Here is a 72,089-nt window from a genome sequence, read left to right on the forward strand (position 1 = left end):
CGGCAACGCCCACTGCACACGTTCTCCTGCGCTCTGCTCCATCAGAGCAGAGCGTAAAAACATTGTAAGCGCATGCGCGAGATGTTCAAGATCCTGCAATATACTGAGAGTACTAAAAGCCGGAACAACAACAACTCATTCATTCGTCGTTTCTTTGCCAAACAGTTTCTCAACTTCCACAATGAGTCTCTCTTCATCCGTGGCGATAGTTTAGCTGCGCATCCGGAAGTAAACACAGACCGACCCGCTTGGTATGTGCTGCGCGTTTGTCTTCATTACCCTTTCATAATAAAATAAGCACACAAACGAACTGTATTCAGGGGACAAACATTACCACTGCATGGAAAACAAACCATATGCTATTTTTTTGACTCCATAAATGTATTCAAATATCGAAATATGCACATCTTCAGTTTTTTGGATATTTGTAATGAGCTTTATTTATGACAAAATGCATATATAAAACAATATTGTTACAAATAGATGTATAACTACATGACTAACCAAAACCTGTGACCTGGCTCAATATAAGTACTGAAGATTTTACAAAGACACTTCAGTAAACATCTCTGACAAAAACCAAAAATGTAAACGTTTCAAATTATTTAATTTTGAAAACACAGAAGTTGTCTCAGTTCTCTTTCCTGTTTGGAGCTATCCGAACAGCGGAACTTGACGCGCTCGCGTGCGGCCGCGGCCAAAATAGGTGGGACGTGTATTTTTATCCTGGACGCGGCTGAGCGCGCCGCTCGCGTCAGTGACGCACTCGAGCGAAAGCTGCATGTGGAACTGCTCCCGACCACTACAATGGCAACTTATTTGCTGCGGCCAGTGCACCGCAGCGCGAAGCGGCCGAACGCTCCCAAAATGCATGCTGTGGAATCCGGGGGTGACGGTGGCCGATCACACCCACAATCCCGCCCCAACTCCACCCCTTGGCGCCATATATGGGTATGTAAATAAACTCATGAATGAAATTTGGGTATATTAGACGGTGCAGCCAGCGCAGAGCCTGCAGATAACCGTGGATCAGGAGGATGAAGTATCGAAAAATAAAGATTTTAATTACATTCTGGCGGGTTGCGGTTGAAGCACTCAAATTAAAAAAAGCAACATTTTAAATCTTATTCCAAACATAAAGAACGAAAACGATAGAAAAACACTTTTTGATCAGCCAAACGAGCAGAAGTGTGCATCATCACGGCATTTACAATTTAATCGCTCATTCAGCAGAGTAAGGGCGATCAGCATCTCACTGCAGGGCAAAACACAAGTGTCAGCAGGCAGGTGAGACGGATCTGCCGCTGTGGAGGTTTGAGGTGATGCTGCCGCCCCTTATTGGTGAGGTGGAGAACCAGTCTGCTGTCCTTTTTGGAGGACACAGCAGTGGAGGGACAAACGAGACACGTTAAGTGGGAGCAGGTGACCACAACGTGGTCAGTGCCATCAGCTGCACTACTGCTGAAGTGAAAAAAGTGGTCCGACTTGAAGGTGAGTTGTCATAATTCAGTGTCTCAACATTGCAGAAACACCTTAAAAAAAAAAAAAAAAAACTTAACATAAAATGTAGTGGAAATTGGTTGCGCAATATGATTGTGCGTCCATGTATTATCAAAATTGTTTTGCCTCTGGAGTCAACAGGATTTAATGCGCTGTAGCACATAGAGGCTGTGAACCCGGGATGATTCGGTTTGGACGTCAGATATGGCCATGGCAAAATAGCAAACATTTTTGGTGTCAATTTACCATTTAATTGAGAACAATTTGAAGTGTGTATCATTTGAAAAATTATGTCATTAAGTGACAGTCGGTATTTGTAAGTGCAGAAACAAAGATATAGTACATGTTTTTATTTCGTGATGTGTTTGATTGCTCCTCTTTGAAGTATTTATTTTAGAAGATGTAGAAAGGTGAGGGTACAGGATGAAAACATTCCAAAGCACACTGAACGTGACTTCCTCAAAGTGTCTCCCCTCATGTGCAATCATCACCCACTCATCCACTCACTGTCTGTCTTAAATGTATATTTAAATTATATCGAACTTATGTCTGTTATTTATTTCATTATATCTGTCTTAGATCTTGGTGTAAATTAAGTTTGATTTATGTCTGTCGGCTTCTATCTATTATTTAATTATGTGTCTTCGATTTGTATTTCGTTATTAATTTAACTTGAATAATTAGTTGTGTCGGTCCTGTTATGCAATTACATCTAATTTTACAAACAAATTATATTTAACTTGCCCTTGTATGGTTGGGCTTTGTATTTTTCTACTTTTCTTTCTACGTTTTTTGCTGTTGCAACCCTGCATTTTCCCCATGTGGGACAAATAACGGACTTTCAATTCCGTTTCCTTCTGCTTTGTGGTCTCCACATAGTTTCTCTGAATTGTGCGGTCCTGTACGGCAGCTATTTTGTTGGCGGTGAGGACCGCAAAGTCACGCGCATTCTTTCCCTTCGCAAAGTGTGTATCGGTACCTGCTTTGGCGCAGAGGAGCTGCTGCGCAAAGTTTGGGGCTCGTTTTGTGCGCCGCAAGCTTTATAGGCGAGGCCCCAGGCCTGCAGTTTGTCATGGACCTGATCCCCTGCCACATGCCTCTCGTGTCGTTCTCCCTGCAGCAGCTGTCAAGTCTCTGAGTATAAGTCCGCTTAGCATCCCTGATGGATTTTTGGAGCTCGTAGCGGCCGATTTTGTGCTCAAGGGTGTCTCCAGACTTGGAGGCTGCGCACACTTGAGCCCCAGGTTTGAGCAAATTATTGGTAAAGTCCACGGCGCTGTCCATGGTGCTGAAATAGCCTGTCTCCGTTTCGCCATTATTAATGCTACTAGATCACTGTGCCTCTTTGCTGATCTGTTGTTTTATTTCATATTTTGATGGTTCAAAGTGAGAGACTTTTTATTTTTGGAGCTTAAGCTATTCGTTCAGTGTCTTTTTGGCAGCGGCCAAATACAGCTCAGATCCAGATCAGATCATAATGTGAATCCTGCACAAGTGAAACAGCCAGTCAGAACCACAGCAAGTCCCCGCCCCTTTTGCAATGTGACACTGGCTCCACATCTCCTTGAACACGAGTTTACAATTTGAAAGAGATCATTCGTGAATCTCGATAGTAATTCTGTCACTATGACTCACTAACTACAGTGATATTTGGTATTTGTTGATTCAGGAAGATAGCCAGAGTATTTTGTCATTCTCTCAAGAAAAATCCTTGTGTAAAAAAAAAAAAAAAAACTTTGATGCTAGATTAAATGAAATGACTATGTCGACATGGTCAAAGTGATAACAGATATTTAGCGTAGGTTTATAACAAGTAACTAAAGGAAATATTTCATTTCATTCAAGGGATGAACAATTGATTGCAGAGCCTGGGGGGCATGGGCATTACTTACATACACTGAGAAGAACAAAACTATCACATTCAAAATGAAAACCAATGAGTTATCTTCACTTGTGTGGGTTTTGAATATCTAAAAAAAAAAAAAAAAAAAAAAAGTTATTTGAGGCAAAAACAAAGTCAGTTCGAAAGACTAAAAGGGAGCAAATCACTCATTTCAGAACTGTCATTTAGAGAGATTCCAGCAGAGGGAGCTATTTCTCCATTATTGTTTATTTGGTCTAAGTGGACACAGAGCAGCAAATGTGATCTGGGAAATAATGAAAATGAGAATAATAATACAAACGGCGTCAATTTTGTAATCAAAGTGTTTTTATGGGATAGTGGATAGATAATTCAAACCAAGTTTGACACCAGAGAGGCTGGTCAGGAAGCCTCCTTAATCTGTTGATGTGTTCAATGAATTCAACAGAAGTGTTCAACCACAAACTGTGGTACATTTTTAATGAGCTGCAGGAAAATGTGGTCCACATAATGGAACTTGAACCAGACTGTGTTGTGTTGATAGAGTGCTAACGCTACACTGCCTTGAAAAATGTGTCTTCACAACATAAATCTTACAAAAGAAGAAAAAACAAGACTCTCTAAAAGTGATAAAAAAGAAAGAAAAACGAAAAAAAAAAATCAGATATTCAGACTATGCAGCATACATTCCAGCTTCCAGTAATTCAGATTCCCAGCTCAGGGTCAACAACAAAGAAAGAAAGGAAAAAGAAATGAAAGAATTCTGGAAGATGTTTGGGTGGATTTGTTTTTGCGACATGGATTAAAACTCGCATTGCTCATCATCAGGACTCCAGTGGGTGATGGGAAGCAGTTCAAGCTGTGTTTCATTGACATGTTGAAGTTTTTCTTATGATTTTCAAATCCAAATTCCACCGACAAGTTTTATTCAGTTTGTCCTAAGCTATAATAATGAAAGCTATGAATTCTTGAGGAAGAGACTTTGTTTGGCCTCCATACGTGAAAAATGAACAAAGGAAGTAAAGAGGAAATGAAACTACACCAGAGACCAGATAAATTATGTATGTGATCAAATCCATAGCTGAGGAATTTGTTGAGTCACTCTGCTTTCAGCTACATGGATGTCCCTGGCAGTTTTATGGGATAATGTTACAAACACGGTACATTCATGCCGGAAAGACTGACTTCCTCTTTGCTGATGCAATATCTGGTCTCGATCCTCCCATGCTGCAGCTGCTCTCACACTGTGTTTGTCACCGTTTGGCTGAGAGGTCACACATCCGGAGCAGCCATGAAGGCTGGATGGGAAAGCGAAATACAGATAAAAGGTGAGAATAAAACCAGAGAAAGACAATGAAAGGCGGAGGAGCAGGACCTCATCGTCTTCGATAAGGTTTGAACAAAATGGACTAAAAACTGGTATTTAAGAAAGACAGGCATTGGCTAAATTATTACACACAAAAAAAATTATGTATTTATTTTTGGCTGCTCACTGATTGTGGCAGGAGATAGAATATCTAATAGGAAAATGCAGAAAAAACTGAAAATATAAAAGTTTGAAAATGTTATGCACTTTATTGAGTGAAATAAGTGTTCAACCCCCAAACAAAACATTAGTTTTCACTTGGCAGAGGAACCTCTTGTGTCATTGCAGGCACGACTTAATTTCAGTGGTTTTCTCGACGCTCCGCTGGGGGCACCGTGGCTGTCCAAGAGGTGCCCCCACGCTCCGTGGTCTGTAGCTCTGTGCCGCCCCGCAGGCTGGCCCTTCTCCCTCGTCAGGTTTCCAGTTGGGTTGAGGTCTTAAGATTGACTTGATCACTTCATCACCTTAATATACTCCTTTTTGAACCACTCCTTTGTTGTCCTAGTAATATGTTTTGAGTCACTGAAATAATGGATGCAGTATTATATGACACATCCTCTTTGTGCTTTGTGAGGAATGGAGGTTTTCATCCAAGAGTTTATGGAACGACTCCATTCATTGACTCGTCAATGTGGTGAAGTCACCAAGTACCCTTGGCAGACAAACAGCCCCAAAACACATTTTGACCTCCATGCTTGACGGCAGGTATGGTGTTCTTTGGATCATATTCGCATTTTTTCGTCCTCCAAATACGGCGAGTGGAAGCTCAAATGTGATTTGGTCTGACCACAGCACTCCCTCTCAGCCTTCTCAGATGTTTACTGGCAAAGGTAAGGCAGGCGTGTATTTGTGTTTTTTCTAGATCAGGGATGCCTTCCTGGTGCTAAAACATTTCAGTCCATTACAGCACCGTGTGTTGCCAAATATTTTGTTTGGTGAGGGATGTCCCGACTGCCTTCGGACCATGAACAAGCTCCTGACTTGTAGTTTTAGGCTACTGCCTCATCTTTCTCATCATCCTCACTCCACAAGGCCACATCTTGCATGGAGCTCCAGACCGAGGACAGTTGATGGTCATTTTGTGGTTCTTCCACTTTCCAATAATGGCGCCAGTCGTCACCTTCTCTTGCAGTCATGTGCAGCTCTACAGTCTTCTGCCTGATATATTCTGACAGCTCTATGGTCTTGTCGATGGTGCTACAGAAGTTGGAATGTCAGAAACTGATTCTTGGAGGTGTGCTTTATACAGATGAATCGGTAACAATCAGGAAGATTGGCAGTTGGTTGATTGTGCCATGCTGTGTGCCACAGAGGCTCCACACAGGTGAGTTGTTTGGTGTTGAATACTTATTTCACTCAATAAAATGCACATTTTCTAACTTTTATACTGTGTGTGCTTTTATGCATTTTCACTGATCTTCTGTCTATTCTTCTGCCATAATCAGTAAACAATCATAAAAAAAATAGTCTGATATTTATCAAAGTGAGCAAACTTACAAATTCAGCAGGGATCAAATCATTATTTCCCACATTTTGCACTGTGAAACCTCATGATATAGCAACAAAAGAATGAATTTGACAAAAACATGATACATGTGCAACAAAATCGAAGACATTTAAAAAAGAATCAATGAATGAACACATTGTCTTATTCCTGAATGAATTATTATCAGTATGTTCCATGAAAAAATACTTTTGCTCTCATTAGGTGTTTTGATTAAGTCGTATTTAATTATGTTGTTACAATAGATAGCAGTGTCTGTTAGAGTAAGTCATTGGATTTACCCATTTCCAAAGGAAACTGTGTGATGGCAGGCTGAAGGCTGCAAACAGTCAATGTATGATTTTATTGAAATTGTTCATTAAAGTTGCAAATCAAGGATGGGCCCTTTGAGGGTGGAACACTGACACGGCGGCGTAATGTAATACAACAGGCTGATTAAAAAATCCAGGCAGCATTGACATGGGAGGCTGAGAAGATATAGTAGATATAGTAGATAGTTGTAGCCGGGCAGATGTGCAGATGCTCCCATGCAGTTTCTCCCAGTGGACACGAGGGTTGTCTCTTTGTGGCTGAAAATGGAAACGAGGAAACTGTTTTTTGTTCTTGTGCACCAAACAGCAGCTCAGGGAACTTGGCATTTTTTTTAAAAAAGTGGCGCTGGACTCCACCAAGGAGTCTTGTCAGCCCGAGTCGTCTTGATTTTCACATGCAGGGCGTCAAGGTGCACTATTATGATTTGTGTTGTCACACTTTTCCTGATAATAGATGAGAAAACTGTGATGTTGATACTGGTGACAAGTCTGTTCCTGCACAACTGTCATGTAGGAGTTTTATGAGACAAGTGAGAATTGTTTGCTACAATAAATCAACAGGCTTGATTGCTAAAACTCTGAAAAACAAGTGGTACTTTAACTCAGCCTCCCAGGAAGTGGTTTAGCATAATCTGACTTCCCCCCACATGGATCACATTTCTGTTCTTGTATTCCATAATCTCCTTCATCTTTGCTGCTGCGGCATACTGTTTCGACTTTAGCTTCATCACAGAAGCATTTACCAAGGGCACTGGGAACACATGATCGCCACAGCATGCTTGGGCCTGAGCAGGGCGCTGCTTGCTCTTGCTGTCTGTGCAGAGTTTCATCTTCAAGAGATCGAACTGACGGCTCACGGTCAGAGAAACAAAGTTTGAGTAAAGCTCTGGATTGAAGCCTGTGGCGTTGCACACAGTTATACATCCAAGTCAGCGTCGTCAGGATCCAGTTCAGACCTTGTTTCATAATCACAGAGATGGCATTAAAGAGGGAGTAAGTGCAGCACACTCCCAGAAGCATAAGAAGACAGTTGGCAACCTGATATGCCCAAGTCTTCTCGTGATGTTTTCTCTGACTGCTTACAAAGTCCCCAAAGCCCACAGTGCTGAATGCCACAAAGCAGAAATACAGTGACTCCAAGTATGTCCACCCTTCCATCACCGAATAGAGAGAGGCAGCGCTGCATGTAACCAGCATAACAGCAAGAAAAAGTAACAACGTGATCAGATAGACTGACGGTTTCCAGTCCTCAGTTCTGTTACTTTCACTGTTTCTGCCTTTTGGCCGACAGAGTCTTCTTCTTTTTGCGGAGCACCAGAGTATCAGGAGGCTGAGTAGCGTGATGACTCTCTCAAGGAACAGGTTGAAAAAGAGCATTGTAGCTGAACAGCCCAGCAATCCGTAGAACACCAGCAAGACCTTCCCCGGCATGGTGGACGGCGCCGTCACTCCGAATCCTGTGAGGATCATGTGGAAAGAGACGTCAGTGAGTACAAACTCATATCATGTCATATCATCACTGCAAAAAGGGAACTATTCATTCAGGTTCTGAAATTAGCACTGTTAGTCACAAAAATCAATCAGAGTGACATAACGGTGGGAAAAGGCATCACACTGATCCTCAGTCCTTCACAGCTTTTTTTCCTTCACCAGACTCTTTAACACCTCCTGCTTTAGGATACAGAAGCAATTCATTAACACTAGGAATACCAGGATTTTCTGGCCTCCCTGGGAAACCCAGAGAGGCCAAAGTGGTCCAGTGCTTTTGAATACACAAGTCGTTCTCCTGCAGCCAGCCACCTTTCATTTGTAAATGCAGCCGATACCTTCCAGCTAGTTGGTTCATGCATACCTCTGAGGGGGAGGAGGAGGCTTGAAAACAGCTGGGGACTACTTTGAGATTTCCTCCTGAGTTTGGCAGAGAAGATTCTTTCCAAACACAATGAACTTTTTTAACCATCACAAATTGTGATGTAACTCCCAGGGTTTGACTGGGACCCAGTTGAGATTGACAGGTTTCCCACAATCTCCAATGTTTGGAGGGTCTTTGTTCCAAACTGCATTTGGTCCTACAATCCAGGCAGGCACATCACCACAGACAAACAGCTGTTCCCAACAAAGTCTCGCTGCTGTTTCTTGCAATACACTGCAACAAAACCAGACGAGGTTGGGATAAAGTTCTGGGTGGAATGTGACCTGAAGAATAAGTATGTGTGCAACATGGTCCCCTATGTTGGGAAAGACCCCAGCCATGCCAAGGGGGTGAGAGTGGGAGAAGATGTGGTGATAAAGCTGATGGAGCCGTTTCTGGACAAAGGCAGAACGGTAACAACAGATAATTTCTTCACGTCTCTGGCTCTCGCCAAACAACTCCTCTGACGGAAGACCACCATCCTTGGCACAATGAATAAGATTTGTGGGGAGGTGCCCGGATCAGCCAAGCAGACTGAATTCTGTGCATCATCAATAAATCACAGGAAGAAATGAAAAACATAAACTGCGTCAACCTCTTACTTCAGTTTTACATTAGATGCGGATTCAGTGTTATATTTTCTACAAGCACATACAGCGCCTTGCAAAAGTATATTTCCTCCTTGAATTTTTTGACCTTTTGTTAAAGTTCATACTGCAAACATAAATACATAAAATTGGCAAATCGGCCAGGAAGACTCTTTCCAAAAAGACTGAATTTTTTGTAATCCCAAGTTTTCTTTTTTTTTTTTTTTTCCTACCTATGAAACTCTTCCCCTTTTCCCCTGATTTTCAGTGCACAGCTCAGCGGCCACTCACTGGCCTGCTTTTCTTTTGTAAATGCAGCCGATACCTGCCAGGTTGGTGGCTCATGCATACCTATTGGGGGGGAGAGCCAGGAAGGAAGATTCTTTCTCCAAACAATGGATTTGTTTTGTGTGGTGGGGGTTTGGGGGCCAGAGTGTGAGGGGGAGCAAGGCACTTCAGTGCAGGGGTAGCCTTGTGAAAAGGCCACCTCAAACCTCCCCTCAACAGAAGGACTGATTTTGTGGCACAGAGAAGAGTGGAGTTTTGCGTTTGTTTCCCTTACAGATCATTGGAATCATTGCAGATCAGTCACATCTGTTCTAAGATTGGATGCACTCAGACTCTGTTTAGTCATTAGCTCAACATTTGATCATTGAGGAAACAATCAGACAACTTCTGAAGCCACTATGTGAAAAGGGGGTGAATAATATTGCACATCCCACTTTTCAGGTTTTTATTTCTAAAAACAAGTTTCAATGTTGTACAAATTTCATTTCACTGCACAGTTGTGTCCCATTTGATGTTGGTTCCTCACAAAATATGCCAATTTTATAACTTAATGTTCAAAGTATGAAATTTAAGAAAAAGGGCAAAGAATTCAAAAGAGGTGAAGACTTTTTCAAGGCACTGTACATACTATGTTATGACAAATATTGTTTTCATACACAGCACCCACAGATGCACTGTAAAATATATCTTATTTTTTTAACTATGAAATACACACTAATAAAATGTGCAAATTCCCCAATTCTCGTGCAAAATGATACCTTACATCCACAACAAAGTTTTCTCTTCTGAAAATGGTCATTTGTGTCAAAGTGATATAAACTATCACATGAAGAGAGTTTTAGCATCAGCTGAACATTGGTGTGTGTGCTCCACTTCTCCCTCTGTTTGGGCCACATTCCTGCATGATGCATTGCGTAGCGGCTGCATTTACAAATGAAAGGTGGCTGGCTGGAGGACAACGACTTGTGTATTCAAAAGCACTGAGCCACTGTGGCCCCTCTCTGGGTTCTGGGATGGGTTGGGCCAAACCGGCCCCTGCTTGGTAAACCTAGTGTTAATTAATGAAAAATATAGTTTTGCTTTTGGATGACATTTGGTTCAGTTTCTCTAGACAACTGAAAGAAAACTGTACCTATTTCTTATTAATGAAACATGTACAACGTTGAAATAGTCATTAATTCCCTGTGAGTAAACAACAAGCAGCTACTTCCTCCATTCTTGGCATGATGATTAACCTTTGCAGATCTTTGAGGTAACTGTGAGAGATGATTTCCTCTTTGTTCCTCCTTTTGTTCATTTATAAACATAATGACAGGATTAGTCAACACATCCTTGGTTGAAGAAAGGGAATCTATTCGTGTCGATGACATGATGACCATCCTTCCTGCTGAAAGCTTTGAGCCGTGACGAATCAGACCTCTTAAAAAGTTAAATATGGAAGGTGTTTTGAATCTTAGCAATAAAGTGTTTTTTTTCTCCACTCTTGTTATTTCTGATCTCACTTTAATGACAGGACAATGCTCCTCTCATTGAGCATAGCCTTTCCTTTCCTGTGTTGCACCCATGCTCTCTGATCTCCTGATGCCTCATCCAGATGATCTTTCACTGCGCTTCCAAATTAAATGAAAATAAATATATATACATGAAAAAACAAAAACAAGCAAACATTTTTTGGTGGTCTCTCTGTTCCTGTTGCTGAAGTTCACAGTCTTCTCTTTTGACATTTTGGACTTGCTGACGTCACCTGCGGTGTGGTCGCACAAGGTATCTGGATTTGGGAAAGCAGCGTTTATGATGTGCGACACCACAGGCTTTCTTTCCACTCCAAAACAAAGTGAAAAACTAAAACCAGAGTTTATTGGTTTTAACAAAAAAACTTGCATCATTAATCAAGTACATTAAACAAATAGACCTGAGAAAAAAAATTTAAATTACTCCCTTAATTTAGGAAGCCGTCCTGTAAAGCAGGGTGGGAAAACTGCATATTAGCAAAGGAACACAACTCAAAGTCCTAAGAATTTTCCTGTATTCTGCATATCCCTTAAATGTTATCGCATCTCTAAATGACTGCGGTCAGGAGATACAAAGGTTGTTGTAAAACGGAAATTGATCCAGACTGTCAGCAGCCCGGCCCGTAGTTTCCACAGTGACAGAGTCTTCAAAGATAGAGGAGAAAACAGCAGGGCTGTAAAGTGATTTCGAGCAGAGATGAGGTGGGTCTCTTCTGTTTGTCTTCTATAGGTGCAGCCGACGTGGTGACGCTCTCCTGAACCTCAAACCAATGCAGACTCCTACGTTCAGTAATTATTATTATCAGAATCAGAATCAGCTTTAATGGTCAAGTTTGTTCATGACATCAAGGAATTTGACTCCGGCTTTTGTTCACTCTCTACGTGAAGGAAGAAACACAGAAACAACAGCAACAGAATAGAAAAGAAATATAAATAACTATAAACATTCTGAAAAACAGGAAGTCCCAATATTTATAATAGTATGAACATATATATATATAAAAAAAGGAAACAGCAGGAGACAACAATATTTACACTAATATCTTTAACACAGAATTTACAGTGATGTGCAACAAGCAGGGTTATTGAGGTAGTTCAGTATCTTTAAGCAATTACTTTTGACAGTGGATCCTGAGACTCTGTTTACAGAGGGAGTTTATCAGGGCAACGGCCTGGGGGAGGAAACTCTGTTTCTGCTGGTTTTGGCGTGCAGTGCTCCGTACCGCCTGCTGGACACACAGAGTTTGAAGTGTTTGTGTTCGGGGTGTGAGGGGTCTGCAGGGATGTTGCCTGTCTGCTTCCTGGTTTCTGGACAGGTACAGGTCTTGTTTTGGTCAGTTGGAGTTTGATGGTGTCTCATGGCTAAAAATAGCTGTGACGGACGCTTTCTTCAACTGGAAAGGCGGAACAGTAGCCCTCTCATTTAACTTCTTCGAAATCATTCCGCTTCATGTCACGTCTGCAGTAGCAGTCACATTCATTCAGTCAGGGTGTCCAGTTCAAGGTTTGAGAGACTTTATTTACCGTAATGGGTTTTTTAGTTCACAGCCAGCTGTGTAAAACAGAAAACACAATAATAAACTAGCTTCATCTTTCAGCTGCTTCCTTCTTGGGTCGCCACAGATCATCAGCTGCCTCCATCCCACACTCACTGTCATCGGCCTCCTCTGCTGGTCCACCAGCTCTCTCCATGTTCTCCTTCATCCCATCCATCAGTCTTTTTCTTATCATCCATCTCCTATACCTCCATTGTCAATATATCCTCTACTATAACATATCCAAACCATCTCCACTGGCTCTCAAGCATCCTCACTTTGATGGTCAGAGATGACACAGATCAGCTCAGACGGAGTGACCCTTCTTTCTGAAAGAAAGTTGGGGTTTCTACATGTTTGAGCTAATCCCAGCCGACTACGTGTGAGTGCAGTGTCCACCCTGAGCAGGTCACGCAAGTCGACCTCAAGTCAAACATGGAGAGACAGTCCAGACAAACTCATTGCATTCTACGGGTAATTCTGAGAAAACAGTTTTCCTCAAGCGTGCATTTTTGGATGTTTTCGTGCAAACCACTCATCTCCTGTGTGTGCCAAAACAGTTTCAAGCTTCCTGAAAAAGTTCTCTGATGTTGTGGTTGATTTTTTTAGCAACAGCATCGAACTGGCTTCATAGCACAGCTTACTGAGGACCACAAAGAAAAAGGTGTTTGTCTTATCGTACATCACAATAGGTGAGACGTGGGAAGTCAAAGCACTGAAGCGCCCGTCTGATCTACATGCAAACTGTAAAGGGCCCAACTTATCCTGCACAATATGCAAACGCCTTCATGATTGTTTGCTGAATTATTCTGTCAATAGAAATATGACAAAAATGCAATGTAAAGTTCACTTCTGTCTGAATTTAAACGACTTTCAAGACTTTTTTGTAACATCAGCTATTACAGTTACTGCTCCTGGACCGACCGGATGACTTTCTCCATTGACTTACCAATAGTAGAGACGACAGTTCCCACAAAGTAGAAAGCACCCGGGACGTCCCACAAGGCTCTGCCTCGGTCTGTCCGGATACCTGCGGTCCGGGCCTCCTCGTAGGAGAGCAGCAGTGATTTCAGCTCTTCACAGCTGACGTTATAGTCATGGCTGAACTTCTTCAGCCTGCGTTCCCAGAGCCTGTGGGCCCGGATCTCTGCCGGTCTCTCCAGTGAGGAGAAAATGGCCGCACCAGCCAGCATGTAAAGAGCAATGAGGACGCCGAGCAGGTAGAAGTGAGCGGTCTCCCTGCTGGGGATCAGGGATGGACAGCAGCACGGCAGGCTTCTCCCCATTGTCTCAACAAAGCTGCAGACTCTCTGTCTGCTTTGTAGTCTGTGCAGCGATTCAGTGTGTTAAATAGACCCAACTGGAGAAATAATATTTGCACTGTTGATACCATCAGTAAACAATTCGTAGAGCAGAGACAAATGTTAGTCCAGGTAATTTTTCTCTCGGCCATTTCTCAGATGGGCAGGTGGTTTCATCTCATCCTGAGTATGAACCAGACACTTTCTACAAAACAACAGTTCTCACACAAAGGTGTGTCGATAGCTTTAATTCATTTCTCGACAGTACAAGGGAAACCTTTATGATTTCTGTGTCCAGTCACTGCTCATCACCAGCTCAATAATCCACCTTTACTCTTCTTTTATGAGTCAAGCGTGTGTACTCCACCCCCACCTCACTCTCTTCAAATCTTTCCTCGATTTTTACTGAGTGAAAAACCCAGTGGGCAGTCCAATCCAGGTAAAAAAACACACATGAGTTCAGAAACCAAACTGTAAGACATTAATAGAATAGAAATAAATGTTTATTTTCATTGTGCAAGCTCAAAACACATATCTGAAAAATGTCACACTTCAAAAACAAAATATTAGCACCACCTCCTTGTGAGTGTTACAGCCAAATGATCTGAGAAGAACTTTAACAGTTGACGATTTACGTCCCTGAAAGCCGACGATATCTTGCCAAGTATGTTCAATAGTTTACGCTGCGATCGGAAATTTTCTATAATCGCAGATTTTTTAAATATATTTCACATCAGGGCTGTTTGACACAGACAAAACTATACCAAACACAGATCACAGATCAGTTAACAACAGCTGACATTCTTCAACTTCAGTCCTTTTCAAGTATTTCAGATTTCTGCCAACGCCTCCATTTCTGACTATCCAATACTCTTTGAACATGATTGCCATTACAAGCCTCTTTATTTACTTTGGCAGTTTCACAGCTTGTAGTAACGATAATGATAATAATACTCATGGTAATGATAACTGTAGACATGTTCTATTTAATCCTGGCATGTTATTGGATCTAGATCTAGATCTTTGCTGTTGTCACACTGGGTGAAACTTTATTTTGTTGTTGTTAGTAAATGTATTTCAGTGTGAAAACACTAAATACATGTGAGTGTGTTTAATGACATTCTGCTGATATTGTCCTGAATTCCTATGTCCTTGTGGCACTGTATATGTTTGCACAATGACAGCATGAAGGAGAAACTCCTCCCCATGTACAATCTTTTTATTGAGCACTTCTTTCAGTATAAAAGGTAAAATTCCCTCATTATGAAAATTCGCGCTCATTTTCAAGTCTTCGTAAGGCAGACTGTAACATGCAACTATATATATATTCCACACATATCATACTGAATATTATATTGTAGTGATAAATGCTGGTTAAAGGAAGGCAAAATGCGGCAACTGCATTCTTTCGTTAATTCGCTGAATGTACCCCCTTCCATCAAACATTTAAAGTCCCTTTTAAAGTCCACTCCTGAAGCATGGCTGTGTCTATTCCATGAGACTCCTTGTGTGGTCTGTCTTGTACAAGTTAGCAAGTTTTACTTCCAGATGAGCACCTCTGCTAAACTGGAAGTGAGATTAGGATGTAAGAATAACAATGTTGAACATCATGCCAATTGTTGTTGCAGAATTCATGTAGGAGAAACAAAGAGCAGAAGCAAATGAACGTTGTGGATACAGTCTCGTGTCACCTTAGTGGGATTCTGTGAAGCAGGGGTGTCAAACTCATTTCACTTCAGGGGTCACATAAAGGTCAAGTCGATCTTGAGAGAGCCAGGTCAACAAAACATATGTTCAAGTTTTAAATGCAGATTTTTGGACAGGATTATAATTTGTCTTTGTTTAAATATGAGGTACGAGGATATTATAAAAAAAAGTCTACATTTAATTAAATTACATTTTACAGTAAACAGAAATAGTAGACTCCATAGGATATTGACTCGTACATAATAAAGCTCCTGGATGTGACAGGCAACAGCTTATTTAAACAAAGTAATATCGACAATAAATTAAAATCAGTAAAGTTTTGATCAAACCCTCGCTTGCAGAAGAGACAGATTATTCATAGCTTTCTGTTTTTCACAGATTTTAAACATCAATGCTGGCAGGTAGTGTATTCTACAGGAGAACATGTTGCCACATACAACCACTCCTGTGGGTAGTGTTGAAGAAATGAATAGTGTTTCCAGTAAGGTTTCAGCAATAACACACTTTCATCAGTAGCTTTGTGGCATGTTAGGAATATGAGCATACAAATTTCAAGTCAAATCTCGTAAGCTCATTAAATAAATGTTCCAGTTTAATATCAAGAACACTGGTATTACTTAAGTTACAGTACTTTACGCATCCCACTTTCCTTACTAGTTCATAGTAGTTAACATATTCCTATTTTATATTTCCCCCAGCAGAAGAGACAGGAATTGGCAAGAATGAGGGCAGATAACTACGAGCATTAACACTGGCCGATTTCAGTTCAGATCTATGTTTAGTGAGTGGTGAACAGATTCAATTTATAGAGCACGTTACAGCTGCTTGAGCAACCTCAAAAGGCTTTACATTATCGATTCCATTCATGTGCACCAATGGAAGCATCGACCATGCAGGGTACTCGGTCCAGCCATTGGGAGCAATTTGGGATTCAGTGTCTTGCTCAAGGTCAATGTAGACAGATCGGGAATCCAAGCTGCAACCTTCCAACTGAGAGATGACTCGCTCTACAAACCGAACCACAGCTGCTAGTTGTAAGTTTCACAAAGCAAAGACTGGATAAAACTTGAATACATGTGATTAAAAAAAAAAAAGAAAGAAAAAAAAAAGGAAATGCCTTATTGAAAATATATGTGTGTATAAATCAGTGAAGGAATAAAACCAAACTATGAGTAAAGTTTTACCCAATCAAATCAAGCATTTACGCAACATTTTGAAAAAATGGAAAACAGTGAGTGGTGAACGTCGTCATGGTTGAAGTCAACAAAGACGTGGTGTTCATCAAACAGGTACTGCTTCCCGGGGGTCAGCTGAGGGAGACCGCAGCCACCAGGTGAATCCAGGACGTAGTGGGAAAGCGGAGTGACGGAGGCATTTGTTCCGTGGATCTTCAGCACGCGAATGAACACGATGCCGCATGGAAACACACTTTTCAGGGTCCCGGTGTACACTGAACATTGACATAAGCACAATGAAAACAGCACATTTTAATTAAAAGCTGTTTCCCTTACACAAAACAATTTAATCAGTCTTTAGCATCTACAGAAAATTTAAGATATCCCTCTTAAATAAACTTGATTTTATGAACTATCCATCCATCCATCCATTTTCTACCGCTTATCGGGCCGGGTCGCAGGGGCAGCAGTCTCAGCAGGGATGCCCAGACTTCCCTGTCCCCAGACACTTCCTCCAGCACCTCTGGGAGGATCCCAAGGCGTTCCCAGGCCAGCCGAGAGACATAGTCTCTCCAGCGTGTCCTGGGTCTTCCCCGGGGTCTCCTCCCAGTGGGACATGCCCGGAACACCTCCCTCGGGAGGCGTCCAGGAGGCATCCTAACCAGATGCCCGAGCCACCTCAGCTGGTTCCTCTCGATGTGGAGTAGTGGCTCTACTCGGAGCTCCTCCCTGGTCACTGAGCTCCTCACCCTATCTCTAAGGGAGCGCCCAGTCACCCTACGAAGGAAACTCATTTCAGCCGCTTGTATCCGGGATCTTGTCCTTTCGGTCATGACCCAAAGCTCATGACCATAGGTGAGGGTGGGAACATAGATTGACCTGTAAATCGAGAGCTTCGCCTTTCAGCTCAGTTCCCTCTTCACCACAACGGACCGATAAAACGACTGCATCACTTCAGCCGCTGCACTGATCCGCCTGTCAATCTCACGCTCCGTCCGTCCCCCACTCGTGAACAAGACCCCAAGATACTTAAACTCCTCCACTTGGGCCAGAGTCTCTCCACCGACCTGGAGAGGGCAAGCCACCTTCTTCCGGTCGAGGACCATGGCCTCGGATTTGAAGGTGCTGATCCTCATCCCTGTCGCTTCACACTCGGCTGCAAACTGCCGCAGTGCATGCTGTCGGTCCGGGTTCAATGAAGCCAACAGGACAACATCATCAGCAAAAAGCAGAGATGCAATCCTGTGGTCCCCGAACTGGACCCCCTCCGGCCCCTGGCTGCACCTAGAAATTCTGTCCATAAAGATTATAAACAGAACCGGTGACAAAGGGCAACCCTGCCGGAGTCCAACATGCACCGGGAACAGGTCTGACTTACTGCCGGCAATGCGGACCAGACTCCTACTCCGGTCATCTAGAGACCGGACGGCCCTTAACAAGGGGCCCCGGACTCCGTATTCCTGGAGCACCCCCCACAAGACACCATGAGGAACGCGGTCGAACGCCTTCTCCAAGTTCACAAAACACATGTGGACTGGTTGGGCAAACTCCCATGAACCCTCGAGCACCCTATGGAGGGTGTAGAGCTGGTCCAGTGTTCCACGACCAGGACGAAAACCGCATTGTTCCTCCTGGATCCGAGGTTTGGCTATCGGTCGAATCCTCCTCTCCAGCACCCTGGAATAGACTTTCCCAGGGAGGCTGAGGAGTGTAATCCCCCTATAGTTGGAGCACACCCTCCGGTCCCCCTTTTCAAACAGGGGGACCATCACCCCAGTCTGCCAATCCAGAGGCACCGTCCCCGACCGCCACACGATGTTGCATAGAGGTGTCAGCCAAGACAGTCCCTGCACATCCAGAGACTTAGATTTTATGAACTAGTCTGCCCTAAAGATGACACAATTTGCAGTGCTGTGCTTTTTATTTCTGGAGATGTTGCATCATTCAGCAAACTTGCAAATCATCAGGGAGAGAGGTTTCTATTTGTACAACTTCCACGCTAGCATGACTCATGTCCCCACTTTGTGATGACTGATCTCTCCTTGCTTGATGAAACTGTTTCACTGCACTCCACGGTTTACTGCATTTCAATCAATGCTGCAGGGATGTAAGATCCCCCAAACAGAAAGATTTTCCAAACCTCCACAAGGTGGTGTTGTGGAGTATTGTTAGGTTTTAAGCACTGTCAGCATGGAATCAAGATTTCTTCAAGAAACTTTAGACTGATAAAATAAAAACTCACTTTTGTTGCAAAGATGTGTTTCATTCAGACTGTTAACGGACAGAAGCTTCCATTCTGAAAAAGAAACACACTTATGTCACACACATTACATGAAAGAAAACGCTTGAAGCTCATCAAAGGATGCACAAGACCTTCGTTGCTCTCGCCGTGACTCTGCCCTGACCAGGACACTGGACGCCCTGCGCAGCACTGCTGCTCAGAGGCGTTACAGTAGAGCTCACCAAAGCATTTGAATCCTGGCGTGGAACTGTAAACCTTACCGGAGCAACAGATTTGATTCTAAAGAACACAATCAGATTTTTTTTATTATTCATTGAAATAACATTCATAAATACAACAATTCTAATTAAAATATATAAAGGCACCTGGCACTTCAAAGCAATGAGGTCTTCAAAAATACCTGCGGTCCCACAACACCATATGGACTAAGAGGTGAAGGAGACGTGAGGATTGATCTATCACTTTAATATGTTGCTGCAGGTGTAAATACTTTAAAAAATAAGCATTGAAATCAGAAAAAAAAGAATAATCACTGGCACCATTTACAAGGAAATATGACCCAAACATGGAAGGGATTTGTACTCATATACCCTATTTTTGCCTTTCACTACTGTTAAGTTCCTGTCTCTCACATGTACATAATCTCAGAAATTATGCATTACAAAGGTCAAGATTAGTTCAGGAACTTGTGTGAAGAAATTTCATCAGAAAGTCTGCATGCACAGGTTTTGGAAATCAAAGCATCTCGGAGTTCACTGTTTCTATATTAACCTAAGAAATTAATACAGGAGTTAATTTCTTACCTTCTGCTGTAGATCTGTGGAGAAAAAAAATTAATATGTGTAAAAGAAGTGCGCAACACATCTCAAACAACAAAAACTTGCAGAAATGCTCATTTTCCCATCCAGACTACTCTGATGGCTCCAGGCCGGCAGTGACTCATCTTGCAGGTTCAGACATGAGCTTCACGCAGTGATTGGTTTCTTGCAACTGTTTTTGTTATTACATTCGTGTAGTTTTTCTCTTTTTGATTCGGTCATTGACTGACTTATTTAGAATTCACATTTTCAGTCTCCAGATTGTATTTTTCGCCCTGGAATTCAAGTGAATCTTCATTACTCTCTACACAGGGTTGGGAGGGTTACTTTTAAATTGTAATCCAGTACAATTACAAGTTAGTTGTCAAAAAATGTAATCAGTAACTTACTCTAATTACTTCAATTAAAAAGTAACGCACCAGATTACTTTTAGTTACTTTTAGATTACTTCACCAGCAAACATAAAAGATAAAGACAAATACAATGTGTCATCCTCACAGTGTATTGACACCTCTTCACAGTTAACACCAAATGCTCTGAGTGTTCTGAACTCTGCCGAACTCTGTGTTCGTCCCCAATTAATACCAACAACATGACACCCTCTAAACCTACTGAGAATCTGATTTTCTTTCTTTCTGACTCAGGATCAGAACCATCAGTTCAGACTGTGTTCCTCTAGTAGTTCTACAGAACAGCAGCAGCACCAGGAGCCGCATTGACAGTGTTAACACACATTTATATTATATACTCGCTGTACTGCTGTAGTGAGGAGCAGTGCTTTGTGTTCAGGTAGGCCATGCCAAGTATTTTTTCAAGAGTTCAGAGTTGATTCATTCCTCAGTGACAGAAGGAAACATGCAGTCTCCAATAAATCCTCCATACAGGATGAAGATATTATTGCTTATTATTGTTTTGGGGTTGATGGATTGTGTATTTGATGAGTTTGACGAGGAGAAGCAAAAATACCACCCACTTCCTTTATGTCAGCTGCAAAGCCCTCCTCGACTCACCACAGAATAAACAGGAGCTCGCCATCACAAAAAACAGTAAGTATGCTGTTCGAAATTACTAAGGAATTGCGCTACATGGGCCAATTTGCCAAAATGTTGAAGTATCCCTTTAAGGTCTCCACATAAACATATTCCTCCAGGTTCCTACAGTGTTGAGCAAGGACTTGATGAATGTCTTGTCACATTTAAAGAAAAGCTAATGACCACATTATTAACCCCTTAAGACAGATGTCATGCCAGCTCTGTGAACAAAGACAGCGCAGCTTAATAAGACAGTGATGACAGGCTGGAGACAGAGAGGCAGTGATGGAGCAGGACGCAGTCCCGCCCAAGAAAGACGTGTGAAAGTGAGCACAATCTTTTAAATCTGCTGGAGGCTCTGGTGGGAAAGTCGTCAACCGGTGTGGCAACACTGAGCAGGTGTGAACGTGGGAGGTTTAACAAGCCACAGCGAAGTGTATCTTCAGGACACAAATAATGGAAAGTACCTGTGAGTGACGATAACATAAAGAGGCTTGTTATGTTGTTATGATCGGGGTTGGATCATTTCCACTAAAGTAGGAAAATTGTGAATCTCTGACACTAGTAGTTCACATTTTTCACCTGGTCATTGATTCAAAACTGATTTGTTGGGGGTGGATGGGGGGCTGACAGAACTGGGAAGTATTGCACTGTCTAATCAGAGTTTTCTGTCACAAGTGTTGCATGAAAACAGACGAAGTTGACATATAGTCGAGGTGACAAAAACAATGACAATATTCTAACAATGTTCTGGCAACAAAATGTCATGCTTCAACAAAAGCAGATCTCCGAACACTTTCCGACATTTTTGGACTCCTCCGATACCTTGAACAACTTCTCGCCTCTCAGTGCTTTTCTGCTATCTATTAATAAGGGGATAAAATGTTTAACAGTACTTTTCCAATCTTCTACTCTGTGACTCATTTACTGACAAAAATCTCAGGTTTGCCTTATTTGTTTCTTCATTTCAGTTAAAGATTAGACGGCTGATAATGAATGGCCCTCACCCATGATTACTGAGACTGGCTCCATGGAGAAGATGGATGAATGAACGCAATATGTAAAAACCTGATTATAAAATTGCCATTTAAAAGATCCTCTGAAATGCATACAAACTGTTAAGGGAGTTGGAAAGTCTGTCAGAGCTGCTGATCACATTCCACAGCAAACTAAACAATGCCACTCTGCTGCTGTTTGATAAAGTTTTTTTTTTCCTAGCTTACATCTAAAGTTGTTTCTCAGTCTGTGTATCTTTTTAACTTGAGTTCATGATTACTTAGAAAACCTCATCACTTGTTGCTGATTGCTCCAATTCAGTCTACACCAAAGTTCAAGTGAACTGACTTGATTCTGGAAACAGAAAACTGACATGATTTTTGTTTTTTGTTTTTTTTTCTTTTTTAACTCTACAATACTTGGCTACTATTTTCAGTTGTCTGTACTCATTGTCTTAGTTGTTCCAGCCAACACGACAGCTGTGAGTGTTCTTATCTGCGTCTGCATGACTGTGCAGCAGCATTTGTTTTCCCTCGTCTCGCTTCTTTGATGCTCTTTCCTATCTTAGTGCTTGTGTTGCTTAAGTTAGTTTAAGGATGTTCTTTTCGTTTTTTTTTTTCCCCCTTGTCCTGTTCGGCAGCTGGGGCGTGCAATACTGTATGATTGTAGCCTTTTACTATCCGAACAGATTTTAATATTAGCAGCAGGAGGAGACTGGGTCTCCTCCTGCTGCTGCCTTTATTTAAAGCTGGCATCCGGCATGGCTGCCGGACAGGACCGGGACGGAAATGCTCAGAGAGCAGGAACAGAAAGAGAGAAAGATAAAGAGAGGGAGAACGGAAGGGGGGGGGGGGGGGGGGGGGGGGGGGGGGGGGGCGGCACAACCTATGTACAAAGTCACAATACAAAACAGTGTTGTCGACGCACCACACACAACCTACAACAATCCCAAACCCCCAATCTAGACAACACCAAAACAGAGCCGACAACCAACACAGAAAATTACAGAACCATACATACATTTTTTTTTTTTGAAGAAGAAGAAGAATGTGACTGTACCTGAGCAGTTTACAACTTTAAGCCCCAGTTCTGGGCCGTCGTCATGACAGTGCTGAGTCCTTTTGTCAAACTGCTTTTGACCGCAGCACAAGTGATGCTCGGAAGTCCTCGTGAGGAGTTTCTTCTCACCATTCTTGCCACAACACAACTGCTTGTCCTCGTAAAACAATTCTGTGGAAAGGATTTATTTTCTTAACACAACTTCAACAGCAGTCTTGTACAGCTGAATTATTCAGGATGGTGGATTTAGGTGTTAACACACATAAATGTAACTACAAATGCTGGTTGTGTCACACATGCTAAACGTTCGTCCTACAATGATCTCGACTCACCGTGATCACAGCATTTGGCATCAGAAGCTTTAGACGGGCAGTCACAGTCTGTGAAGGCAAGGATTAAGTTAAATTCCTGGTGTCATGTATGCAAAGTAAATCTTATTCTTCATTGTACTATGACAGAAATGTCATGTCAAAAATTTCTGACAGTAAAAAATCAGTGAAACACCTAATAGACTGAATTACAGTACCAAAACGCCAGTCCGTGCTTGGCATACTGGCTGCTGCCTGCATATCAGCTCTTTGTTATCCCTTCTACATGCTGCCGTTCAGCCGGCGCTGTCTGAACATTTTGTAATTCTTCTTTCAGGCCAATCAGAGACGACTCAGGACAGCAGCATGTGAGGGGAGCATGTAAGACCACTGGTTTGTTTTGAATAACAAGGATCCCAACGGTTAACCACACAGAGTGTGTGTTTATGGGAAGGGGTGTTTTTCGTGAGTGTGTGTGTGTGTGTGTGTGTGTGTGTGTGTGTGTGTGTGTGTGTGGGTAGGGTGACTTGCTGAATGACTGACTCCTGACATGAAAAAGTCTCCCAGTCCGGCCCTGGCAGCAACCCTTTGTAAGCAAAGCCATGGCTGAATGAAACTCTTCAGATTCCCACATAATTATTCAGCAATTTATGATGTCATGATGGGCAGGACTGACCAAGATTTTAGGATAAAAACCTTTGCTAATTTTAATTTCACTACCATGGGTTCACTGCTGATCCCTGAATATAATGGAGCAGTAAAATGCAGAGCTCAGAGATGTCTAAAGAATACACCTACTTTCGTTGTCGACGTCACATTTTAAATCAGGAGACTTTATCTTCAAATCTCCTTTCTTTGTCTCACAGCAACACTCAGTCTGGCTGTTATACTGATTTTGACCACAGCACAAGTGATGTTCGGAGGTCCTTGTGAGGAGTGTCTTGTTGTCACCCCGGCCACAACACAGCTTGTTGACATCTGTGAAAAAGATCAAGGTTCTATCATTTAACTTCTACTGATTGAACTTCGACAGTCAGCTGTTACGTGTGCCAAACAAATGAGTGTATGAATATAAACAAACCATGTCTACTGGGACTAAAAGATTGAAATCTTTTAGTCCTTTAAATTTTAAGTTATAAGTTATAGCTTATGAATTTGACAAATACAGTCATAGCATAAGTCCAGAGTTTGAACAGATTTTCTCTCATTGGTTTTGATAGATACTACTCTAGCATTTCCTTCAAGTTATCATTCTTAGGCTATAAATCAAATGGACTGAAAAATAGGTTTAGAAAGGTTTAAAATATAAATCTAATGATTGTCCCCTGACAGACGTCCTGTCTGATATGTTTAGTAACCAGTCTGAAGTTTTCCCCTGGTCTTTCCCTCTTTTCAGTTGCTTATCATCTTCACCACAACATAGAAAAGATGTTGTTGGCATGGCAACGACCTTCGACTGACAGCACATCTCACCTTGTTCGTCGTAGGCTGTCAGTCCACAGCAAGAGGACACTGCTTCATTTAGTCCCTGTGTGATGTTCACTGTAAAGACAAAGGAAAATAAAGGCACGTTGCAGGAGTTCAAGTCTGATGTTGGAAACTGTACAGTCGGGTGAAATCAAAGCTGGTTTGAGCTGAAATGTAAAGAGTCAGTAAAAATAAGATTCTTGTTCCTCTTTATCAGACAGGGAATTACTTTTCTGAACATTTTGGAAATATGTCAGAAACATGAATTAGGGATACGAACGAGAAGCAATAAACAACTGCAGCACAATTCTGCTCAGGGCAGGAAAACTGAAAAGTTCAGAGAGAGGACCCCAGGGACGAGTCATGTGCTGGATTCCCGGTGAAAAGTTGGGTTGTTTGTGTGACGAAGCCAGAGATTTTAGACAGAGTCCTGGGATCTCTGAAAAAGCAGAATGACCATGACTTAAATCTCTGAATAGAGGAAAGTGTCAGGATCCTGTCTGTCCTGCACCCTGTGTGTGTGTGTGTGTGTGTGTGTGTGTGTGTGTGTGTATGTGTATGTGTATGTGTGTGTGTGTGTGTGTGTGTGTGTGTGTGTGTGTGTGTCTATGTCTATTAAGCAATCCCCTTCCACCCCCTTCCCTCCTGACTGTACTTCATCCTGTCTCCCCTGTGTGTCTGTGTGGGTCATTAGTGTGTCTGATGTTCTGTTTATGTATTCTGTCTGACTGTCGTCTGCCCGCTTGTATGGATTTTTGGATTGTAGTTCTGGACTCTGGCGAGGAGGACTACCATTTTTGGACATGTCTGCCTGAATAAAACCTGTCTGTCTGTCATCTCGATCCATGACAGAGAAGTTGGTAATGCTCTTCCACTCTCGTGCCCTCTTCCGCCGCGCTCCGGTGCTTGTCCTGTGCGGGCCCCGCAACTAATCAATAGTCATTAAAATCAATGTTGTTGGCTCACACGAGGTTCCAGTGCCGTTGCAGAGGCTGTACGGCGCTGCGGAAGAATCTGCAAGCACATCAATATTGTACTTGATCCACTTTGTGAAACCAGACGGCTCACAGTTATTATTAATTAGCCTCTGAGGTCTCACTGAATCAATTGTTAAGACTTTTAACTTTAGAAGATATTTGCACATCTGTCTTAACTTTGCAGAGCCGTTGCTCTGCATATTTGAGATTGCTTTTGATTGCAGTTACCACCAGTGAGAACCAGTGGTGTGTGTAACACACATTTTAGCTCATTTTTGCACTGTGGCAGGAAGCTAGAAAACCATTAGAAAAATTTCCACTGACCCAATGTCAACTTGTAAACTCCACAAAGAAAGTCTTTTTTTTTTTTTCCCTTGTCCTGTTCGGCAGCTGGGGCGTGCAATATTGTATGATTGTAGCCTTTTACTATCCGAACAGATTTTAATGTTAGCAGCAGGAGGAGACTGAGTCTCCTCCTGCTGCTGCCTTTACTTAAAGCTGGCATCCGGCATGGCTGCCGGACAGGACCGGGACGGAAACGCTATGTACAAAGTCACAATACAAAACAGTGTTGTCGACGCACCACACGCAACCTAGAACAATCCCAAACCCCCAATCTAGACAACACCAAAACAGAGCCGACAACCAAAACAGAAAATTACAGAGCTATGCATGCATTTTTTTTTTTTTTTTTCCGAACCATATTAGTGAACAGACCAGGCCACAAAAATAAAAGGAGGTGTAGGGGAGGAAGGAAATGCAAGGACACCACAAACCCTTCTTTTTTTCTTTTTTTTTTTTTTTTTGAATATAGCTAGTCGTAACTAGTAGTAAACTCGGGGCGTGCATCAAGAGAGGTCTGCTACAGATCACCATTAGTCTAACCACCACAAGAAGACAAGGTAACCGAGTGTGTGAAGAGTGATTAAAGATCAACGTGATCATGTGAATATGATGGTGACAGTGATGGTGATAGTGATCATGCATATATGACCTCTGACCTCTGAGAAGGCCAGAAGCAGGCCAGAGAGGCCCTCAGAGCCCAGACAGCCGGCGGTCATCACAGAGCCCGGATCCAAGCCGCTCCCCCAGGCAGACGCCCACGCTCCAGTCCAGAAACGGGGCAGAGGAAAGCCCCGGCCGGGGACCCCGGCAGTCCCAGGGCCCGGGCCCCGCGGAGCCACGACCGGCAGGAGCCGGTCCACGGGCAGGGCCTAGAGCCCAAGGCCCAAGAGCCCAGGAGCCAACCCCCCACCCCGGGCGGAGGGCCATGACCCACCCGGGAGAACCAGTCCACACGGGCGGCTACCCACCCCAGGCCAGTACAACCCCCAGCGCTCCAGCCACGCACCCCGAGATCCAGGGCATCACCCCCCCCCCCCCCCCCCCCCCCCCCACCCCCCACCCCACCCCCCCAGGAGCCCCCCGATGAAGGACAGGGCCAGGAGCGCCACCCCCTTACCCCCCTCCAGGACCAGGGCGGACAGCGACCATGGCCAGAGAGCCACCGACCCAAGAAGCACACACCCATCATGCATCAGGAGGAGTGAAGGTGAGGACAGACAGGGGGCAGCAGAAGGACCCAGACCCAGGGCCCACCGCCCCCAGGCCCACCGGGGCCACCCCCCACAGGACACCGCACTCTCTCATACATAGTTCCAATCGCCCACACATATACACCCACACGTACAGACATACATACATACTTACAGATACACACCCTCACACACATACACACTTACACATACATAGTCACTCACATACACATACATATCCAGATACACACCCACACACTCACATACACCTACATAAATACCCACACATACAAAAACATACATACATACTCACACATACACACCCACACACATATACACATACACGTACACACACCTTCCCTAACCCCCACAGCCCACCACCCCCCTATCTACCCCCCCATCCATCCCGCCCCGTCCCCCACTGAGAATATGAAGTGGCGCATTACTACAATTAGACTGAATGAAGCGCGAGTGTCCGCTTCTGCTGCACCCGGGGGGGGGGGGGGGGGGGTGAAGATGCGATGATGAACACTCTGACCGGTAAACACAACAAGACAGAGACAAATGGCGTGGAGCTCGAGCCCAGGACGTACAAAGGTAGCGTTCTGAAACAGGAAGTCTCACTGGAAGACTTTATCCACGTCTGCCTCAAAGCAGCTGGAACTTTATGAAGCACCTCACATCAACACATGCTAGTATGACACTTCTTGCTGCTGCTGCTAACCCGACCCCGAGGGAGACGAGCTGCTCTGTGAAAACAAGCAACCAGCAGGCGACCACAGCCGAGCTGAACACACTGACTGCAGGTACACTGGAACACAGTGGGATTAATGTACAGTTACAGAGATGTGCACTACGTAATGGCCAGAAGTTTACATTTGTGTTTTCTTAAAAATCTGCAATATAGTTCAAATAAATACTAAATGTTCTAAAATACTGCATAAAGTGTTTTTATTCTTCAATCAGTTGATATAAACCTCTTTGATGCTATAGATGTTATAGAATGTGGTAATGTGTAGAACATGAAAAATAACATCAGTTACTTTGCTGAGTAACTAATTACTTTTTCAATGAGGTAACTGAGTTACTAACTCGATTACTTTTTGTGAGAAGTAATTTGTAATTCTAACTAATTACTTTTTTAAAGTAACTTGCCAAACACTGGTCTTGAGACATGGGTTACAATCTTACCACACTTCAAAAAACTTCTTCAACTCAAAACTGACATCTTTTGCTTTCAGAAGGGGAGACGACCGGCCGTCTCAGTTATCCTGGACTCAATTCTGCTTGACATATAATTTGCAAACAAGTGTCTCCAGACATGTAGACGGTCTTATGAAACTCTTTGAAATGAGTTCCATATATGATAACATTAAGGTTTGGACGTTCCCAAAATGATTATTGTTTATACGTATACTGTTCACTTGTTTTTTTGAAATGTTCAAAATATTTAATAATTTCTGTCATTTTAACTTGTTTCGGCAACTTACCTCCTCCTGCTACATAACCATGAAGCCAACATTTCAAGTTGTTGCTGACTTGACAAAAGTGTATTACCTTTTCGCTTGTTTCCTTGTTCTACTGTACAGCAGGTGGCCTTTTCTGGATTGTAAGACTGAGTTCCACAACAGCTCCGTTGATTCTCTCTGCAAAACACAGAAAATACACCCCTAGCTATTATCAGGGACACTCATTTAGATGTTGTGTTAAGTTATAACAGAGAACATAAAGGTCAATTTGATTGATTTTTAGTAATTTTGGATTTTTACTTCAATGAGCTTTTTATATTATCCATCCTAATATCGCCCTCTAATGGATGTGAGTGTAAACTGTCTTTCTGTGTTTGTAACATGAGTTCACTACAATGTGCAATAAACTTTTTAAATCTTCTAATGAATATAACACAGAGCTGTAAAGACAACCTGATGAATAATATTTAATAGTCTTTCTCTAACTTACAATATGTTTTGGTAAATCCTCAAGTTTTCAGCATCACTGTAATAAAACACTTTGACATTTTTGACACAATGTTCTAAAGTTTCTCCACAAGCTTTGACTTGTTCCAAAATCTGAAGAGGATATGTGGCTGCCAGAAAGATGACCATCACAACTTCCTTTGGTAAATCGGCTTTAGTGTTTTTACAGAATTGATGGTGCAATTTTAACACTCTCAATGCATTTCAAACTGGACATTCACTCACACACACACACACACACACACACACACACACACACACACACACACACACACACACACACACACACACACACACACACACACACACACACACACACACACACACACACACCACACACACACACACACACACACACACACACACACACACCCATGGCAGATGGGATACCATGAAATATACATTAGAAAAAAGAGCCAGAAGTCAAAACACTGATCTTGAGATGTGAGCTCCAGTCAAATTTACCACCCAGCCACAGGGAAGCTAAGCTTCTTCCAAACTGTTTTATTGTTAGACAAACATACTACACAACCTAACAAAGTAAAGAGGTTGCAGGCTCACCTGTTGCAACAGTCCTTGGGGCTTGTACTGGCTCCCCAGGCGGTCTCTGTGCACAAACAAGTGGTATGAGTCACTTCCGGCTGGTCTCCCAACATTTTTTTGAAGGAAACTCACTTTATCCATCATGAGAAGAAAGAGGGTACAGTCTGTTCCAGGTTTACATTTCAGCCCACTTTGGGAAGCGTAACTAAATTTTATGAAGACATATTTAGGGTCCTTGTAATCGGAGAATAGTGTCAATATCTTGAACTGTTCCGATAAGAAGACAATAATCTGAGCTTCAATTTGTTCGAAAAGATGTTTTAAAAAGTTACTGCAGATGTTCACGAGATACTGCGCCCTGAACCAATGTTGTCTTGGATGTACAAAAGGGTGTCACACTGAATTGTGATTCCTCTCCTGTTCGTTCATATTGCATTGCGGTAAGTGGTACAATTCCCTCACATGGCAGTCTATACTCAGCTGCCACTTAATTAGCGAGCAAAGCTGCAGATAAGACCATTTTTTAGGCTCCAGACTTGCTGGAATTCAGCAATGTGCGAGAAGCATTCCTCAGACACTGTTGATGATAACGTCCCAACAGTGCTGCAGATTTTTTAGCAGCGTCTTCATGATAGACATCTGTTTCACCCTGCCCAGACGATGTGATCGTGAAGTACAAGGAGCTCACTGTCCTTTTTTAAGAGACCTGTCTGACACTCCGGGCTCAAAGGGTGGATATGATCAGGTGTGTATTTCAGTTCCCACAATGTGGATGACTATTTTTTTAAATCTATTTTCTCTCGCTTCAAAGTTAAACGTGTTTCAGAGATGTTTACATTTTCGTCAAACCAAAGGAATAATTAATTTCTGTTATCATTCACATTTATGCATTCTGTTGCTGGCATTTCAGGTAATATATTTCCTATTTGTTATGACTGTTTTGGAACAATGGTCTGATATAATCTGCATCTCTGCATCGCTTTCGACTTGAGAGTTACTGTTTTACTGCTGTCCATACAGTATGTCGGTATGCAGTTATGTGTATGTGGATGCTGTCCTTTTCTCTTGTTCTTTTATTTTTTTTTCCAATCGTTTCATGGTATTAAATCAATTTGGCAAGAAACTGTGCTTGAAAATGAGCTACTTCATTAACATACTGACTAATACTTTGAGGAATTTGTCTTCCCTACATCTGAGATTCTTCTGCATATGAAAACAGGTGGGTGGGGGCACCATTATTAACAGGGAGAACTCAAGTCTTGCACGTATTCTGAGTTTTACCCAATGTCGCAATGATCCAACCACATCATACAATTCTCTGATGATCCTGGTAATAAAAAGCAAATGTGCTTTGGTGCAGACATGCTGCATCGCCACAGGATGGTCAAGCAGCAAGCACATCCAGCTGATCTACTCCGGCTATTGTAGCAGTGAATGAATATTCAATTTCCAAGAGTTGTGCCCAGGAACTGCGTCCCTGATCAAAACCCCTGACCTGCACCACACCCCCAGGGTGACGAGTTCCAACATAGTGTAGTTGTGGCTGTTCTCCTACTGTATGCTCATAGTCTGAAATATTTTCCCATAACCAACGTTCAGTTTCCACGAATTACTTTTTTTTCCCCACTGTCTGGCAGCTGTGTGAGGGTGTGTGTGTGTGAGTGTGAGTGAGAGAGAGAGAGAGCGAGAGAGATAGAGCGAGAGAGAGAGAGAGGTAACAGGTAAACTCCCTCCATAACTGCATGATCAGGATTTGAACTACTGACAATGAATGCATTGGTGCAATGACTGTACAGCTGCCTGTTAAAAAAAAAAAAAAAAAATGAATACAAAACTCATTTTAACTCACAACAAACGAAAAGAAATCTCTCATGTTTCTCCCTTTTTTTGTTGGCAGGAGATCACAATGACTTGAAAAAAGAAAGATTTGCATTTTGTGTATAATGACAGTGGAGAAAGAAAAAAAAAACTATTAAACCACTAACTGCAAAAACTCAAATAAGATTTCTTTTACGTCAGTTTGAGAACACACACTGGACTGTGTTCGGGATTTTCGAATGAAACATCTGCCCGGTGTGGGAGATGTGGCGGTGCGGGGTGAGGGATGTGGGATGTGGGATGTGGAGAGAGAAAGAGAGGGAAGAGAGGAAACTGCAGGCTGTGCCAGCGGTGACACAGTTCAAGCAGGAAGGAAAAGTGTGGTCAAACATAACCCGGTGAAATCCGATGCACGCTGACTGTCATCAGTGAGAATCTGTGGAAATTATCCACTCAATCAACCATGCATCCTCCATGTTTATACCCGATAAACCACGCACGCACGTGTTTGAAAAGTTTCACTTGTTTAGTCTTCTCAGTAACACTCCACTCTGTCAGAGGAAAGATGGCCGCGTTGACTGGTGCTGGTGTCAGACGCTGAGCAAAATTTACCCAATTGATAAGAAATTCGCGTGTGTATGAAGACACATAAGAAGGGCATCTTTTGTTTAAAAAGTCAGTGGTGTCAATTCGACGCAAAAAGAGCAAAAAGAGCTTAACAATGCCGCAGAAAACAAAAAAACAAGGTTGAACGACGGATACCACGCCAACGCCCCTGAATGGAGCCAATGTGGAGGAGGACGCTGGAGCAGATGACATTTCAGAAATCCTCAAGTAGATCAAACTCTTTCGTTCTGAAACTGCGGGGAATTTTGGAATGCTAAGAAAGGAAGTGAGTGATATAAAGCAAAACCTTGAACATCTAAAAGTCAGGATGGATGACACTGAGGAGAGAATTGCGCACACTGAAGATCGCAATATTGATTTAACTAAGGTGCTTTTCCATTTAATGCGCAAACAAAAGCAACTTGAAGAAAAGTGCCAAGACATGGAGGGTCGTGCCCGAAGGAAAAATATCAGGATTTACTCTGTTCCGGAGAAGACAGCAACGTGCCTGACTTCATTAAAAAGTTGCTTTGTGACAAATTAAGTATCCGGGATGAAGTTTACATGGAAAGGGCGCAGCGCACAGGTGTCCCCTCTGCGCGCAACCCCAGGTCCATTATAGTCCGTTTCCGAAGTTTTGAGGAGAAGCAGAGAGTGCTACAGGCTGCATGGTCTCTAAAGGATATTCGGATTAAAGATCAAAGGATATATTTTGATGATGACTATACGGCCGAAGTGTACAAAGAACGCGGAATGTACAGGGACGCAAGAAAACAGCCCCAGGAGCGAAACATTAAGTTTCGCATACTATTTACTGCAAAACTTAAGTTGTTCTTGCAAGATGGGAAGTTTAAGACCTTTGACAATCCACAAGAGGCAGCTGAAGGTCTTAAGGAGTTTGGCGTAATGATGGAAGCTCCACAAAAGGAGCCGGATTGGGAGTCAGCTCTGCGGGCAGCAAGCTAGCACTCACCCCGGAACAAGAACAAACTTTCCCCCGCTGGAGTAATAACAGACAGCGTCAAAATGCTTCGTTCCTCCCTGGACAAATACGAAAAAGATGAAACGAAGAAGGATTGAGGTATGTGATAATCACAGTGGCGCGTGGAGTCTTGAGGCTTGATGTGGTCATTAGGTTACAAAATGGTGCGCAATGACTGCAGAGAGCGGACAATTGGTAACGAACATTGACAATTTGACTTCGAATATGAACTGGACTCAGAAGCCAATATGCCTACAAATGCTTCTTGTAAATATTATACGGATGTTGAATTTAATAATGAAATTGAAATAACTGATGTATTTTCTTTAATTCACTTTAATTGTAGAAGTCTGTATTCAAATTTCAGTAAAATATCTGAATATTTAAAAACAGATTTACAGTCATAGCCCTGTCTGAAACCTGGTTAACTGATGAGAAAGGAGTAGATTTCTATTTTGAGGGTTATGAATTGTTTTATGTTAACCGAGTTAATAGGAAGGGAGGGGGTGTTGCTATTTATGTTTGTAGTGCTTTGAAGTGTAAAATAATGGAGTGTATGACAACTTCAGTGGACGATTTAATGGAATGCTTGACAGTTGAGATCGAAATTCCAAAACAAAAAAAATATTGTGGTGACTTGCATTTATAGAACTCCAGGATCAAATGTACAATTATTTACAGAATAATTGGAACGATTACTCGAAAAATACAATGGTAATAAAGAGTTTGCAGTTTGTGGTGATTTCAATATTAATCTTCTTAATATATCGATTCATACTACTACTTCAGAGTTTTTTGATTTAATGACCAGTAGGGGACTTTTTCCACTGCGGTCAAGCCCGCCCTCATTTCAGAAAGCACGGTCAACCTAGCACTCAATTGACTCTGTGGTGCGCGCATACTCTGTGCATTACGGGAACAGCGTTTTCACAGTGACTTCACAATAAAAGTTGGGTTAAGTTGAATGAGATTTTCCTTTCGATTTGGTTAACCGAGTTAGTTTTCTTAAGTTTTCACGACCTGGAGTGACAGGCACAGTGAAACTGATATTCTCCTGCGAGAATACAAAGTATCAAAATAAACACGAACACACACCAAACACGAACAGACGCCCAAAAAAAAAAAAAAAAAAAAACCCTGTTGGCAACAACCCAGTCCACTTCTCACTGAAAGTAGCCCCCCCCCAGGGTGCAATTCACCAAGTGTCATCCAGATCTGATGTGTATTTTCAAAGTAAGAGCCCGCTGAAAAAGCGCATTTTTGACTCATCCATCCAAATTCAAAGTTGCATTGCTCCAAAACTCCCTGTTGCCGAGCAACCATTCCACTTCTGACTGATAGTAGGCCCCCACAGGGTCCCATTCACCAAGAGTCATCCAGATCTGATGTGTATTTTCAAAGTAAGAGCCCTCTGAAAAAGCGCATTTTTGACTCATCGAGCCAAATTCAAAGTTGCATTGCTCCAAAACGCCCTGTTGCCGAGCAACCATTCCACTTCTGACTGATAGTAGGCCCCCCCAGAGTCCCATTCACCAAGTGTCATCCAGATCTGATTTATAGTTTCAAAGTAAGAGCCCTCTGAAAAAGCGCATTTTTGACTCATCCAGCCAAATTCAAAGTTGCATTGCTCCAAAACTCCCTGTTGCCGAGCAACAGTTCCACTTCTGACTGATAGTAGGCCCCCCCCAGAGTCCCATTCACCAAGTGTCATCCAGATCTGATTTATAGTTTCAAAATAAGAGCCCTCTGAAAAAGCGCATTTTTGACTCATCGAGCCAAATTCAAAGTTGCATTGCTCCAAAACGCCCTGTTGCCGAGCAACCATTCCACTTCTGACTGATAGTAGGCCCCCCCCAGGGTCCCATTCACCAGGTGTCATCCAGATCTGATGTGTATTTTCAAAGTAAGAGCCCTCTGAAATAGCGCATTTTTGACTCATCCAGCCAAATTCAAAGTTGCATTGCTCCAAAACTCCCTGTTGCCGAGCAACCATTCCACTTCTGACTGATAGTCGGCCCCCCCAGGGTCCCATTCACCAAGTGTCATCCAGATCTGATGTGTATTTTCAAAGTAAGAGCCCTCTGAAAAAGCACATTTTTGACTCATCCAGCCAAATTCAAAGTTGCATATCTCCAAAACGCCCTGTTGCCGAGCAACCATTCTATTTCTGACTGATAGTCGGCCCCCCCAGGGTCCCATTCACCAAGTTTTATCCTGATCGGATGTGTATTGTCAAAGTAAGAGCCCTCTGAAAAAGCGCATTTTTGACTCATCCAACCAAATTCAAAGTGAGATTGCTCCAAAATGCACTGTTGCCAAGCCACCATTCTGACTGATAGTACGCCCCGGGGGCTGCTGCGTGTGATTTTGCCTGCCGCCGCAAGGCATGATGGGACGCGGGACTGGGTTTTGGGCCATTTCTTGCCGGTTTGCGTATTCTGTGTGGTTTATTTGTGTTTCATTTATTATGCATGTGTTTTGTTCATTGTTGTTCTCTGCTGTTGCCGTGTTTTCCTTCATTTTGTGTTCCTTTTGTGTGCACCGTGGCTCAGGGGGACCTTTGGGGGAGGGATGCGGCCTACGCGCCGCTGGGGAGGGCCTGTTGCTTGTGAACCTAAAGATCAAACTCAGTCTCCTTCGTTGTCTCCGCCGCTCGAAATCGCCACATTGGTGTCAGAAGTGGATGGAGCCACGGCAAGCTTCAGATAGAAGACGCCCGGAGAACGCAGGAAGGATCGCCGCGCAGTGGGGGACTCCGAGCCGGCCCGACGGGTCCAGCGATCGGCCGAAGCACCGTCCAGAAGCGGCGAGGATGGCTGAGGACGGTGGCGATCGCGTGGATGCGGGATGCGGGGCCGCATTAATCACCGCACTCGAGCGGCGCTTCGAGAAAACCTGGGCTCCTTCGCCACTGACGTCCAGTTATTTGCACGGCAGGGCTTCCCCACCTTCCCCGTAAGCGTGCTGGAGTAACTGGAGTAACTCCTCCGCTCGAGTGCGGTGATTAATGCGGCAGGGATCCGCTCTTCTCCGGGCACGAAGTCGAAGAGAACTTGCTGGGCCTTGCCTTCCAAGGCCAGGGCTAGATGCGCGGCGGTGTCTTGGCCACTCCAGCTGTTGTACGTTGCGGCGACTCGTGTCTGCTTGATGAAGAGCTCCAGTGAGCCGGCGCCATCATACTTCGGCAGCTTGACGGCGGCTCTCGCTGGAGCGGTGGGTGGGCGAGCTCCCACATCCACGCGATCGCCACCGTCCTCAGCCATCCTCGCCGCTTCTGGACGGTGCTTCGGCCGATCGCTGGACCCGTCGGGCCGGCTCGGAGTCCCCCACTGCGCGGCGATCCTTCCTGCGTTCTCCGGGCGTCTTCTATCTGAAGCTTGCCGTGGCTCCATCCACTTCTGACACCAATGTGGCGATTTCGAGCGGCGGAGACAACGAAGGAGACTGAGTTTGATCTTTAGGTTCACAAGCAACAGGCCCTCCCCAGCGGCGCGTAGGCCGCATCCCTCCCCCAAAGGTCCCCCTGAGCCACGGTGCACACAAAAAGGAACACAAAATGAAGGAAAACACGGCAACAGCAGAGAACAACAATGAACAAAACACATGCATAATAAATGAAACACAAATAAACCACACAGAATACGCAAACCGGCAAGAAATGGCCCAAAACCCAGTCCCGCGTCCCATCATGCCTTGCGGCGGCAGGCAAAATCACACGCAGCAGCCCCCGGGGCGTACTATCAGTCAGAATGGTGGCTTGGCAACAGTGCATTTTGGAGCAATCTCACTTTGAATTTGGTTGGATGAGTCAAAAATGCGCTTTTTCAGAGGGCTCTTACTTTGACAATACACATCCGATCAGGATGAAACTTGGTGACTGGGACCCTGGGGGGGCCCACTATCAGTGAGAAGTAGAATGGTTGCTCGGCAACAGGGCGTTTTGGAGATATGCAACTTTGAATTTGGCTGGATGAGTCAAAAATGTGCTTTTTCAGAGGGCTCTTACTTTGAAAATACACATCAGATCTGGATGACACTTGGTGAATGGGACCCTGGGGGGGCCGACTATCAGTCAGAAGTGGAATGGTTGCTCGGCAACAGGGCGTTTTGGAGCAATGCAACTTTGAATTTGGCTGGATGAGTCAAAAATGCGCTTTTTCAGAGGGCTCTTACTTTGAAAATACACATCAGATCTGGATGACACTTGATGAATGGGAACCTGGGGGGGCCTACTATCAGTCAGAAGTGGAATGGTTGCTCGGCAACAGGGCGTTTTGGAGCAATGCAACTTTGAATTTGGCTGGATGAGTCAAAAATGCGCTTTTTCAGAGGGCTCTTACTTTGAAAATACACATCAAATCTGGATGACACTTGGTGAATGGGACCCTGGGGGGGCCGACTATCAGTCAGAAGTGGAATGGTTGCTCGGCAACAGGGCGTTTTGGAGCAATGCAACTTTGAATTTGGCTGGATGAGTCAAAAATGCGCTTTTTCAGAGGGTTCTTATTTTGAAAATCTAAATCAGATCTGGATGACACTTGGTGAATGGGACTCTGGGGGGGCCTACTATCAGTCAGAAGTGGAATGGTTGCTCGGCAACAGGGCGTTTTGGAGCAATGCAACTTTGAATTTGGCTGGATGAGTCAAAAATGCGCTTTTTCAGAGGGCTCTTACTTTGAAAATACACATCAGATCTGGATGGCACTTGGTGAATGGGACCCTGGGGGGGCCTACTATCAGTCAGAAGTGGAATGGTTGCTCGGCAACAGGGCGTTTTGGAGCAATGCAACTTTGAATTTGGCTGGATGAGTCAAAAATGCGCTTTTTCAGAGGGCTCTTACTTTGAAAATACACATCAGATCTGGATGGCACTTGGTGACTGGGAACCTGGGGGGGCCTACTATCAGTCAGAACTGGAATGGTTGCTCGGCAACAGGGAGTTTTGGAGCAATGCAACTTTGAATTTGGCTGGATGAGTCAAAAATGCGCTTTTTCAGAGGGCTCTTACTTTGAAAATACACATCAGATCTGGATGACACTTGGTGACTGGGAACCTGGGGGGGCCTACTATCAGTCAGAAGTGGAATGGTTGCTCGGCAACAGGGAGTTTTGGAGCAATGCAACTTTGAATTTGGCTGGATGAGTCAAAAATGCGCTTTTTCAGAGGGCTCTTACTTTGAAAATACACATCAGATCTGGATGACACTTGGTGACTGGGAACCTGGGGGGGCCTACTATCAGTCAGAAGTGGAATGGTTGCTCGGCAACAGGGAGTTTTGGAGCAATGCAACTTTGAATTTGGCTGGATGAGTCAAAAATGCGCTTTTTTCAGAGGGCTCTTACTTTGAAATACACATCAGATCTGGATGACACTTGGTGAATGGGACCCTGGGGGGGGCCTACTATCAGTCAGAAGTGGAATGGTTGCTCGGCAACAGGGCGTTTTGGAGCAATGCAACTTTGAATTTCGCTCGATGAGTCAAAAATGCGCTTTTTCAGAGGGCTTTTATTTTGAAACTATAAATCAGATCTGGATGACACTTGGTGAATGGGACTCTGGGGGGGGCTACTATCAGTGAGAAGTGGAACTGTTGCTCGGCAACAGGGCGTTTTGGAGCAATGCAACTTTGAATTTGGCTGGATGAGTCAAAAATGCGCTTTTTCAGAGGGCTCTTACTTTGAAAATACACATCAGATCTGGATGGCACTTGGTGACTGGGACCCTGGGGGGCCTACTATCAGTCAGAACTGGAATGGTTGCTCGGCAACAGGGAGTTTTGGAGCAATGCAACTTTGAATTTGGCTGGATGAGTCAAAAAAGCGCTTTTTCAGAGGGCTCTTACTTTGAAAATACACATCCGATCTGGATGACACTTGGTGAATGGGACTCTGGGGGGGCCTACTATCAGTCAGAAGTGGAATGGTTGCTCGGCAACAGGGCGTTTTGGAGCAATGCAACTTTGAATTTGGCTGGATGAGTCAAAAATGTGCTTTTTCAGAGGGCTCTTATTTTGAAAATACACATCAGATCTGGATGACACTTGGTGAATTGCAGCCTGGGGGGGCCTACTTTCAGTGAGAAGTGGACTGGGTTGTTGCCAACAGGGTTTTTTTTTTTTTTTTTTTTTTTTTGGGCGTTTGTTCGTGTTTGGTGTGTGTTCGTGTTTATTTTGATACTTTGTATTCTCGCAGGAGAATATCAGTTTCACTGTGCCTGTCACTCCAGGTCGTGAAAACTTAAGAAAACTAACTCGGTTAACCAAATCGAAAGGAAGATCTCATTCAACTTAACCCAACTTTTCTTGTGAAGTCACTGTGAAAACGCTGTTCCCGTAATGCACAGAGTATGCGCGCACCACAGAGTCAATTGAGTGCTACGTTGACCGTGCTTTCTGAAATGAGGGCGGGCTTGACCGCAGTCTTTTTCCAGTCATCACTAGGCCCAGTCGTATAACTTCAAGTAGTGCCACGCTAATTGATAATATTTTTTTAAATATATTCGATCACACTATCAGAAGTGGACTTTTGGTTTCTGATACAACTGATCATTTACCAGTATTTTTGACCTTTTGTTGTAAGGTATAAATGAAAACAGAAAAAAACATTAAGATTATTAGAGTGAGAACACTGGACAGAATAAATCAGTTAATGATGATCTTTTGAAAGAAGACTGGAGCTGTCTCCAAAACGAGAATTATGTAAATGTAGCATATGAGAAGTTTTTACAAAGGTATTTATTGTTATATAACAAGAACTGTCTTACAAAAATAATCGGAATTACGACTTCTTGTGGTGAGAAGCCTTGGATGGGCATATTAAAGTCCTGTTTGAAGAAAAACAAACTTTATAAGGACTTTCTGAAATTTCGAACAGTTACAGCAGAAAAACGATACAAGACTTATAAAACAAGTTGACTAGTATAAAAAGAAATGCAGAAAAACTTTATTATAATAACGAATTATTGAAGAACAAAGGTGATATTAAAAGAATATGAAGAGTGCTACGAGAATTAATAGGTTGTAAAGTTTCTTATGGCCATACATTGTATTTACTGAATGAACGAAACGAGGAAATTCAGGCTGCAGAAATGGCTGAAGAATTAAATTCTTTTTTTGTAAATGTTGGTCCACATCTTGCAAAATCTATTCCTGAGCATGAAGAAACACTTAGTTGATAGCAAAGTTGTACAATCACTTTATCTCAATGAAGTTAGTGAGACTGAGATTATTGCCATGGTGTCAAAATTAAAGACAAAGTATTCATGTGACAGTGATGGTTTGGATATGTTTATTGTGAAAAAGACCATAAATTGTATTTCTAAACCATTAAAACATATTATTAATTTGTCATTTAATACTGGAGTCTTTCCAACTAAAATGAAAGTGGCAAAGATTATTCCATTTTTTTAAATCAGGTGATAGACACAGTCTCACAAACTATTGACCCATTTCTTTGCTTTCACAGTTTTCAAAAGTTTTGGAAAAATTTTTTGTTGAGAAACTTGACAACTTTATTGAAAAACATATGTTACTGCATGAGAATCAGTTTGGTTTTAGAAGTAATCGTTCTACAGCTTTGGCACTCATGAAAATTACAGAGGACATAACAACAGAAATGGAAAATAAAAATTATACAATAGGAGTCTTTATTGACCTCAAAAAGGTCTTTGACACTCTGAATCACAATATATTGTCAACTAAATTACAAACATATGGAATCAGGGGGATAGTACTAAAATGGGTAGAAAGTTATTTGCAAAACAGAGAACAGTATGTTGAGTTTGATGGATATTTATCTAGTCTACAAAGAATATCATGTGGAGTCCCACAAGGTTCTGTTTTGGGCCTAAACTTTTTATTTTATATATCAATGATATTTATACAGTGTCTACTATATTACGTTTTGTTCTTTTTGCTGATGACACACATTTTTTTTGCTCTGGTAAGGATTTAGATTTATTGGTAAAAAATGTGGAACAAGAAATGGTCCTACTTCAGAAATGGTTCAATGTAAATAAGCTTTCATTAAATGTTACAAAAACTAAATATATGTTGTTTACAAATCAAAAAAGTTCTGAAAATATTAATTTAAGTTTGAATGGAACCAATCTGGAAAGAGTTTCAGAATTTAGATTTCTAGACGTTATCATTGATGATAAATTAAAGTGGAAGCCACATATTGGTCAAGTCAAAAAGAAAATTTGCAGAAACCTTGCTGTTTTAAGCAAGGTCAAGTGCATTCTGAATTACAAAACAAGAAGGATCCTTTATTGTTCATTAATTTTACCATATTTTATGTATTGTTCAGAAGTTTGGGGAAATACCTATAAATCAAATTTCTTGTCATTAGTTTCTTTACAAAAGAGGGCAATTAGACTTCTTCACGGAGTGTCTCCAAAGGAGTACACACATGAACTGTTTCTGAAGTCAGGACTATTAAAATTGAAAGATTTAATTACGCTGCAAACATTGTTGGTTATGTTTAAAGCCAGGCAGAATTTGTTGCCGAGCGTCTCCAAACCCTTTTTACAACAAAAATTTTTACTAGCAGAAGGATGTATAATTTGGACAACCATATGCAAGAACAACACTTAAACAAATGTGTATTTCTGTGGCTGGCGTTAAAACATGGAATGGAACTGACAACGAAATGAAAAAATGCTTAAATATTGATCAATTTAAGTTTAAGTTTAAACAGTCAATTATGCGATTATATGAAAAAGAGTGTGGAAATTAAGATGTATATTTGTGTTCTCTTCACAGTATATGATTTAAGTCACATAAGGTCATCTATGATATGATATTGTTTTACAATATTGTATTTATGTTATGAGAATGGGGTAGGGGTTAAATAAGATATTGTTCTTCAACCTACTCCTGTTCTTTACTTCATGGCATGTACTTGTTTATTCTTTTTTTTTTCTTTCATAATTTGTATAAGATACATGATACTCTTAATGCTACCATGAAAAATAAGAACAAAATAAACGAAACGAAACGAAACGAAACTCTGGAATAAAATCTTAGCAGCAGCAAATATTTACTTGCGCAACTGATGTTATGTGCCCCCCCCCTTCTTTTTTTTTTTTAATTAAGGATGAGATAACGATCACGCGCCCATTCAACCAGAAAAGCAGTGGTACTTACCATGAACAACGAACAGCACCGCTGAAAGAGTGCAACAAGAAAAGTTAAAATGGAGTTAAACAGATACTCAAATGAATCAAAGTCCAATTTCACTAAGGTCTCACCAAACGCCAGAGTCCAAAGTGTCCGCATCTTGATCCTGGAGCATCCACAGTGCTGCTGAGGCTGGGAGAGAAATGGAATGAGTGAGAGGATCCTTGAGCCACCCCTATTAATAGAGCACGTGCTGTCTCCTCCTCTCACTCGTCTGTCTGTCAAAGCTGAGACTTGGATCACCAACCAGTTATTCCTCCTATTTACACTCTGGCATGCCAGGTGTTTTAATTCCCTATAAGGCAACAGACTGCGTGTTTCCGAGAAGTGGAACTATCTGGGGTTTGATTGGTCCTTTTGATATAGTGACATGGAGCACAGTGACTGCCAAAGGTGGGCTTAATAAAGTACTGTACATTTTAATGTGGGATATACTCAGTCCAAAACTGACAAGCAATAATATAAACACCCTTAAAGTCTGGGAATGTGTCTGTGGAAATTAGTGAATGATGTCATGGCTCATGTGTTGTCCAGTCTGTTTGCAGTTGTTTAACACTTCCTCTTGTTCCAGGCTCTGCGGCTCCCCCTCCTCATGTTGCATGAGGTTAGAGCTACATGCTGAGCTCCTGCATGGCTGCCTGGAAGATCTCTGTTCCTGCTCCAGAAAGTTGTTTGTCTTATTTCATGGTTTGGAAACATGTCCTTAAAAAACTAAAAATGTCTGAACCAAATTGCGAAATCAAGATCAGAGAGTCTCAGCTTCACCCAGAAGCTCTGTACACCAAACAGCGACAGATCAGCTATGTCACCTTCAGCTGTTCCCATCTGGTCGGAAGATTATTTTACCTACTTGTAAAACTAAACGTCACAAGAAAAGCTTTGCACCAGAGCCGATTCCTGCCAATAATAAATGTGAGAAACTGCAACATATTGATTTATCCGGTGTCCTGTCTCTGTCATCCTGTTCGGATCAAGCATTTTTATCATTAGCTTGGTTTTCATATCTGTAATTTCAGGCCCTTTTTTGTCTACTGATTTTTTTTTACTTATTCTACTTCTTATCTTGGGGACGGTCTCTCTGTTCTTTTAGCCAAAGCACTGTTGTCACTTTGTCTTGTCTTGTGTTGCTGTTTATGTCTAAAATATGAGAAAAATTCACTCCCTCCAAACCGAATTCACCCAAGGGTATAATAAATATTCTCAATCTGAATCTGCCCTTTGCTGCAGCAGCCCTGTGTTTTGGAGATTCTCTGATGCTATGTCCATGTTGGATTCCAACTTTAATTTTTGAGGATTTTTTTTTTTTTTTTTACACTTTTTTGGACTTTTAATTTTCTTTAAGGACAATAAAACATGACACTTTTATATGATTCTCCAGCTCTGCCTGGCCTTATGGGTCCTCCTCCGTGCACCTTCCTCCCTCACATGTGACGGAAGAGGTAGAAAGCTCACTTTCTGTGAAGTTACCCTCAGAAAATATTTGGTGAGTCTCACAATGATCACACAGGCTTCTGACACCACCGTGGCCCCACATAGAAAGACTTGAAAGTAGCCAATCAGAGTCAAACTCCACCATACAAGCTGTCAAGCCAGGGCCGGCTGTAGACAGAGGCGACGTAGACGGCTGCTTAGGGCGCAGTGTACTGGGTGTGTGTGTGTGTGTGTGTGTGTGTGTGTGTGTGTGTGTGTGTGTGTGTGACCGTACACGTGGGCACCCTGATGCTCCCTGTATCACGTTAGCATGCACCCCACGCTCCATGTGAGCACCGCGCCGAACACTTGCCCCCACCCCCCCAGATGCCAGTGCTCAGCCGGGGCGCTCGACTCGGGCTCGTCGAGGGCGCCTAACAAGCCTGGGCCGGCTCTGTGTCAAGCACTCACAACAAATATTGGTGCAGACCAGAAATGCTGTTACAAACAAACTGGGTTGATGGGGAAACAGACAGAAAGTGAGCAGAGTCATACATATCCTGTCTGCACACATCCCTGCAAAAATTTAAGAGATTCCCAAACACGAGTCAGGTTTGTGAACGCATCAAGTGACCTGACAGCAACTGAAAAGGGCCGAATCAATGCTGCAGACTGGGGGTATGAGCAGACTGCTGGGGTCTGGGGGTGGTCTACTTCAAAATATGAGTCACCATTTCAGTCAAAAAGAAAAAAGAATTGCCAAATAGCTACTTTTTCTTGACTTTCACTTCAAATTTATTCAGATATGTAGTACTTGTGTAGATTTTGAGATGCAATTTTGCTCAGAGATGTCTTATGTGTCCAGTAATCTATTTTCATGTTTTCGCAACTCACAATATAAACTAGTCACTGCAGCTCCCTCACGGATTGATCACAGGCACGAGTAGTGTAAAAAACAGGGTTTATTGACTCCACAACCCGTGAGAACTAGTCACAAGGAAACACAATGAAATACATATTAAGACACACACTTTTCAACAATTAAATGAAATAAACTGCAAAAGACAAACCTCGTGAGCTGCCATCCACGAGGGGCTAAATCTTCTTCTATTTGTCTTGTTTCTTTTTTTTATCTTCAATTTCTTGGCTTATTAACTTATTATTTGAACATTTTTCCTCTTTTTACAAACACTGCTGGTGTCGCGGCGGAGCTGAGTTTGCTATTAATTAAGGTCGGGTGGAACCAAACACCTGAACAAAGGTTCCGGTCTACTTCACCACTAGATGGCGCAAGAACAAAAGATATTAAACATATAAAGATAAAGCCTAAATATGTGAGTCTGTTACACTCCCACCAATCACTTTGTGATTTTAAATGAAAATTATTGCTCATGCTATGATTTACAGATGCATCAAATGAGTAATGAATTATGAACTATGTAGAATATTTTGAGCAGAGTGAGGTTGGGCGTCTTCAGTATGCTTCCAAGACCATAACTGTCTTATGAGTGGGTCATTCCAGATGAGCTGGTTTGGATACACATTTCCTTTTCCGTCTGGACCAGAATGTGCTGGCGAGAAGTTTGACATGACGCCACCTCTTGCAGAGATGAAGAGCTTTCTTGACAAAAAAGGGACTTAAGCAGTCCGTTCCACAATCAGTGGTTTCCATCCCATCCTTTGTGAGGTCAGTCATCCATTGCTGCTCAGTACATCTTCGATGCTTTTGACACCTAACACATTTATGGATAGGAGATGAAACAACTTTGTTGCATCCTAGAATCCAATATCCGCTGGCCCGAACTTCATTCATCGTGATCCCTCTTCCTTGATGGTGTGTTTTCTCATGATAATGTTTGACAAGTAATGTTGACACCTTACTGTCTCTTGGCAGGATCACGGGATGTTTGACATGGGAATGGAAGGCAGCATGTGTTAAGCGTCCTCGAACTCGAAGTATGCTTTGGTCATCCAGGAATGGCTGTAACTTGCACAACTTGTTGATTTTGTCTTTGGTTTGCATCACCTTATGTTTAAGGGACTGGATTTCTTGAGGGAACGTTCTTTCTTGAATCATTCTGATGATTAATAACTCTGCTTCCTTTCTCTCTTCTTGACTGCTTGCATCACAGGATCTTGGTTTGTGGTCCCTTGCTTCTCTCACAAAGCGTTTGAGTCTTGCGATGGCTTTAATCATTCTTGACCAATCAGAGAACTTGTGTTGGCAATCCAAAAGTGACCTTTTCTCTTCAGCTTGTGCCTTGTGGACTTGAACCTTTTTTACTTCAGGATCACTGCTTGATGGCTCTCCCACCTTGAATTCACTGCTACTTACAACCCTTTGCCAGAGAAGATCTGGGCCGGTCAGTAGATGGTCCTTTAATGAAGTTTCTCGGAAGTTATGGGAGGCATAACAGACAACACGACTCTTTCCAGGCTGATGTGGATGATGACTGGTGCAGATTTTGATATCTGGCAAGTTAGGCCTTTCACTTTCAAATAGAAGTGGCATCTCGTAATGACCATCCTCTTTGTCCTTAATGCCTTCCTTCACCTTTGCCAGAAATCGGCGACTTTCCTGAGAGACCTGTGTGTCTTCTGATGATTCCTCAACAAATTCAGACTCCAATGCTTTGGGAATGTCAGCAGGCGATACCATTTCCCTTATCTCTGTTCTGTAGATGTAGTGAACTTCACTGGTCAGGCTTGAAGAGGGCTGAGTATCTGGCACCACTTGCTCCACAGTGACTTGGTGACTGATTCCAAAAGAATCTCCATGATCAGGACATGGATTGCTGAATCCAACAATACTCCATCCCAGATCAGTTTTTAGTGCAAATGGTTGATTTTCTTTACCAGGCACAACCTGACGTGGAATGAGTGCTTGAGGACAGTTATGGCCAATCAGAAGGCCAACATCACAGCTTTGTAGTGGAGCAATTTCATCTGCCATGTGTTCGAGATGGGGCCACGGCCTAGCTGCTGTGGGTGCTGGAATATGGTCTCGATTTGCAGGTATGAAGTCTCTTGTGTATGTCACTGGTAGGGTAATTATCTTGTTTGAGTAAAATCCTCCTACTTGTAAGCCAGAGACCTTGTGACAGGGCACAACTTGATTTCTTGAGGACATTGTAGTGAGCTTTAGCTGAACAGGTTCACTTGTGTTATTCAGAGCTTTTGCAGTATCTTCAAGGATGAATGTTGTGTCACTCTGTGTATCAAGGAGTGCATACACAAGGATTTCATGCTTGGGCTCGCTTTCAGCTGACACCCATACAGGAATGAAGGAAGATGTCTGAGTGTCTTTGAGGTTCTGCATGACTCTGTTCGACGTCGCTTCACTTGGTGGTGTCACAGTGTCTGGCGTATTACCTTGGTTTCGTTGCTTTGTCTTGTCACTGCTCTTTGCTGTATTGTTTGTTGTCTCAGTTCTTTCTTCTTTAGTTCGGTTGTGATGGAGACATGTTGGATGTTTCTTCTCACATGTACCACAGGTTTCTCTGTCCTCACAATCCTTTGAGCGATGGCCAGATTTGAGACAGCCAAAGCATAACTTCTTCTCGTGTGAACTTTAATCTTTCATGAATGCTTTTGTTTGCGAACTTCCAGCAATTCAGTAGACTGTATCCTGACTTCTCACAATAGACACAACTTGCATTTGCTCTTTCACTTTCATCTGACTGAGTCACCAGGACCTTTGCACTGTGGTTCCTGTGGCTTGGTATCTTTGTCCTTACATTTTCGCTTGGTCTCAGCGCATGAAGAGATGTTATGGGGTTACATGCAATTTTGGCTTCACGTGAAATGAACTCCACTAATTTATTGAAGCTTGGAAAGATGTGGCTCTCCTCTTGCATTTCTGTGACCTTTCTGTTCCACCTTGATATGAGCCAATCTGGAAGTTTTGTAAGCATCCTTTGGTTTTCATTGCAGTCATTGAGCACTTGAAGCCCTTTAACCTGTGACATGGCTGATCTACAGCTACGCAGAAAGTCAGCAAACTCTTGAAGTTCTTCACTGTCCTTGGAGCTTATTTTGGGCCATGCATCGAGTTTGAATGTCTTGGCTATGAGGAAGGGATTGCCATACCTCTCCTCTAGAACTGTCCATGATGTATTGTAAGCTGACTCAGTGCCAAGTAGAAAGTAGCCTTCTATTGCCTTCTTTGCAGCTCCACTTACATACTTCCTCAGGTAGTACATTATTTCTTCTGCAGGAATATTTTTTCTGTCGATCAAGGTCTGAAAGGAAATCTTCCAATCACTGTATCTCAGTGGATCACCACTGAATACTGTAGGCTCTGGAACAGGTAGACGACTTGCACACAGAGTTTCTGCAAATGCTTTGACAAGGTCTGCTGCTTTTACTTCTTGGAGAGGTACACCGGTTTGTGGTGAGGAGCAACGTTTGATGGGTAAGTCACTGTTTTCAGACTTGACTTCATTTTTAATGTTAGAGCTGTGATGCAGTATGTCATGTATTTCTTCATCTGAACATTCACTTTGCACATATACTCTTTGTCTTGTTTTTGCTGCATTTAGCTTTTGCTGCATTTAGCTTTTTGACTGTTTCAAGTCGCTCTACTTCTCTCTACCTTTCTTAGCTTCTAGCTCTCTTTTTCTTTGTGCGATTTCTGCTTCTTGTCTTTCAATTTCCTTGATGTAACTTTCTTGTTCCAGAAGAACTTGTAAGGCAGCTTCATTTGCAGCAACTTCAGCAGCTGCATCTTGTCTTTTTGCATAGTACTTGCTGGAGTGTCTGGATGAACGCTTTGAATGAATAGAGAGCTTAGTGTGGTGTGACTTGACACTTGACTTGTCTGAGGCTGCTGACTTAAATACAGAATCAGTGTCCTTGCATATGTCTTCACTCCTATGACTTTCCATTTCCTTTGTTTGTCAGACATCTTATTGCAGCTTCACAGAATTTGCTTGTAACTGCCTCACATGTGTCGATCCTACGCCTTGTGTCATTGTCTGGAGATTCAATGCGTCTCAGCTCATCATAAGCAGCATTCACATTTTTTGCAGCATTTGTAACCTCGGCGATGTGTTCTTGCAGCAGATCCTTGGAGCATTGACCATCTATAGTTGTTTTGGCATCTTTGGTGACAGCCTTCCATTTCTCATAGCTCTTACTGAAAGGATTTGCAACTTTACATATTTGCTCCTCGTACAGCTCTTGGCCCTTCTCCGTCAGCTTCCGGACTCTTTGGCTCTTACGTGGCTCTTGTGAGGTAGTTGGGATGTCATCTGCTGTGCCTTCAGCTGGTTGTGGCTGCTTATCTGCGCCGACTTGTTCATCATCACAAACTTCTATGACTTCTGGATTAACCTCACACTCTGCCATGGTTTGTTTTGGTTTATCTTATTTCACTTTAAATGTAGGAATTAGGGAGCCTAGACGTCGATGGAGTAGGTCGTGTGTAGCGTGAGCTCCCGCTTAGCCCGCTTTAACTTTTACTTTCACTTTCACTGAGTTTCTAAAGAACACTTACACCGCGCTGGAAATTGCAAGTGCTATACTACAGTGTAAATATGGCATCAAACTTACGTAAAGCTAAGTACACCGGACCCTCTGGCTCTGGGCCCAGTGCCTCCTCGGATCAGAGTACTTCCAGACGCCCAGGTAGACCGACCCCATCCACATCGAGTCTTACTGACATGGATACCACAGCTCTGAAGTCCGAGATCCTTCTCTCGCTGAAAGCGGAAATTTCAGCGGTGATAAAGGCGGAGCTCAAGGATGCTCTTTCGGATGACTTTGGCTTTCTTAAAAATGAATTGCAAGCTGTGAAGGCGGAAATAATGAACAGCACTGCAGCGCTCCGCACCGAGCTCGACCAGGTGAAGGTGAGCGTCAAGGAGATGGAGTGCGGCCTATCTACATGGTCAGATGAAGTTGTTACTTTACAAAACACCGTGAAAGAGCTGAAGTCAGAAGTGTCGGAGCTAAAGGAAAAGTGTGAAGAAATGGAGGGGCGAATGAGGAGGTGCAACGTGAGGATCCTCGGCGTCCCTGAAACACCGGGATCCAGCTCAACCGCTGCGGTGGCTAAGCTGCTACAGCAGGTGCTGCAGCTGGACGACGAGCCGCTGGTCGACCGTTCTCACCGGGGTCTGGGTCCGAGAAAGCCTGATGACAAACCCCGGGTCATTGTTGCCAAACTGCACTACTATGGGGACTGCGCGGAGGTGTTGCGACGTGCACGCGACCGGGGCCGGGGCCCGCTACGCTTCAACGGAGCAACGATCACCATCTTTCCTGATTATACTCCAAGCGTGGCCAGAGCTCGGGCTGCATTCACCGAGGTCAGGAGGCTCCTCCGGGACCGACAGGGCGTTCGCTATGGATTACTGTTTCCAGCTCGACTTCGAATCACATATAATGGACAGGATAAACAGTTTACCGATCCCCAGGAAGCCATGGAATATGTGAAAGAGACCATCATCCATGCTACAGACCAGGATGAATAACTGTAAGGCTAAAACTCTTCAAACTCAAACTCGTACGCAGCTCCTCATTGAGCTTGGTTTTTTTTGTATATCTCTATAGGTGTGGGGATTCTGTCACACTTTTCAGCTGATCGGATGCCATGGTATCTGATTTATTAGGACAACTTTTTTTGCAGGCATAATTTTCGATTCAATTTATCTTTATCTCAGTGATTTGTGTTATGTTTATATTGACTTGAATCTCTGATTTTTTCTTTATGGGCTGGGTGGGAGCTCTAGTATCTTCAGACTCTGTTCCCACTTATAAGCACTAAATGTGCGGATTTTTTTTTGGAGGGTTTTATAAATCACCGTGTGATTTGACCAGGTGAGAGGGAGGGTAAACTCCGGACTTTTTTGTTTCCCAGTTTTTTTTATTTTTTTCAGACGTTTGCGTTCGTTTCTACTGACATCATGTCTGTGCTTTTTGGTGATGTGGTATCTACAGGTTGTATATGCAAAACAGGCCTCAAGGTGTATGTAATATGTTAAACACAGATAATATCAGAAGATTTGGCGGGTGTCAGGTTAATTGTGTAACCTGGAATGTTAAATCCTTAAATCATCCAGTAAAATTTAGGAAAGTCTCTACCCACTTGAAACAGCTTAATGCAGATATTTCATTTTTGCAGGAGACACACATATGCCTGGCTGATAAGTTATGATTTAACAAAAAATGGGCAGGTCAGGTGTTTCAATCTAATTTTCATTCTAGGTCAAGAGGGGTGGCTATCATAATTGACAGGAATATACAATTTACTGTATCTGATGTTCTTGCTGACTCAAGTGGGCGGTATGTCATTGTAGTTGGAAAATTATATTCACTTCCAGTCATTCTAGCCTGTATTTATGCACCAAACTGGGAGGATCCTGCATTTTTTAATGATTTTTTTTCTCATCTTCCTAATCTATCTACACATAGTCTTATAATTGGTGGTGATATAAACTGTGTACTCTCATCTTTGGATCGGAGTGCACCCGGGAGGGCATCCCTGACTAAATCAGCTCAATCTATTAATCATTTTCTAGATACCTATGGCGTGGCTGATGTATGGCGTTTTCGAAATCCCTCTCAAAGAGCATACTCTTTTTTCTCCCCTGTTCATAAAACCTATTCTCGTATTGATTACTTGTTCCTTGACAAGAAAATCCTCCATCTTATTTCAGATTGTGATTATGGAGCCATAGTTATTTCAGATCATGGGCCATTATGCATGAAAATGCTTGTCCCTAATGTGCAGTTCATATATCGTCCATGGCGATTTAATCCATTACTTCTCTCAGAAGAAGAATTTGTTAGCTTCATTTCGTCTGAAATCAAATTTTTTCTAAGTGTCAATCAGACCCCAGGGATGTCACCATCTACAATTTGGGAGTCATTGAAAGCATACCTGAGGGGTCAGATCATCTCGTACTGTGCTAACAAAAATAAGAGGAATAGTGAACGCCTTAAGGAACTTGCGAATGATATATCTAAATTGGACAGATTATGTAGTCAGACTCCCTCAGCAGATCTGATAAAGGAACGTATGTTACTACAAACCGACTTCAATATTCTGTCTACTCAGCAGGCTGAATACCTAATTTCTAAATCGAGACACGGTCAATATGAACATGGGGAAAAAGCGGGGCGAATGCTTGCACATCAACTGCGACAGAAAACTGCTAATCATATGATTTCAGCAATAAATGATGACAAAGGTGTTAATCACACTAACAACAAGGAAATCAATGTCTGCTTTACTAAATTCTATCAGTTACTGTACACCTCTGAGTCACTGGCTAATTCATCTGATCTACAAGAATTCTTTGAACCTTTGGATATCCCTTCTGTAAACTGTGAATTGGCATCCAAATTGGAAAGAGATCTCTCAGTTATGGAAATAATTTCAGCAATTGGTGCCATGCAAAATGGTAAATTGCCAGGGCCTGATGGCTTTCCAACTGAGTTTTTCAAGGCGTTTTCAGATCTGATCTCCCCGTTATTGCTGTCAGTTTTTGAGGAATCATTCTCTTTACAATCTCTCCCTCCATCTATGCGCCAAGCCACTATTTCATTGTTACTTAAAAAGGACAAAAATCCCCTTAACTGCAGCTCATATCGCCCAATTTCTCTCTTGAACACCGATGCAAAAATTTTAGCAAAGGTCATAGCACGCCGTCTGGAAGATGTGATTCCAACCATTATTTCAGATGATCAGACAGGTTTTGTAACAAATCGTTACTCATTTTTTAACATCAGGCGCCTGTTTAACATTTTGTATGGTCTCCCTCCACCCGACAGCAAAGAGAGCGAAATGATTCTTTCACTTGACGCTGAAAAAGCATTTGATAGGATGGAGTGGAATTTTCTCTTTAAAACACTTGAAGTTTTTAAATTTGGCCCCAAACTTATATCTTGGATAAAAATGCTGTATTCCTCTCCAACAGCAGCAGTCCGCACTAATAGTGATCTATCTGATTACTTCAGATTACAACGTGGTACTAGACAGGGATGCCCTCTCTCTCCGCTCCTGTTTGTCATTGCAATTGAGCCACTTGCAATCGCATTAAGACAGAATTCTAATATCAGGGGGATTCACCGAGCGGGCGTGGATCATAAGGTTTCGCTTTATGCAGACGACATGTTATTATTTATTTCAGATCCTCTCTCAACCATTCCTAAATTACTGACTTTACTTGACAACTTTGGAAAGCTATCCGGTTATAAGATTAACCTTCAAAAAAGTGAGCTGATGCCCATTAATTCTGATGAGTCGTATGTTGGATTGACTCCCTTCAAAATTAGTCCTAAAAAATTCAAATATTTAGGTATATGGGTGACCCACAGTCATAAAGATTTATATAAGGCAAACTATCAACCTCTACTGTCAGATCTCAAACAAGACCTAGATCGTTGGGATGCCTTACGCCTGTCTCTAGGGGGCAGGATTAATATAATTAAAATGACTGTGCTTCCTAAATTTATGTATATGTTCCAATGCCTCCCCATCTTTTTAACCAAGTCTTTTTTTTCTAATCTCAACAGCCAAGTATCAACCTTTATATGGAACAATAAACATCCTAGAATAAATACAAACATATTGCAGCTGCCCCGTAAAATGGGGGGCATGTCACTTCCAAATTTTTTATATCATTATTGGGCAGCAAACATAAGAACGTTGCTATATTGGATGAGACAGGACACTGTTACCCCGAGCTGGCTGGTACTTGAGAGGGCCACACTTGATTACACCTCTCCTGCGGCCCTGCTATGTTCTAAACTGCCTTTTGAGCAGCCTGTTTCAACCTTTACATCTAACCCAGTTATTATTAATACAGTAAAAATTTGGAACCAATTTCGACGGTCATTTAATCTCACAGGACTGTCACTTGCTGCACCTGTGACAAAAAATCACATGTTTAATCCATCAATAATGGACCAAGCCTTTGGTACCTGGCAGAAACTAGGGATACAGTCATTTTACGATCTATATATAGATAATATATTTGCCACTTTTGAACAGCTATCACAGAAATACAGTATTCATAAATCCCAGTTTTTCAGGTATTTACAGCTTCGAGGCTTTGTGAAGTTTAACTCTGAATGTTTCCCAGTGTGTCCTCATCTCTCCCTTTTGGATTTAATCTTCAAATGTAAAACCTCTACTAAGCAAACAATGAGTAAAATCTATGAGTTGTTAAGTTCAAGTCAAGCAGCCAGCTTAGAATCACTTAAAAACAAATGGGAAACAGACTTATCTGAACCTCTTTCAGATTCAGTTTGGCAAAACATTGTACAGAGAATTCACTCCTCATCAATATGCCTCAGACACAGAGTAATCCAGTTCAAAATTGTGCACCGTCTCCACTGGTCCAAGGTCAAACTGTCAAAATTTAAACCGGAATTGGATCCTACTTGTGATCGTTGTAAACAGGCCCCAGCTACATTGTTGCATATGTTTTGGACATGTCCAAAGTTGTACAGGTTCTGGAAATTAATTTTTGACATTTTTTCCAAAATATGTGGAAAGACAATAAGTCCATCTCCACTTATTTCATTATTTGGGGTGATCCCTGAGGGTGTTGCTCTTAGTGGCTGTAGCAGAAGCCTGATTGTCTTCTGCTCTTTGTTGGCCAGGAGGCTAATCCTTATAAATTGGAAGAAGTCCCACCCACCAACATTTGGGCACTGGATTAAAGAGGTTATGAGTCATGTTCATCTGGAAAAAATCCGATATACCATTAGAGGTTCTGTGAAGAAGTTTAAGGATACCTGGGGGCCGTTCTTATCTGTGGTTGAAGGTATGGCAGCCACCAATGTAACTGTGTAATTGTTGTACTTTTTGAGTGCTGAGCATATGCATGCCTGCGAATTAATGATGATGATGATGATGTATCCGTGATCTATTAGTATTTATTTATTTATTTATTTTCTTTTGTTTTTGTTTTTGTCCGGAGTTCGGGGGTTGGGGTGGAAAGGGTTTAGTTTGTGTGTGTATTATTTGTCTTGTTTTGTGTGCTTAATAAGATTTAAAAAACAATAATAAAAAGACTTTGTTCAAAAATAAATGTAGGAATTAACCTGGCAACTTAAAGGTGCCTTAAGGAGTTTGCACGTTTCATGCGAAACAGCGCCCCTGCAGGCCTTGGGCGTAATGCAGCTTGGTGAAAAACTCGTGCCTGTGGCTTGCGTGCACGGAAGAGAGGAACTCCTTCCTCGTTCGTTTAGTAGCGCTCAAGTAAAATTTAAGTTTCTTTTACCTGGTGGAGTCTGTGCTGGAGCTGTGGCAGTGCTAGAAGCCAGTCTTTTCTTACTTTCTGGAAGATACTGCTCAGTTGTTGCTCACTAAGCATCTGGCGGAGTAATGGCGGACAAAGCGAAACTTAAGGAAATCAGGTCAGTGGGAGCGCGCATTACCTCACATCATCTCAAATTCTCCCAAAAAAAATTCTGGTGCCGGACCAGCACTGCAACTTTCAAGTGACAATTTAGCGCTGTTAGAGGTACTTGTAATGAATATGTCAGGGCACATTGTACACATCATTAAAAATGTGTAACATATTTATGGTGGAAAATAAGTATTTTTAAGGTTGTAAAACTCCTTAATGCACCTTTAATGTTTGGCAAATGTTATTAGGACTTACTATTGTAACTTAAAGTTATGCAAGTTAACTGAAACTTATTACCTATTCTTCACATGTAACTTAAAGGCGCTATCCGCGATTTTAATTTAACCACAATGAGAAAAATGCTTTTGACATCATGTACTCGCAAGTCCATGCTACATTTCTGTAAAAAAAAAAATTACACATTGATCAGCGTGTTTTGGGTATCTGGCCGCGCAAAGCGCTGCCTGAGGATTTAGCGTGACGACCTCTCTGCTCCAGTCACAGCGCAGTAGCAGTGGGGGCGGGGGGGAGCGAGGCCGTCTTCAGCACGTGCACAACACCGGTAAACAGACCAGCATGGAAGCGGAAGGAGCAACAAGCTACTTTCTGCATTGAACATGTAGCGACAAGGTAAAATATGGTTTACCTGAGACGAAGTGGCCATTTATTTTGAACAAAAAAGAGTTGAAGTGGCTTCTGCTGTGTTTCCTCCGGAGGATTGTGCACGCGTATGGGATGTGCCTGTAGCGTCGTGCACGCTGAGTGGGAGCAGAGCGGAGGGGGAGTGGGAGGGTTTTCTCAATGTGAGGAACCAGTCAGAGAGCTCAGGGGCAGAGCCAACATTTCAAACTGAAGTCAGGGCTCAAAATTGTGCAGAATCACGGATAGCTCCTTTAAAGCATGAACTTAAATTCCCACAGCAAAGTTGAAAACAATCATTGAATGTCTCAAACCAGTAAAACTTCTGCTATTACTGAGGATCACTTAATATGTACAGTATGCAAGTTGCTTAACAGCAATAAAACATAGACCTTGTGAATATCAATCACCTTGAACACGAAAAATGTAAATAAGCACTCAAATCAATTCTTTTTCTTTTCCAAATATGAAGAAAGATGTCTTCTTTCAAGCAATAGTCTCTTTCAAACTTGGCTTACTCTTATGAAATAAACTTAATGAGTCCTCTATTTAGCAACTTTCATTTTGATGAACCTGGCCTTTCAGCGATTGTTGCTTCCTTGGGGATGAGCATCATGGCACGGAAGATGGCGGGTGGAGGCGCTGTCATCTCTCTCGTCCCTGGCACGCCCTGTACTCGTCCACCCATGCGGTGCAGAGGAGTTCTCACTGTAGCTCCCTCACGGATTGATCACAGGCACGAGTAGTGTAAAAAACAGGGTTTATTGACTCCACAACCCGTGAGAACTAGTCACAAGGAAACACAATGAAATACATATTAAGACACACACTTTTCAACAATTAAATGAAATAAACTATACAAAAGTAAGACAAACCTCGTGAGCTGCCATCCACGAGGGGCTAAATCTTCTTCTATTTGTCTTGTGTCTTCTTTTATCTTAAATTTCTTGGCTTATAAACTTATTATTTGAACATTTTTCCTCTTTTTACAAACACTGCTGGTGTCGCGGAGGAGCTGAGTTCGCTATTAATTGAGGTCGGGTGGAACCAAACACCTGAACAAAGGTTCCGGTCTACTTCACCACTAGATGGCGCAAGAACAAAAGATATTAAACAAAAATATAAAGCCTAAATATTTGAGTCTGTTACAGTCACTCTCAATAAATGTGACTTCAGGTTATGGATATTTTGTTTTCAGTGTCTTGTCTTTTCTAAAATGACAGAATGATTCAAATGATAGCGGATCATATCTATTTTTTCTCCCTTTAAGATTAATAGTAATCGGATGATCTCAGCTTTCAGTAGTATGGTTTGAAAGAGACTTAAGCAGTCAATAAAAATATTTGAATATTTTTTTGCATAACCTGTAGACAATTGGCTGAGATCCAATCAGAAGCAGACACCCTGCAAACTAGAACTGGCCTGACAACTTCTCGAAATCAGATTACGGAAATGCAAACATGGAAACACCCGTATTCTCTGTAGTCTGTGGGGCCACATATGCAGGATATGGCAACACGTATTTCTTTTGCTAAAAAATGAAGTGAATTTCGCTTAATATGAACATCTTAAATTTCACTCATTCTCCATGAGTTATTTAAAGGGATACTTCAACATTTTGGCAAATTGGCCCATTTAGCGCAATGCCTTAGTCATTTCGAACAGCATACTTACTTTTTTTGTGAGGGCGAGCTATTGTTTATTCAGAGGTGAGTCGGGGAAGGTTTTCGGGACTGACACAATGGAAGTGAATGGTATTTTTGTTCCCCCTTTTCAAACTCATCAAATACAAAATCCAACAACCCCAAAACACTTTGGTGGACACATTATAATCCGCACATTCACTACGCTGTGAAATATTAATGCAAAATTACCAGATTGAGTTGTTTATGCAAAGATTGCTAAGACAGAACTACTTACTAAATATGGCGTCTGGGCGTAGTGATTTCAAAAGAAAAAGTAGTTCCCAGTACTTGCTTCAGTGTCGTAACGCTACAATATTATTTGTTGGTGTTCCACAGTGTAGTGAATAAAGATACATGGTTGCCTTGGATCGACGAGGCATGAAATCAGACTGATGTGGAAGGTCTTTCTTTATTTCCATCGAGATGTGCTCCTTGCGACACCATGACACGGTTTTAAAAGCATGTATACAAACAAAATATAAACATTTCACAGTGCAATCAGATCCTTATGACAAACTTTACACAATCATAAGTTCACTGTACGTACCTCGTTCCGCTCTCCAAGGATTGCAAACAATTCCCAGTGATGCCGCCGGCAGCTGCAGCTGCCTGACGGCTGCGTCAAAACATGGCTGAGAGGCAAGTGGAAGTATTTTAGTGGTCTCGCAGAGGTAACTTCCGGGTTGTTTATTAAGCGTTTACAATACAATACAAAAAATATCAATCATTCAACATAAATCACATTATTCAAAAATATTCCCATAATATTCAAATCCACGTTTGTCCAGCCCTTTGTCTCTTTGCTCCATTTTGTTTTCATTTAGTACATATTTGAACACACAATAAAATGCCATTATGGCCATTTACAGCAACAGTGTAACATCTGGGAATTTTTCAAACAAAAATTCCATCTGAACTGTCCGGGGCATTCCCCTGACTCATTCAAAAGTTTTGCACATATTTTAGGAAGTATGTTTGTGAATGCCACTCCCTGATAATACTTAACAGCTTCCATTAGCCATTAGGATATCTTCCTGGTAGAGTCTGAGCAATCATTGGGTGGATTCTTCTTTATACAATAAATAAACAGACGAGGATCAACAATGCTTTGGCCCACCGGAAATTGATCTTCTGTACAGGCGTCACTCTGTAAAGGATCACAGTCTGTTCAAACATGTATACATTTTAACACAGCTTTCTCAGTGCAATAGTTCATTTTGCACACACATCTCATGACATGACACATTCACTCTGTTTAACATAAGTTCTGGCCAGAAACTCATGCTTCAGTAAAAGTTATACATCTTTCAGTAACTTACTTGTAGCACATGATGTTCAAACAGACATGAAACCGTTCTATGGCTCATTACCACGGGTGCGCGCGCACGCACGCACGCACGCACGCACGCACGCACGCACGCACACACACACACACACTGGAGTTTAAGTTTGGTAATTCGTATTAGATTACGAAAGTATGGATTACTGAAGGTAACCGATTACTTAAAGTAATTTTATTAAATTATTAATTTGATTAAACGGTCCCTAATTAATAACAGATCATTAATCAATTATGGTGTAATAAACTGAAATGAAGCACAAAGTAATTTATCCAAAATCAATTATTAATCGGAATAAACTGTTATTTATTCATTAATAATGTCAGATGATCAGATGTCTAAAAAACAATGGTTTTGATTGTTATAATCAGGCCAGTGATTTCTTGCCTATGTTGACATGTTTCGGCTGCCAAACTGCTGCCTTCTTCAGCAGCCGAAACACGTCAAGGTAGGCAAGAAATCACTAGCCTGATTATAAGAATCAAAACCATTAATACAAAAGAAGGCCTAATGAATTTGATCGGTCTAAAAAACAATATCTGAAAAGTTCTTCCACAGTGAAAATTTAGAAAAATGTCATCTTTTGTTTAGCATGTATGGAGGAAGAGACAATTTCATCACAGTATGAGACAGAGGCATCTGTGTGTGACCTATGACCTGTGTTTACAGTTTGACTGCTGTCATGAAGATGTGTGAAAGCAGTGTTTGTTTTTAAGTTTGACCAAGCTCTTTTTGATTTATTGCATTTCCAGTCACAACCGCTCTTTTGCGCCAAGAAGCAGCTGGCTGCTGGGAAAACTTAGGAAAATGAGCCAGTTCTCCTGGAGGAATGGTCTGAGAACTTCAGACTGTGGTGATCTCCACTTCTGTCCCCTCTGGAGTTAGTTCCAATATTTCTCATTCATTTTCTCATGATTTCATTAATATATTCAGTCCACTTAATTTATCGATTCATTCTGCCCTGAACAAGGGATTTTTGGACGGTCTGTGTGAAGGGAGATATCTATAAAAGCATAGAGAGACAAAGAACCATTTTTGTAAATACTTGTACTTCTTTTAAGTGAAACTAAAAAAAATTTAAATTCAGAATTAAAGTCACAACAAATCATGGAATCATTGGTTCAATTGTTGGTTTAATTTACTGTTCCTCCTGTCCCGCTGCAGGCAGCGTGTCTTAACGTCTGTGGACCAATTTTTAGAAAACATTCCAGTGCAATAAATCAAATGCACCTATCCCCAAACAGTCTCTGTTTCAGAAGGAGACTCACATGTGCAGTCACTGCTGAGTGAACTCTCCGGTAGTTAGCTACTCAGTGGTTTGTCTTCTGAGCTGCTCTGTAACTTAAGTAAATAACACGAACCACAGCCGCTTCCTCTCCTACTGAGCCTGGACACTCATCTGGGACAGCCTGGCCGACTTAATCCAGTCAGTCCCGCCACAGACACCGAGGCTGGACGGGAGGCTGGGGGGCATGGAGCCGCTCGGGGCAGAGAGAGCAGAGGCTGCAGGAGTCCAGGCTGAACCTCCTCTGAGAAACGGACCCTGGAAAGTGAATTTAACAGCTTCTTCAGCGACACGAAGCATAAAATTATGTAATTAAGTAAAAGGAAACCTCTTTAGTTAAAAAAAACACTTAGCTATTTTAAGTGACACTTACTCAGTTTTAAAGTTAGAGATAAATCTTTGAGTAATCATGTGTTTTTTTCAGTTATCACTGCTAATACAAATCAAGTTTTACTGACTCAATTTTTTTGTTTAGCTTTACCAAAACTATTTATGATGTCTGTAAATACATTTTTTAAGTACTGTTAATCGAACTTTTTAGTTAAAATCAGCTGTGCAAACTTCTCTATAATTAAAAAAAAACAGTAATTTAAACTCAAAAAAGCAAGCTCAAGTACTTTAAAATATTTATGTAATCAGTTTCAAAGAAATTTTTAAGTTGCTTTAACTCAAAACACCCCCCAGACACACAAAATGTGAGTGAACAATAAATCTTAAGTGCAAGTCACTTTATTAACTATCTGAAACATAACAATGCTTCTGGAAAACAGTTCGGCAAATCAAAACAGTTCAAAAACTTTGGCAATTGACCAGGATATCATGCCACACATGACTTCTAGAATCAGAATGTCAAAATTATCTTGAGTTTCGACTTTGAAACCAAAAACTTATTTATGTATTTTCCTGAGATCAACAGAATGATGATCAGTCAGACAGTTCTCTCTGAACTTTTTTTTTCCAATCAGAAAACCTTACCTTCTCACATTTTTCAGTAGAAAATACACACATCAAACCTCAACTATTACTAACCAAACGACAGTTCAGTGATTTTAGGAACAGAGTTAAATACCACTCCAACATTTTCATTGTTTTGGTGTCTCACTTCAGCCCCCAGTCCATAACAAGCAGACATAAAAAGCATGACATACCCTTCAGCCAGTGTGGGGAAATCAACGACATGTTACCCTCAAGAACAACAGCAACCTTGTGGGGGCAGAGGACAACAGTGTCTGTTGATCCGGCATTGATCAGGAGGAGCCCGACTGGTAGGTTGTCAATCTCTGGGTCATCTGGCTGTGGCATCTAAGGAAAATAAAAGAAATGTTTTATAAATTCAAGGAAGACCTGCAATGGTTTGACTGAAAAGAAATACTGACTTACATCCCCTGTCTTCAGAAATCCTGAGTCGTCTTCATGCAGATAAGTAGGGAGGGCACGGAGGACAACAGCACGGCGAATGTTGGCATCAACTTCTTCCTGAACAGAGTGAAAGCATCCTTAGCTTTAGAAATTACCCTACAACAGGGGTCGGCAATTAGCGGCCCGAACTGTCCAATCTGGCCCGCGAGAGGATTCCAACACGCGCGCACAAACGCACACATTACCCCGGGCCCTCGAGCAGACGCACGCACCCCTGTTGGAGTGCCATATCTGTCATTGTGTTGCAATAGACAATCTTCGAAGGATGTGTTGTTTAGTTGTGGTTTCCGGTTTGTCACTGAAAAATAAAGAGGAGTGGCACCTCGTCTGGTGAACATAGAGCGCAAGTGAGTGCGCTGCACCGAGCTCACCGTGTGTTTATTCTCCAGTAAGTTTGAGTGTAACGGTGTGTTTCCACCGGAAGCGAATTTTTCGTGCAATGAGATTACATACAAAGTCAATGTAATGACGCGATTGTCGCTCAACCTTGAGCGGCGGGCGGCGGACGCAAGCGTTTCCAGGGAAAAATCCGCGCGCCCGTTGACTTGCACTGCCACTCGCTGCCGCCCGCTGCTCCATTGCTCGTCGCTGGAGTTGAAATAATTGAACCTTTCAAGCGAATTGGCGCCAGGACAGCCCATCAGCGTGGAGGTCTTCACTTCCAAGATGGCGGAGTAGAGGCTGGGCTGCTCACAACTCTCCTTGTTGAATCCTCGATCAATGCCATATTAATACTATTTAAAGACCTCTAAGCGCTGCTCTACTCCACGGATTTTGTATATTTGCTTCTACTAATCAGTATGCCAGCGAAAAAAGGAGCACAACCTAAAGAAACTGAAAGTCCAGCTACCGTAAACGCCGACACCTCCATGTGTGAACTTACAATGGCGTCCCTGGAAGCTACTTTGCACAAGTTCTTTGGGGAAGCTGAGAAACAGTCAAAGGAGCGTTTTGAGCGCTTGGAAACCCAGCTGGATTCTCTCAGGAAGACCCTCGACAAGCACACTGAAGACCTGATCACCCAGCATACGCTGACAACTTCACTGCAAGTGCAATTAAAGCGTGTCGAGTCATCTGTTACTGAGCATCAGGAAACAATCAAGAAACTTCAAGACAAAATGACACTGATGGAAGATCACAATCGCAGAAACAACCTCCGTATCATCAACTTGAAGGAAGGAGAGGAGCAAGGTAATGCTATATCATACCTGATTAGCAACTTTCCCAAATGGTTCGCTGAATTGAAAGATTGCTTACCTGAGATAATGTGAGCGCACCGCATCGGACCTCCGCGCAGAAACCCAGCTGCTCCTCCTCGGACCATGATCCTGAACTTTCTGCGATTTACTGACCGCGATAAGATCCTGGGAATTGCACGGAAGACTCCGGTGGTCATAGCGGGGAAAGAACTCCGCTTTGCTGCTGACTTCAGTGATGTCACCGCTCAGCGCAGGAAATCATGCTATCCCGTATTGAATCGGGCCCGCTCTCTGGGATTCCAAGCCTTTTTGCTCTACCCCGCGGTCATCAAACTGGCGCGGGGGTCCGACATACGACAGTTTGAGGATCCGGTTGAGGCAGTCAAATATTTGGAATCCATCGATCCCGCCTCTGCCAGTGCGTCCTCATCCTGAAGGTGATGCTGCTGTCATGTTTGTTTACTTCCGCGTGAGCGGTCTGACGCCCAATGACTTTCGACATCCGAAGTGACAGACAGGTAGACTTAATTTTGATTAGTTACTTGAGCAGCCCAGATTTAGAGGTTTGCCCTCTTTGATTTATTGTTTGCAGTGGCATATATAACTGCTACTACACTGAGTTAGTCAGTGGAATTATACTGGTTTTCACTTAAAAAAAAAAAAAAAAAACTAAGTAAAATTAAAAACTGAGTATTTTCTTATTTTTCTCTATATATATTATTCTGCTAACAAAGTAGCGTAGTTTAAAGTGAGGAGAGTTTTGTGGGATTTTTTTTTTTTTTTTCTCTCTGCTAATGCTTCATGAAATTTTCTTATGTGTTATTTGGTCTGTTTTTTGTGGTATGGTGTGTCTGTGTATGACTGTCTGTGTGTATGTGGTGTGCTGTCGTGATTACCTCCTTCTGGTCACTTCCGCTACCATAGGCGGGACATGCTTAGCTGATCAATGTTTGATAAGCTTTATTTTTATATCTCAATAAATGGGTAAAGGTCTCTATGCAATCCATATCAATATCAATAGCTTATTGCATAAAATTGATCAGCTTAAAGCTTGGCTTGCTTATAATGATCCAGATATTATAACAATTTCTGAAACGTGGCTTAATGAAACTATCACAGACTCTGAAATAAAAATTGATAACTATACTCTTTATAGAGCTGATAGAGGTTCAAGATCTGGTGGAGTTGCAACCTACATTAAAAACAACCTCAAATCTGAGCTAATTGTTCCCACAGTAAAGCCAGACCTTTTTGAAAGCATCTTCATCAAATTAACTCTTAATGGAAACAAACAGCTTACTATTGGCAATATATATCGTCCGCCCTCATGTCCTAAGTTAGAGTCTGCTAAAAACATTATTGCCACTGTTTCATCTCTGAATAATACAAGTGAACTTATTCTAATGGGGGACTTTAAGGCCACCATCTGCCTTGGATTAGCAGCAATCTTATCAAGCTCTTTAAACAGAGAGATAGGGCGTTCGATAAATATAAACAAACAAAAGTACTGGCAGACTGGGAGGAATATAAAAAATTAAGAAACACATGTACTACACAAACAAGAAACGCAAAAGCTGACTATTATAAATACAGTTTGACAAACAATTTTAATAATCCTAAACAATTTTGGCAAAAAGTAAACTCTTTGATAGGTAAGTCAAATAGCTCTGTAAATAATATGCTGATTAATAATGAAATTACTAATGACCCGAGTGCCATCGCTAACGCTTTCAGCTTGCATTTTTCCCAAACACCAGAGGTTTCTCCCCTTTCACATACTCAGTCAATAGTTCATTCTCTGCCGTGCAATAGCTCTTTCATGTTCAAGCATGTCACCTCAGCTGAGGTCCTGGAGGCAATAGGCAAGTTATCTTTAAGTGCAGGACCTGGCCCTGATGGCATTGAGAGCAAATATATCAAACTTGCTGCAAATGCTCTCTCTCATCCTCTAGCTGAACTTTTCAATATGTCCTTTTCAACCTGCACAGTACCTAATGCATGGAAGGCTTGTAAAGTTATCCCCGTGCACAAAAGAGGAGATATGCAAAACATTAATAATTATAGACCTATATCAATAATTAATTGTGTAGTAAAACTTTTTGAGAAAATTGTCTTTGATCAGTTATCTAATCATCTTGCCAGACATAACTTGTTGTCTCAATGCCAGTCTGGGTTTAGAAAACATTTTTCCACCTCTTCAGCTCTTCTGAAATTTACTAATGACATATTTCATAATTTTGACAATAGTATGTGCACTGGTGCTATATTTTTCGATTTAACTAAAGCTTTTGATCTTGTAGATCACTATTTACTTCTAGACAAATTACATGCCATTGGACTTGATAGATCTTCGTTATTGTGGTTTAATTCCTATCTACACCACCGCAGCCAATCTGTGTCATTTCAAGGCACTCAATCTAATTTTATTGGAATTGATAAAGGGATTCCCCAAGGTTCCTCTCTTGGGCCTCTGTTATTTTCAATATTTATTAATGACCTACCACTTTGCTGCACAAAATGTGATATACATCTTTATGCAGACGATACAGTCATCTATTGTTCCAGACCTGTTATTTCAGAAATAAATGAATCCCTGCAGTATGATTTCGATTCTGTGCAACAGTGGTTGTCATATAATAAATTACTCCTTAACAAAACTAAATCATTCTCTATGTTGTTTAAGCAATGGTGTATAGATACTCTGGAAAATAACCTTAGTCTACATTTTTTGGATTTCTCTCCTCTTGAACCCACAGACTCCATTAAATACCTTGGAGTGTGGCTGGAACAAGATCTCTCTTTTAAACGACATATACAAAACATTACTAACAAATTGAATTATCGTTTAAAAACACTATATCGATCTATAAACTGTTTCACTTTTCAAATTAGGAAAAGAATAGTTACACAATTGCTGCTTCCCGTGTTGGACTATGGAGATATAGTATATTCAAATACGACTCAAACTTATTTGCACACTTTGGATGTTGTTTACAACAAACTCTGCCGTTTTGTTCTCCGCTGTCCTTATCTGACTCATCACTGTGAGCTGTACGAGCAGCTGTCATGGCTTGCTCCTTCTCAGAGGAGACAGTATCACTGGTTACAGTTTATTTTCAAATGTATACACCTCAACTACCCAATTTATTTGAAAAGATACTTAGTGCCTTTCAGTACTCCTTATGGTTTACGTCATCATGACCACATTTATCTGAATGTACCTAGAACCAGATTAGAAATTGGAAAACTAGCTTTCAGCGTAAAAGCTCCTCATGACTGGAATAACCTTCCCAAACATATTCGCTCAATAAACTCAATTCAAATGTTTCGAAATTCTGTTTTCTCATTTCTTAGGAATGTCTGTTCATGTTTATAAGTTAGATATATCTTGACTGTCTCCACACTTCAAGGGGAGTGCAGAGGCTTGGCTACACTACTCTACAAGTCCTCACTTCCCCTGTCAACCCTCTCAGGTTTGGGGAGGGTTCTGGGTACTTCATTCCCCTTGGTCACCCTTTGCTCATTGGGCAGGGGGGAGGCCTGCAGCTGTGGATCCTCTGCCCAGCTCACAATAAACCCCGTTCTATTTAGCTTTACTTACTTATTCATTTAGTATGCACTGATGCTTTTGTTACTTAATCTTGTTGTGCTTGTTTTGAGTGTGTGTGTGTGTGTTTTTTTTCCCTTATATTCTTATATATCTGTGTTTTACCATCTATTTTATTTTTTTTATTTTTTTTATTTTTTTTTTTTATTATTTTTTTTTTTAAACCAATGTTATGCTGAAAACTGTATTATATGCCAAAAACAGACACATTTGTAATATAATGGAGTCTGATGGTTCCATATGTCTTACTTTGTGCATGATGCGGTGGTGGCAGTGGCTGGGAAGTTGGTCGATTCACGACAGCTGTGTGTGTGTGTGTGTGTGTGTGTGTGTGTGTGTGTGTGTGTGTGTGTGTGTGTGTGTGTGTGTGTGTGCGTGGTTATTGTTGTGTTTTGTATTTTTGGTTTTGTTTAGTTCTCTTGTCAATTCAGTGTATTATGATTATTATGTTTGGCCCTTTTTTATGCCATGCTCCTTATGTTAATTGTCATTTCATTCAGAGGAACCCCTTGAAAACGAGATGATGCATCTCAAGGGGTTACTCCTCTATAAATAAATGTTGAATGAATGAATGAACAGACGTGCTGACATAGGGCAGCAGGGCTCCGACCACGCAGAACAGTTGGCATGATGCCAAGGCGAGCGGCGTGCGCAATCTCACTTGTTCACCGCTTCTGGTGGAAACCGGGCATCAGCCTGAAGCAGCGCTGGAACCGGCCGTCCGGGCGCAGCTCCTGCAGAAGACGGTGGAACTCACCGAGCTCAGACCGCCTCCGGAGGGCAGCAGGCAGCCAGAAGCGATGCCGGCGCCTCGCCGCAGCCGGAGCTTACTTCCTCATGTCAAATACAGAGCAGCGATGGTGGTAGGCGGCTCTCCAGTCCGCGGATGGCCCGCGATTGAAGTGCCCCCCAAAAAAGTGGCCCGCCGCCAAATCTAATTGCCGACCCCTGCCCTACAATGTCTGCAGTGGGGGATAACATTATGGCTCTGTTCTGCTTTGGTCTTAAGCCATGGGAGTTCCAACAAAAGTTCACCAAAAGTCACAGACCCATTGCTGTCAGACACAAAGTACCACAGTCCACTCACCTGGAGGTCATAGGAGTTGAAGAGCTGATCCAAGACTCCTGCCACCTTTCCTGTGCGAGCAGCTTTCTTCCTGAACAAAGTCAGGAGACGGGGGATATGCTGGTCCAACTCAGCATAAAAACGGTTCTTCAGGTTGACGTTCAATATTCTGTGAAACTCTGAACAAATCTATGAAAATAAATGTACAAATGGGGAATAATTGTGAGTAGTCTATCCATATTTACTGGTCGTTATTTCAAATACATACATAAAAATACATACTGAGCAGTCCTGCAAAATATGGGTTCAAAAAGTGCCTTACAAGCATTTTATACACAATCATTTTCTAAAATGGCCACAACAGGTGTGGGTAAAGTAAAAACATTCACAGATCCAGACTTCTGGGTCAATTTCTCATCCTTGAAACACATAGCTACAAACCTGACCTCTCTTTTTTGAAGACTGTCAGGAAAACTGAGAGCTAAATCCTCATTTTCCTTAGAATGAGCCATCCTCACAGCTCTCCAAACACTGGAGAGGCGAGATGGCCCAGATTGCCTAACAGCTAGCTGTTCAAAGAGCGCTAAAGACTAGTAGTGACCGCCCCTGCCAGTGTTGTGGACTAACTGGTTCCCATGTTGACGAGTGACGGTGGGGTGGGTAAACATATGCTGGTTACAGCAGATGTTAAAGTAAGACTTACAAAAGATTCTAAGCTTATGAATGTATTGTAACTGTAGACAAACAACGTTCGCTAGAACGGAAACAAGTTTCAGTCGGTATTAAAATTTCTGTTGGTCACAAGTTAACACGGACACCAGTTAATTCGAAACATCGACAAGTGGAGCAGAACTCCGGCGCTCACACCGAAACGTGCCGCTAGGCGGAGCGGTGCTGCGGCCGTGGGAGCGCTCCCTTGAGGAGATGTTGAAACATTTTTTTGAGCGGATATCCAGCAGATAAAAACACATTGCTCGGCGCTGAGGACTGCTGGTTGCAAAGCTAAAGATCTGAAAGTTCTGCGTGAGACTTTGTGCGCATGTCACAGAACGCTGCATAATCCGCTTCACCCAGGGTCTTTGTAAATGAAGATTCACATAAAAAGCAGGAGAACTTACACTCAACCATTATAAAAGAGAAAGATTTTACTCACCAGAGAAGTGCGCTCAAAGACAGCGTCAATGTAATGGCGGTCAGTGTGGCGAACACGATGGAGGCAGAAAAAGAAGGAAACTCCTGCATGTCAGAGTATGAAACTCTCAGTTCGAAGTCTTCACATAGTCCCACATACGAAGAAACGAAACTACCAAAGTTATCCTCATTAATTCACCAACTACGTTTAGATAAGTCCCTCAATTCGTCTCAGTCCAACTTCACAACTTGATGCGACGAGAAAAAATGGCGGATTTCTTCACCAGGTTTCCAGAGACCACGTTCGGGCGTGCGTGTGACGTCATCCAATGCCAAGGCTGATAAATTAAATAATTTGAGTACAACTACAAAACAACACTTAAAGTGTTTAAGTTATGTTTACATAAAAATAAAATGTCGTTCTAGCAACTTAAATAAATATAGCTCAAATGACTTTTTTGAATTTTTAAGTTGATAGAACTCAATTTTTTATGACGTTTAAGCTGTTGGGTTTTACAGTGCAGGACGGCTGGTCACACCTGGACAAACAACGAAAGCGATCAAAAAAGAGGACAAAAAGGAAAAAAGAAAAAGACACGAAACCGGCTAGTCGGCTAGCATGACCTGGCCAGCACCATGCTGCCTGTCGGAGCCAGAGTCCAAGGCGCGCAGGCGAGCACACCTGGCAGCAGGTGTAACGAGATAGGTGAGCGAGGGGCGAGAGAGAGACCGACGACCAAGAGCGCCGCCTCCACGCTGCAATTTATAGCGCGGCGGCGCAACTCGCTCCAATCAAAACCGAACAAAAAAGGAGAAAGATAATTACTTCAAAAAAAACAAAACACAAAACGGAATAAATATTCACTAAATATCTGAAGGGAACAAAACAAAAGAAGAACTGTACGTAAAAAAACACGATGTGCCCGCAGCACATCACAATGTGTGCCTTTTTAACTGTCCCTTCTTGTGCCCTTTTTTAAATCTGACCCTTCTTTTGTCTGTTTGCACCTCCACCAAAACAAATTCCTCCTATAGGCTTCTGTACCTGGCAATAAACCCGTTTCTGATTGTGATTCTGAAAATACGAGCGCACCGTCAGTACAGAAATTCAGTTTGAAGGGTATTTTTAGTGAGTTGTAGGCAAAATGCAGTGATATCTTGTCATCCTCCGTCTGTGCTGATACGTGATTTGTTATCCTTTCAGGAAGCATTTCGCAGACTGCAGAAATGTTTGTCTATGTCTTTATTTTTATGATTACCAGATTACAATTTTAAAGGTGCATTAAGGAGTTTGCTCGTTTTACGCAAAACAACGGCCCCTGCAGGCCTTGGGCATAACTGCAACTTTGTGAAACACTCGTGTCTGTGGCTTGCGCCCATGTACGTGCACAGAAGAGGGGAACTCCTTCCTCGCTCTTTTAGTAGCGCTGGGAAAAAAAAATTTTATGATTGGGATTTTTATGATAAATAGAGAGTTTTTCCTCAATTGCTCCCAGGTTATTGAACCTATTAACTCCAAATCTCTTGTGAATCACATTACTCTAGTGTCCCTTTCAAACACATCTCTTTGTTTTAGCTTTAAATACTGCAAAAAAAAAAAAAAAAAAAAAAAGAGAGAGAAATGCAGTATTTGAGCTCATTATCTCCCTGTTCATTTGACCTATATTGACTGAAAATCCCAATTAGCAGAAGCGTTCCTCAATGTACTTTTTTGGTCAGTTTTGCTTTCACCGACAGTATTCACGTGTCTCCTATTCATTATTAAGGTGAGTTGTGATCAACGTTTGTTTCGCAATCCTCTCGGTTCCGCTTTTACCGTAAGGCAGAGAATATGTGTGCACCGCTTAATGACGTGTCAGGGGTCTATTTCACCAAACAGGTTTTAAGAAAACTCTGTGTTGAATAACCCGGAAATGAGGGAAACTCAGAGATTTCAATTACGCAAAGGAAGATAACTCAAACCAGAGACAGAGGGATAACTCCAGCCTGTTCCACTAGGAGAGGTAACTTAAACTGTCGGTCAGTTACCGCAGTAACACACTCTATGACTCTAACCTGGTCGGAAGCAGGTTTTTCTGAGTCAACCCTGAAGTTTCTCTCTGACTCCGCCCCCTTTCAGCCACACGCGTGGTTCCATTTCCTCATTCTTTCACTCAGCTGGCGAGATTTTGTGTAGCTGTCAAAATGTCTTGTCCTTTTATCAGCGATACTGCAGATGAAGGAGCGGCATTACTGCAGCGTGAACTGAATATTCGTCGGGAGATTATTTACAGACCACGCATAGATGTTTTGGCGTTTCCGGACAGTTATCTTTTTGAACGGTACCGCTTCACGTCTCAATCCATACGCTGCATTTCACAATTTTATCTGTCCATACATTTGCAACATAACCAAATGTAGTCGTGCACTCGCATCCCAGCAGATATTGTGTGTTGCGCTGCTGTTCTTTGCAAATGGGAGTTTTTTATATAACACTGGAGATGCAGAACACTGAGGAGTTTAAATCACCACCATCATTACCACCACAGCAAATAGAAGTCATAACACACATTTCATTGTGTCTTCTTTATTTCCTACAAAAAAAAAAAAATTATAAAAATAAATAAATAAAGGGTTTAGTTCATGTTCCAATAGTGAACATAATTCACCTGTGACCATGAATCCACCTGTAACTTCTGCTCCAGTATCTCAATTTCCAATTTCGTCTTCTTCATCTGGAGGTCCAGATCCTGCTGTTCTTTAAGGGATTTCTCTATCTTGTTAAGTAAGTGGATTTTGTAAATTTCTTTGACTGGTAACTGGGAATACATAGAGGACATTAAATTATACAGCTGCACATGAATTGAATGAAATGAGCCTCTGGTGTTTACTGAACATCCATCTCACAGTGTTGATCTGTGATGTGGAAGTTGAGGGACCATCCTGCTGCTGACCAGCCATGATCTGTTACAAAGGATGACAATGTTGAATATTTCAGTGTCGGCAAAATGTCGATCTATATGTTCCACAGGAGTATTCAGAATTTTAATGGGAAGAGAACAATCAGTAACGTACCTCGATATGACTTTCTGGATCCTCTGTGAAGGCAGCAGACACAGTTTCATCCTCCTCATCCTGGATAAATAACATCTTTCAGTATATTTGCGTATATTTTTCCAAACTAACATTTGGCAAAAATATTTAGAGTATTTCCTACTGACAGTTTCAGGTTGGTTGTAGCATGAAGGGGCTCCAGCAGGCAGATAGACCCTTCACAATCTGGACCAAAAGAAGAAAGCGACATTAAAGAGAAAACATATATTTGTATCAATACCATTTTTAAAATATTATACTCAAATAATAGATAATAATATTAGATTAAATAGGATTAATTATTTAACATAACATGATATAGATTTGTGACATAAAACAACTGCACAGTCCATCAGCCACTTAGTATTTATGCTACTTTACAATGTTAAACATGCTTAAAAAGATGTATCTCAATGAGATTATGCCGAGGTCTTTTGAACACTGTTTTTATATTTCATCTTTAGCTGCTGCCATGTGCGCTTCTTCCCCGCGGGATTACAACAAAATGAAATACTTTAATTGGTGACCATTCAAACAGTTTTCCTGTAATAATATTTAATATTCAACACTATTCTGATATAAAGGACTACATTTAAACTTACTCATTGACACTGGCAGTAATTTTCTGCCACGACATCTCCCTCTCTTTCGCTGCTGTAGCGGTGTTGCATTTTTTTCAAAAAATGTGTTCCCACCCACATAGCAAAATTAGTCTGGCCCAGTAGTGTCCCACACATCTCACTCACACTTGGCCCACATACCGCAATGAATTACG

The 72,089-nt window shown here is 42.1% G+C and overlaps 1 protein-coding gene and 1 long non-coding RNA gene across 2 annotated transcripts; both read right to left on the reverse strand.

Annotated features, from left to right (window-relative positions):
• Positions 1-5,716: 5,716 nt before the first annotated feature.
• LOC115400730 (potassium channel subfamily K member 13-like) lies at positions 5,717-13,661 on the reverse strand. The gene is made up of 3 exons (XM_030108748.1): positions 13,325-13,661; positions 7,465-7,999; positions 5,717-5,924 (listed from the first exon to the last, which is right to left on the reverse strand). The coding sequence occupies exons 1-3, from the start codon at positions 13,659-13,661 to the stop codon at positions 5,717-5,719; spliced, it is 1,080 nt and encodes a 359-aa protein (XP_029964608.1).
• Positions 13,662-22,815: 9,154 nt separating this feature from the next.
• Positions 22,816-23,890, reverse strand: LOC115400204 (uncharacterized). The gene is made up of 3 exons (XR_003932779.1): positions 23,811-23,890; positions 23,037-23,084; positions 22,816-22,875 (listed from the first exon to the last, which is right to left on the reverse strand). It is a non-coding gene; the product is annotated as an uncharacterized LOC115400204 (long non-coding RNA).
• Between the last annotated feature and the right edge of the window lie 48,199 nt (positions 23,891-72,089).

This window comes from Salarias fasciatus, chromosome 14 (assembly GCF_902148845.1).
Source record: "Salarias fasciatus chromosome 14, fSalaFa1.1, whole genome shotgun sequence".
Classification (NCBI taxonomy): Eukaryota; Metazoa; Chordata; class Actinopteri; order Blenniiformes; family Blenniidae; genus Salarias; species Salarias fasciatus.

Bases quoted from the DNA above. Each gene is read 5' to 3' on its own strand.
- LOC115400730 (XM_030108748.1), bottom strand. From the start codon at position 13,661: ATGGGGAGAAGCCTGCCGTGCTGCTGTCCATCCCTGATCCCCAGCAGG. The intron at 8,000-13,324 runs GTAAGTCAATGG...TGATCCTCACAG, and splicing joins AACTGTCGTCTCTACTATTG to GATTCGGAGTGACGGCGCCG. The intron at 5,925-7,464 runs GTATAACTGTGT...CAACTTCTGTAG, and splicing joins CTGACGACGCTGACTTGGAT to CACCATCGACAAGACCATAG.